The sequence below is a fragment of the Rhamphochromis sp. 'chilingali' genome (genome assembly GCF_963969265.1).
Source record: "Rhamphochromis sp. 'chilingali' genome assembly, chromosome: 21".
Classification (NCBI taxonomy): Eukaryota; Metazoa; Chordata; class Actinopteri; order Cichliformes; family Cichlidae; genus Rhamphochromis; species Rhamphochromis sp. 'chilingali'.
Genome location: NC_137949.1, coordinates 14120942 through 14193030, shown reverse-complemented (window position 1 = coordinate 14193030; position 72089 = coordinate 14120942). Strand labels below are relative to the sequence as shown.

Sequence of the window (72089 nt, the reverse complement as noted above, 5' to 3'; positions counted from 1 at the left end):
TTTTAGGTAAACAGCTGCAAAAAACTTTGTTACTTTTTTGAAGAAGTAACTATGGTATATCATTAATTGCCCAGCATTGGTCATTATTTACTGTATTTTGAAGACAGAGTTACAGGACTCTCTCCCAGACCACAGACTCATACTCATAATACAAGTCAGAGCTTTATAAAAAAGAAAAAAGAAAAAAAGAAAGTTGTGTTTTCAAGATTGGAGTTCAAGTTAATTTTACTTCCAATAGTGTTAACATGCTACACAGGTCATGAACAAGATTTTTTTTTAATTTTCACTGTAAGTGGGCTAAAGCAGTTAATTAAAAGTAGTCTAACATAAACGCTGTAATTTGATTATTTTAATAAACCATGTGACTTGGATGGATTCGATGCTGGCGTGACCATACTGCACACGTCTGCTGTTGCTCACAGTGGTCCAAGGGACGCTCAGGGAGTTTGTGTGTTCGCTCAGACACGTGAAAAATTAGAGGGAACATTGGATAGGAAGTCACAGAGCTAATCCACACACTAATGAGACTCTGTGTTAATTGAGGCTAGTAATTAATCAGTCCCAGTCTGCCATAATATCAGTTTTACAGTCATGCAGCCACCCTCTTTCTACACTGTAGACAATTGCATAAACCACAGCATATCCTGCGGTTGACATGATGACCCGTAGTGACAAACAAAGGCACAATTCAAAATCTTATCGACTCCAACTAATGATTGTTTCTGTTATCTCTTGGTTTCATGTTTCATTCCGTGCAATGCTGCAAAGTAAATCTGCTTAGAACCATGAATCTTTTATTTTAGTGGAAAGGGTGCACTACACAACTATTTTTAGAAGTAAAGTAAAAAGTTTGCCTCATTTGATATCTAGACTTTTAAAACAGAGGAACCCAAACATCAGAACTGCTACAGAGAAGTCAAGAAACTTCTTGAAAGCCACTGAGAGCTTTACTTTGCTGCACTGTGTTCTTGTCGCGTTAACAAAAGATCCCAGCACAGTGGGATTCATGGAGGCACACGTCTACTGCCAGTTTCTACTTTACACTTGTTCATTTATGGATATAAAGTGGGTACAATTATGTGTTTTTATTTTTTAGGTTAACTGCTGTTGTGACACATTGTTTCAAATCAGTTTTTTATTTTATTTTATTAGTTTATTTTTTGTTTTCTCTGAGGCAGGTCCATGCTTTGCAGTAAAATGCTAAACACCTATAGGGTATGCCAATTTAATTGGGATAAAAATAACTGCCTGAAACTGTCTAAGGCAGCAGAAAAGAATTCCAGACAAAATCCTGTGAGAGTCGCTAATGATTCGTTTTGCACTTTGTCAAAGTTTTCAAAAAAAAAAAAAACCAAAACAACTTTCCTCTGACAGTATAATAAGTTCTTGTCACAATTCATTTTAAGCCAGAAGATACAGCGCATATTCAGAACAGCAAAACACAGTGAGAGGGCCCACTAACAAGCACACTTGTGTAGAGACATAACAATTCAATTAAACTGGTGCATTAATTTTCTCTTTCACAGAGCGTAATAAATTAGCAGTGAATAATGAAATGCAATTAAATAATGTGCACTGGGACAGTGAATGACCAGGGCCTCAGTTTCAGCATTTCAGCTCTTCCCTTAAAGATATTCCTTTCCTATGTTCTAATATGTTCAAGCATTCATTGATTCATTATTTAGTAGTGGACAGTCTATGAAATGTTGCATTAGGTTTTGTGTAGGATAAGACTTTCAAAACAAAGGTGGAGACAAAGGAGAAAATGGAGAGCATAGGGACAGGAAAGGGAAAAACGCAGGGACCTGGACTACAGATGTGTTACAGTTTTTTCTGAATGCTTAAACCCTAACTGTGATTCCTGTAGCACAATCTCTAAAACTATTCAGACTTATAGCAAAACCACTCACTGAGTTTGCAAAACTAAAAGCACAAAAACTGCTTTGCACTCAGTTTGCAATTTTGTAACACACACTTTGCAAAACTGTAGGCACAATTCACTGCACAACACTCAATTACCAAATTTCCAACACACTCCTAGCAAAAGTATACACATGTATGGCTATCATTAACACTAATTTGCCAACTGTCTGGCACACTTTCACATGTGAAAACTTTTTTAGATAATTAGTTCACTTTGCAATCAGCCTAAGCACTATAATACAGGTAAGCTGTGTGTGCGGAGTACAATGGAGGGAGCAGAAAGAGTGAGAAGTAGAGGAGGCCGAGGAAGAGGACGTGGAGGTGAAGAAGTAGGATGAAGAGGACGACAAGGACAAGGAGGAGCAAGAGGAAGACGAGGGGGAAGAGGAAGATGAGGAGGGGGGAGAGGAAGGGTAGGAAGAGTAAGAAATAGAATTGCTGATGACATCAGAGCTACAATAGTGGACCATGTAATCAACCGTGGGATGACCCTGAGGGTAGCTGGCCAACGGGTCCAGCCTAACTCGAGCCGCTACACTGTAGCCAGTACCATAAGGACATCTTGAAATGAGAATCGGTTAGTACAGTCACTTCGCACAAAGATTTGTAGCACTGCCATATGCCAATGAGAAACACACCAATACCATTGATGTAAAAATACTGAAATTGCTACTTTACAGAATTGCTAGATGACCAGATGCTGGGGGCAGAGGAAGCATGTTCACTGCAGACCAAGTAACCCATATAGTCATTATGGCGATTGCAAATAATCCTATACTTGGAAATAACCACTTGTGTTTGTTTTGATGTGTTTGAATAAACACCAGTACTTGAAGTTTGGATCCCTCTATGCTTATGGATCTATGACAGAAGTATGAGCTCAAACTGACATAGCCTACCTTGTGCACAGAGAAAGCAAAACCCAGATGTGTTTTGTATTCATACCAGAATACAAAACACATATAGAACCCTAACCCTTAATGCAATGGAGCTAAGGCTTCTTTATAATCAGAAAAGAAAAAAAAGAAAAAAAATAGATTAGGCTTTAGATTTAGATTAGGCTTTAGTCCACGTCTGTTATACTTCCTGTTTTACTTTGACGGTCCCTTGTCTCATGTCAGTGTTTCTAGTTTTCCTTCCCCTTGGTCTAGTCATGTTTGATTTCTCCCTCTTTGCTTTTAAATTAATGATATGTCAACGTTGTATTTATGTTCCTTTGCTTCGCCATGTCCAACCCTGATCAGAAAAAAGAAAAACACTGGTCTTTTCATGATCTGAGTAGTGGCAGGAATAAACTGTTTTCAGCAGACACAAATGCCTCAAAGCTAACTCTCCATGCTAATGAGTGTTCATGTTAATTGATGCTACTAATTAATCAGCCTCACTGCTAAGAAATCCACTTTGGTCCTCTGTTTCATTCTCTCATAAGATTAGCTTTAGAGAAATACATCCCACAGTCAGAGAGAGAGAGAATTCTAAAGCAATTCTATCCATGACCAAGCATGCTCTAAGATCAGGGTATTTGAAATGTATATCGTTAACACACAAATACACAATTACATTAGTTATAGTGTGAAAGAGTTACAGTGAGACTCTCAGTTGCAGAATGTTTTCATACTTGTTTGAATCGTGTGAAGCAAAGTGTTACTGCATAGAAAACAAATTTTCCATTGTGAATTCAGTCCATTGTCTGATTTATAGTTGCAAATGAATCGATAACTTTCTGTGAAGTAACAGTGCACAAGTTGGGAAGGTTGCTAGAAGCAACTAGAAGGTGTAATGCTTATTACACACCAGCACAAGGATCATTAAATCGGAATTTTTATTCCGATTTACTGATTGTTCTTTAAGTTTGACTGTGGGAGAACAAATGGCAGTTATTGCAATGGACATGACCTATCCTCGGCTTCTTCTAGGAGCAGTTAATAAAAAATCAATGAAAAAAATCAATAGGTATGCAAGGCGAGACTCAAATGACAGACAGAGCTGGTACTCCTATGGTGATGTTCTGAAATATTATGAAAGAAAATGGTGCTTCAAAGTAGTTTTTTTTTTATTATTTTTTTATTTGGATTCTCACCCAGACCACAACACAATTCATAATCATTGGGGCAATGTTTTTCCAGGCACTAGACACTTTTGAAACATTCAGTTTTCATATCTGCACTTTATCAGATACAGATACAACTTTATAAATAAAAGTTAAAAAGGCTAATTAAAAAGTCAAATATTGAAAGCCACTCAATTTAGTCTTCTTGGTCTATCCAAATTTCTCCCTATACTTCAATCTTCTACAATTCCTCCTTTTGAGCTGAATTAAAACTGGTAGAAGTGTAGCCCCAGCCCTTTTTAAGAGCCCTTAAGAGTCTCATGAATTCAAAGCCTGCTCACATCTCTTACACTCTTAACTTGCGTGACATACTCTGCTGGTGTAAATTGTCAACTTCCATAAAATTTGTAGTTGCATACTGTACTCAGTGCATAGAATATTCACAATGGATTTGAAATGCCACGTACACAGTACAGCAAGACAGGTGACAAGCATCCTCCTAAGCTCAGTTGGTACAGAGCACGCAACTTATTGCTGAGGCCTTATCACAGCATCCTAGCCCGTTGCTGCATGTCATACCCCAATATAGTGACCTTCTCTCTACAGGGGAAGCTGAATTCAAATAACAAATAATGAAATAAGGTAAGCTACACTTTCATTATCCCAAATTTGGGAAGTTCCTTTGTGTTTTCATATGTTTGTCATATAATGACATTTAAGCTTAGATTAATTTATCTCAAAACCCAACATTGCAAATCAAATCTCTTAATAGGGCAAAACTAATTTGGGAACAAAAAAAATGCAATAAATAAGAAAATTATCAAGTAATAACATAATTGCAAACTGAAATATGAATATGAGATAATAATGTATATGGCAGTAAAAAAGATCAATACAGCAAAACAGCTTACTAAATCTAATAAAAACACCACAATAAAATTAAAAAACAATAAAATGGCTCATTATAACAGTGTATAAAAAATGCAATACATGTGCTGCACTGTAGATATGACTTACATAAGATGTGCAAAATTTCCTGTTTCTGTTCTTGCAGCACTGAAGCTCAATCACTGTTAGAAAAAGAGCCACCTGCTCAGTGAGTGATGCAGAGTGTAGTCACGATTATCAAGAGGTGAATGACAGTTTAGTGCCATGCTCTCCACCATAGCTTCAAATGTATTCAGTTTGCAGCAAGAATTCCTCATCAGTTTATTCAGTATGTTAGTATCCCAGTATGTAAGAATACTGTGATAACAAACACACAGAAACAGATGAACATTTAAATGCAAATTACAAAGACTCTCAATCTCACTAGGAGATGCCCATCCCCTTTTGTATACAGCCTCTCTGCTGGTGTTTAAGTTCTCCTGTTGCTAGTGTGGGTGTCCATGTACTTGTATCCCTCCACCACATCAATATCTCCTCTCAAGAAATGGGCCATGTAGCTGTCCTTCTATCTGAAATCAGTCAATAGACATGTCACCATATCATGGTCTACTGACATTCCTCATAGCTTCTTTCTCAGTACCAGAGGTTGGATTGTGATGAACGCACTGGAGGACCCAAATAATTTGATTATCACCATGCAGACACAGCCATCCTGATGGGAGTGAGCTCTATGGAGTTCTTATGTATGTAATTGCAACATCCACTCCCAGACTTGGTTGATCTGCAAACTGCAGAGTGTATAGAGATTATTTCATTCTCTTGGTTCAGATACAGTTTCAGGCTATGATGGCCTGCAGCCTTGCTTTGGTGCAGTTTTCTCATCTGTCTCCTAAGCTGGTTACATATCGCAGTCAAGCAGGAGGTGTTTGTCAGAGTCAGACCCACAGATTTCATTTGGGGGTGAAGAAGAGGAGGAATGCAACAGACATATGTAAGACTGCTTTCTTCCATTTGTGCAAAAACTCTAAAATTAGAAATATCCTGTCTCAGAGTGATGCTGAAAAACTAGTTCGTGCATTTATTACTTCCAAGTTGGACTACTGCAATTCATTATTATCAGGAAGTCCTAAAAACTCCCTGAAAAACCTTCAGTTAATCCAAAATGCTGCACCAAGAGTACTGACAGGGACTCGAAAGAGAGAGCAGATTTCTCCTGTATTGGCCTTCCTTCAGTCCAGAATTGAATTCAAAATCCTGCTCCTCACATACAAGGTCTTAAATAATCAGGTCCCGTCTTATCTTAATGACCTTGTAGTACCATATCAGCCTATTAGAGCACTTCACTCTCACACTGCAGGCCTACTTGTTGTTCCTAGAGTATCTAAAAGTAGAATGGGAGGGAGAGCCTTCAGTTTTCAGGCCCCTCTTCTGTGGAACCAGCTTCCAGTTTGGATTCGGGAGACAGACACTATCTCTACTTTTAAGATTAGGCTTCAAACTTTCCTTTTTGCTAAAGCATATAGTTAGGGCTGGACCAGGTGACCCTGAATCCTCCCTTAGTTATGCTGCAATAGACGTAGGTGTCATGGTCTGGGTGGGTACCTTCAGGTCTCCAACAGCGGCTCCTCCTCCTTTAAGCGGAGAGTGGTTGCTCCTCCCTGGCTGACCACCTGTGGGCAATTATTCCGGCAGTATATCAGACCTGCGCACTCAACCGTTCACCGCCTGAGTATCTGCTATCCCATGTTAGTCAAGTGAAGAGAGATTGCTCTGTCCTGAACCCGTGTGACAACTCACCTGTCTTTCTTGTTCTCAGAGTTAGCTCCTGGAGGTTTTTCTGCACGCCACTAGCGTGGTGGCGTTGTTTTGTGTTCGCTTTTGTTTACTGTGGGTGGAAATAAATCCTTTGTTCACTTACCGTCTCGCTTCCGGTTTGGTTTCTGCACTTGTGTCCATCTCCGTTACCTAGTGCCGCTGGGCCGTGACAGTAGGCTGCCGGGAGATTCCCATGATGCATTGAGTTTTTCCTTTCCAGTCACCTTTCTCACTCACTATGTGTTAATAGACCTCTCTTCATTGAATCATACCTGTTATTAATCTCTGTCTCTCTTCCACAGCATGTCTTTATCCTATTTTCCTCCTCTCACCCCAACCGGTCGCAGCAGATGGCCCCGCCCCTCCCTGAGCCTGGTTCTGCTGGAGGTTTCTTCCTGTTAAAAGGGAGTTTTTCCTTCCCACTGTCGCCAAAGTGCTTGCTCATAGGGGTCATATGATTGTTGGGTTTTTCTCTGTATCTATTATTGTACAATCTACTATACAATATAAAGCGCCTTGAGGCGACTGTTGTTGTAATTTGGCACTATATAAATAAAATTGAATCGAACTGAATTGAACATAAAGATAATGAGGGTATGTGGAGGCAGGGTGTTTGCAGCAGAGGGCTGTAAAATAAACCTGTTACCTTCCACAGCAAAACATAGACCACTGAGCTCCCCAGTACAGGTGTGAAGGCTTTAGGTCTCGCTTTAATCTGTTACTCGTAAATCTTACTAGGACAAACTGCATAAAATCCACAATTTTCAAAATGTTAAATTGCTAAATCACTTGACATTTAACACAATCATAGCTAAAGTTGTAGATGAACAGGTTAACTTGGGAGGCAGGGAGAATTTTTTTGTCTGTACTTATTAAATTATACAGTCACAGACAGGCATGTGCACTGACTCACATGCGCACGCACAAACACACACAGCCAGAGAGATGTTATGCTACACTACACAACGTTTCAGTGACAAAAGGAGACAGGTAAATGCAACTGGAAGCCATGTTGTCAACACTGATATTTCATTGTTGTATGTATGAGTGTGTGTATGTGACATTACTCATTTAAGAATTTACAAGAATGTGTTCAAAATGATTAATATGAGATGTTTAAGGTCACTGTGTGGGTGGATCCAATGAACATGACTACAGCCTTGCTGTACACATATACACAGGCAACACCAGAAATACTGATCTATAAATATATCGAGACTTATGCATATTTATGAGACTATTTCATACTGAGAACCCTGTGCGTGTCTTGTGTCTGAGTCAAAATTGTACTTGTCATTTTTAATCTACTTCTCTAACTATTGCTAATCAATAATAAAAGAGCCACTCAGTGTTTGGCACACACAAAGCAAGCTGTTATGGCTTTTCTCAAAGTGCTTCTCACTCAGTTTATATCATATCGCAAGCATTTCCATAAACTTTTTTTGGGGTCTTGTCTTTCTTCTGACCTCTTTCCAAAGCTTCTCCAGCTGACTTATATGTCACTTTTCATTATTGTTAAATAAAGTGCCTCTAATGACATTTCTTTGGCTTCTCTTTTTATATTACGGTCATTAGCTTAACATAATGCGTCTGTAATGGCTGAACATTTGTATTTAGCTGACAGACTCAGTTGAGCTTTAATTTTACAGACAAAACAACTCAAGTAACACACTGACGGTAAAAACAAAACTAAATCAGCTTTCATTTGTAGTCATCGCAGTCATCTCATAAAATTTTCAAATCTGCCTTATCCATCCACCATTACGCCTCTGCACTCAGAGCACGTTTTTTTTTCCATGTGCAAGTTCCACTAATGTGTTGTTTGTAATTTGTGAGGTGACATCCAGTTTGAGACACAAGCTATTTCTGCAGTATACACAGAGGGTTGGTCAAGTCAGTAAATTTGTCCCGGATGAGTTGGCAGGCTGAGGAGTGACTGACTAACAGATTGAGGTCAAGAATGGACTTGTTTGAAAATTGTTCCTGTCTTTGTTTGTTCAAACAAATTTGAATGACAAGCATTAAGGACATGAGATATGGAGCTGCTGTTGTATTTGTGCTTCTGTTTGGAATGGATTAATGTCATTAAAACGTATGCATTCACACAATTTCATAATCAATCTAAATGTGTGTTTTGGTAGAGATTTAAGCATGGATACAGATTTGACTACTGAAATTTCCTACTAGAAATCAAATACTGAACATCACAAAGAACTGAAAGTCAGCATTTTTTTTTAACACGTGTAGAGTTGTTTAAATGTACCAAGCCCTTCTATGTTTATATTTTTTAAAAAGATTAAGCAATTCCTGTAACTGTTTTCCTTGTGCTTGCTATATCACCACTAGGAATTGCCAACATAAATTTCACAGTGAATTTGAAGGTACAATTCAAAATCTGTTTTAATCTTGAAAACTGTGACTTCCTACGATGCGCCGACAACTGGCGAGGGGCTCTAGATCCCTTTATTCCATAACTTTTAACATAACTTGCTCAGTTGCACATCTGTCAGACACTAGTGATGCATAACATCAACTCAAAATCTTCCATCTTTGGTTCCTGAAAACCTTTATCATTTATTTTTATGTTGTCGCCTTCTGATCTTATGATAGTATGTCACCACTTTGACGTTTTCTTTTATCTTAACTATTTCAAAGAGACAACTACAACCAACACTTTCTTTTACTCTAAATAATTTATGTCATTGTTTTTGTTTTGTCTTTTTAGTAATTTATTGTGGAAAGAACAAATACTTTTTATCATTTTCTGAAGCCAAAGTTATCATAGTTTTTTTATTTACATTTATATCAAAAATAATACATGTAAATGATATTATAATCTACTAACTTACACGAAGGATCATATATGAGCAGATATCAGACAGCCTTCAAGTGATTCTGGCAAACCATCAGGTGACCTCAGGGAGGGGAACAAAGTTCCTGTCTACTGATTCTGCACATTTTTAGGTGCAGTCAAGAAGCAGAGGGTGACTGACTTGGTGGTCTCAGGAGTTTGTCTCTACTTTTTGCAGATGATGTGCTTTTGTTAGCTTCACTGAATGATGATCTCAAAGTGGCACTGGAGAGGTTCGTGGCAGACTGTGAAGCAGCTGGGATGAAAATTAAGACCTCAAACTATAAGGCCATGCTGCTTAGTAAGAAAATGGTGGAGTGGGTGGGAAATGAGTCACTGTCCTAAGATGAGGAATTTAAGTATCTTGGGGTCGTGTTCATGACTAAGTGATTAACTGTTGTATTGGATGTGGCATCAGCAGTGATATGGACACGACATCAGTCTGTTGTGGTGAAGAGAGTTGAGCATAAAAACAAACTTGCCAATCTACAATCCTACCCTCACATATCGTCATGCCCTCTGGATAGGGAGTGAAAGATGAGTGTGTGGATGTGAGTGGTGAAAATGAGCTTCCTCTGAAGGAGATAGGATGAGGAGAGGCTTGAAGTCGCTATGCTTTGCCATTGAAAAGAGCCAGCTGAGGGGGTTCAGGCATCCTATCAGGATTTCAACAAGTTGTTCTGGGTGCTTCCAACCAAGAGGAAGCTGTGGTGTAGACCTTGGACATGTAGGAGAGGTTACATTTCTTGGCTGGCTTGGGAAACACTGAGGGGTTTCCCCAAAAGAGCAGAAAAGGTGGATGTCAACAGATATGTCAGATATTAGTACATTGTTGTACTTTTCACTTGAAAATAATTTTAATGATAAATTAACTTAAAAGTGTAATGTTCTTGTATTTTCCGTTAATTTAATAATTATTTCAGCTCTACAGTAGTTGTCCATTTCCAGCTGCCCTGGGGAAATATTAAAATTACCATGTATAATAAGGACTTTAGTTATCCCCCCCTCCCCCCAGATAGATTATGATATATATATATATATATATATATATATATATATATATATATATATATATATATATATATATATATATATATATATACCTTCTCTGCTGAGAAGGTGATTGGCTGCAGACTCCCATCTCTGCAGGACCTGTGCACCTCCAGGACACTGGGGCGTGCAGCTCGGATCTCAGCTGACCCTTCTCACCCTGGACACAGTCTGTTTGACCTGCTCCTCTCAGGCAGGAGGCTCCGGTCCATTCGCACCAGAACCTCTCGCCATAAGAACAGTTTCTTCCCCTCTGCTGTCGGACACATGAACAATAACCGTATGACTGTTCCCACCACTAACACATGACCCTACGCTGTGTTCACTGCATCATTCCATGTTTGGCACTGATCACCACCTGCACTCATGTATATATCATGTATATATCTATCCACTTAGCACTTTTAATTCTTATTCTTATTTTTATATTTTTATGACAGTATGTTTGCACTGAAGCACCGCAGCAATTTCCTAATGTTGTAAACCTGCTCAACATTTGGCAATAAAACCCTTTCTGATTCTGATTCTGATTCTGATATACATACCGTATTTCCCGGACTACAGAGCGCACCTGAATATTAGCCGCACAAGCTAAAATCAGGGGAAAATCCTGTTTTGTACATACATTAGCCGCACCTGACTAAAAGCCGCAGGTGTTTCAATGTTGACTTATCATATGTAAGAGAATATGCACAAAGGGAATTGTCAGGAAAGAGACGGCTGTTTGGAGACACATCACTTTTATTAATATTTTGAAAAACAAGTTATGGGTACATATTTGCATAACTTTTTAGGGTATATGTACAAGTACCGGTAATTACAAGTACGAAACATGTACTGTGCTTCATAAATGAGTAACAAATGTAGTACATAACAATAACCTACAGCACACCAGAAAAATAGATTCGGCCTACCTTTTGGGCTCAGGTGCAGTGACATGGCTTTAACAAGAAGAAAAGTCAGTCATTCATCATCATCTTTCTCTTCTTCCTGCGCACTAAAACCACCAAAGTCCTCTCCTCCAGTGTTGGAAACGAACAGGTTCAGGATGGCTTCGTCATCCACTCTCCGCTTCTCTCCTTCGTTGTCACTTTCAAAACCAAAGAAATCCTCGTTGTCAGTGTCGGAGTCGAACACCCTCAGAAGGGCCGTGGCAGTGTCCTCCTCTCCATCATGCAGCAGTCCAGCCCTTCGAAATCCGTTGGTGATCGTGGATGCTTTCACACTTTCCCACGCTGTCAGAATCCAGTGGTGGAGTTGGGCATAACTTGCTTTTCGCAAGTTTATCGCCGCTCATCATCCACGCCTCCAGCTGAACGCGTAGTGCTACTTTGAAGTTTGTTTTTCGTGCTACTTCGTACGGCACTACGTTGCCTGGCGGATGGACATGTGACCAACATACCACTCTTGAACCCCGATCCTTCCGCCAGGCAACGTAGTGCCGTATAACAGCGGAACAAACAAAAACAAATCCGCTCATGGACAATCCATAGAAAAGCCGCACCTGACTAAAAGCCGCAGGGTTCAAAGCTTGTGCAAAAAGTAGCGGCTTATAGCCCGACAATTACGGTATATATACACTCAACAAAAATATAAACGCAACACCTTTGTTACTGCTCCCATTCCCCATGGGATGGATGTAGAGACCTAAAATTCATTCCAGATACACAATATAACCATCCCTCCCAAACAGTGGTCACAAATCAGTCCAAATGTGTGGTAGTGGGCACATCTGCTATATTGAGATAATCCATCCCACCTCACAGGTGTGCCACATCAGGATGCTGATCTGACATCATGAGTAGTGCACAGGTGTACCTCAGACTGCCCACAACAAAAGGCCACCCTGGAATGTGCAGTTTTGTCTCACAGCAAAATGCCACAGATGCCACAAGCAATGAGGGAGCGTGCAATTGGCATGCTGACAGCAGGAATGTCAACCAGAGCTTTCTTCTCTTCAGGAACTCTCTGCAGGAGGGGGAGATACAGGAGAGGTGGACCAAGATCTCAGCCTGGGCGTTTACCGTCTTATGTAGTCTGGAAGATGTGTGGATGGTGGGGTGGGTGCAGTTTTCTCTGTGGTGGGGTTGGGTGGACTGTCCAGGGCTCTGTGGAGCCGGGGGGCGCTACTGCACTGGGCCCCGGTCTGATGGGCCTGGGCCCCCCTTCCCTGGCGGGTCGCGGAGGGTGGGAGTGCCTACTGGGGTCAGCGGGGGAGCTGGCCCCAGGGAGGGGTTACCTGCCCCTCCCTTCCTTCCCTCCCCATCTCCAGCTGCCTCCCTCTTCCCGCTCCTCCACAACCACCCACACATGCAGGGCCTTGGAGTGGGGGTATGTCACCAGGGTGCAGAGGAGGCTACCCCCCCCCCCCCCCCCCCCCCCCCGTCCCCTTCTGGCTGCCTCTGCCTCAATTTTATCCCACAACTTAGACATTCACATTATTCATACTCTCATTACACATACATATAGGATCTTGGGGGTGGGCACAATCACGGAGTCTAAATTACCATCAGGGTGTATACCTCACCCCTGACGTCGTTGCCCACCTCTCAATTTTAAATACACTTAGTCATTGAGGGCTAGCAGGAGGGACCATGCGCTTACCTGCTGCTCCTTGGCAGGTAGCTCCATGCCCTCCTGGGTTTTAATTGCACCTTAGAACACATATGCATCAACACTACAATGAGCGGGTGGAGGGAGGTTTGGAGTCTTCTCCCACCCCCATTCTCTGCGGCCTGCTGGAGCGGGAGGGCTAGTAGGAGGAGTTGGCCGTCCGACTGCGGCCTGGGGTGTGGGGCCTTCCTGCTGCTGCAGAGTCGGGGCGGTCTGCCTCCCCCCACCGTAGGGAAAAGGGTAACACCACCTGGGTCTGGGTGCAATTCCCCCCTCCAGGGGCAAGGGTACCTAGACCCGGTTTGTAGAGTACGCTTGGGGAGTGTGATTGTGTGTACAGCGTCTCTTTATGTCTGTCTCCACGTTGGTTGAGTGTGGAGTGAGTGCATATGAGAGCATGAGGGTGGGAATGGATGTTTGTGTCTGTGTGTGCCTGTATGTCTGTGTCTATATGTCAGGTTGGGTATCAGACGCCACCTCTCTGGGGACACCTCAGGCCCTCCAAGGTTTGGAGGCCTATCTCCACCCACCACCACTTCCCCTGCCGGTGGCGGACTCCCTCAGGTGTCGGTGTGTTGGTGGTTCTTTGTGTCTGGGGGTGGGCGTCCGGGTACACACCGGCTCACTCCTTGGCGGCCGCTTGTCGGGGCCTGGGGCCTGGGGCTCGCTCGGGCCCCTTTGGAGGTGGGGTGCCCCCGGCCTCTCGGCCTGGGGCTCGGTCACTCAGGCACAGCTGGGGGCCGGCGGAGCTCACGGGCGCGTCACTGCAACTCCCCCTGACTTCCGCTCCGCGGCTGCTGGGCGAGCCCTCATCTGGGACTCTCCTCAGCTCTTACTGGAACAGTGGCGCGGCTGCCCCTCTGTTGGTCTTCCATGGTCTCTTGTGTTCTGGGGGCCTCTGGATGTCTGGAGTTTTGATCTCCTCCATACCCACTTCACACCCTGGAGGACGGGGCTGTGGCCCCCCCACACTCCCTAGCAGATCATTACATGGAGAAACCTTTGGAATGCAAGCATGCTGATCCACACAGGTATGCACACATGGGTATTCACAGACGCGGACTAAAGCTTTCTTGGCTGCTGCCTCAAAGCACACTGTGCGCTGTCTATCTTGCGTGCTGCACAATATCGTTTATTATTTAGTAAATATTGATATCTATGACTAGCTAGTTTATTGTGATGGTGCTTTGTTTTCTCTATTATTATGTTGCTCTTTGTTGTTTGCTGTCTCCTCTGTTTGTTTTTTTTGTTTTTTTGTTTTTTTTTCTCTCCATACAGGTGACCCAGGAGTTCTTTTTTTTTTTTCTCTCTCTTCCCCCCCCTTCTCACCGTCTCTTCTCCCCTTTGGTTTTCTTTCTTTCTCTCCCCCTCTTTCTCTCATTCATTCCCCCTGTCCTATTTATTAAAAAAAAAAAAAAAAAAAAAAATGACAAAGGATGAACTGAAGCTCTGCCATCACGTAATGTCGCATACTGCTGTTTCTGATGTCATTTAAAAAAAAAAAAAAAAAAAAGGAATGTCAACCAGATCTGTCGCCCGTGCATTGAATGTTCATTTCTCAACCATAAGCCGTCTCCACAGGCGTTTCAGAGGATATGGCAGCACATCCAACCGGCCTCACAACCGCAGACCTCGTGTAACCACACCAGCCCAGGACCTCCACATCCAGCAGGTTCACCTCCAAGATCGTCTGAGACCAGCCACCCAGACAGCTGCTGGAACAATTGGTTTGCACAACCAAACAATTTCTGCACAAACTGTCAGAAACCGTCTCAGGGACGCTCAACTGCATGCCCGTCGTCCTCATCGGGGTCTTGACCTGACTCCAGCTCGACGCCGTAACAGACTTGTGTGGGCAAATGCTCACATTCGATGGCGTCTGGCACGTTGGAGAGGTGTGCGCTTCACGGATGAATCATGGTTCACATTGTTCAGGGCAGATGGCAGCTGAGAATGTCCCAGTTCTTGCATGGCCAGCATACTCACCGGACATGTCACCCATTGAGCATGTTCGGGATGTGCTTGACCGGCGTATACGACAGCGTGTACCAGTTCCCACGAATATCCAACAACCTCGCACAGCCATTGAAGTGGAGTGGACCAACATTCCACAGGCCACAATTGCCAATCTGATAGACTCCATGCGACGATGTGTTGCACTGCATGAGGCAAATGGTGGTCACACCAGATACTGACCGGTTCTGGGTCCCCAGACCCCCAATAGCGCAAAAAACTGCACATTCCAGGGTGGCCTTTTGTTGTGGGCAGTCTGAGGTACACCTGTGCACTATTCATGATGTCAGATCAGCATCCTGATGTGGCACACCTGTGAGGTGGGATGGATTATCTCAATATAGCAGATGTGCCCACTACCACACATTTGGACTGATTTGTGACCACTGTTTGGGAGGGATGGTTATATTGTGTATCTGGAATGAATTTTAGGTCTCTACGTCCATCCCATGGGGAATGGGAGCAAAAACAAAAGTGTTGCGTTTATATTTTTGTTGAGTGTATATATATATATATATATATATATATAGATATAGATATTAGGGGTGCAACGATATTCGTATCGATATTGAACCGTTCGATACAGTGCTTTCGGTTCGGTACGCATATGTATCGAACAATACAACATTTGTAATTTATTTTATCAACTTTCCTTCCGACGATGCTGTCTGTGTTGAGCGCTCAGTGAATCTGCGCTCGACAGTGCAGCCTAGGCGGAGTAGTCGAACGCAGATTCACTGAGCGCTCAACACAGACAGCATCGTCAGAAGGAAGAGCGCAGGGCAAGCTAGCGAGACAGAAGTTAAGCTCTCCTTACAACATGGACCTCCCCCACTCTCATTCAGATCTGGCGTTTGGAATTATTTTGGTTTTCATGTGACGTATGACCCTGAAGGTAAGCGAGTCATGGACTAAAGTAAAACAGTATGTTGGATGTGCCATGCAATGCTCAATTACATGGGTGGGAACTAGTGTGTTAGCGCAGTTAGCTCGTTAACGTGTTGGCCGTCTAGCCCCATGCACGGGCGATCGGCGGTAGCTCGTTAACGGAGATTTGCCGTGTTGTGGCGTTAAGGTCATTTCAACGAGATTAACCTGAAAGCACTAGTGGGAACACAACGAATATGACTGCACATTTACACCGACATCATCCTAGTGCAAAGACAAGTGGAAGCAGACAAAAAAAAGCAAGCATGCTACTAACTTTAGCCGAGTCATTTAGACAGCTGTTTAATATGCTGCTGAGAATATAGCCCAGAAGAAGCGGATAGTATAGCTTTTATTTTGGAAAGAGACATTTCTCTGTAATAAACTCTCTTTTCCAAAGATGAGTGATTCCTCAATCAGATACAGGGCTCGCAATATCGCTAGCCCGACGGCCCGGGGATAGCGATTTTTTCAGTCGCGGTACCAAAATCTATCTCTGCCCTGCCCGTCGGGCTTTTGTAGGAAGGAAAAATATATGTCAATGCTTTTGCATTCTTTCGGAAATGTAGCTGGGTTATTATGTCATTGGCATCGGTGAGCCACTGTCAATATGTGACATATTGAAATCGCGTTTGAATTTGTGCTTGTTTTTTTGCTTTCACTTTGCAATCGCAGGAACTGTGTATAGAGAGCGACAGCACTGATCTGTGAGTGATGATAATTTGTGCACCAATTCCTCTGACATCGTCTTATTAATTGGTAGCTTACTATGCAAACATGACAAGTGAAATCTCCCGCAGCAAGCTTAAACATGTGAGAGGTTGATCGCGCAGAGAATCGCTGAGCTTATGTGAGTGCGTGTGTAAAAGCAGCAGTATATATATTTTAGTTCTGCTGAGCCAAATAAGACAGGTCAGGGTGAAGAAGTGACAGCCAAAGAAAAGCTTACCACAAAACGGAGAAGTTATGACAAATCAGACTATAAGGCAAAAAGAAAGTGCAGCTTTATGGTTTCATGGACAAAATAATTTCTGTGGCTGCAATATGATGAGCTAAATAACCAGGGCTGCACATAAGTGGTCCGCAGGTGCGCATTCGCTGTCAAAATAAAAAACGCACAAGGGTTAGGGTTAAATTTAAAAACTGTACTTTTGAGTTAAAATATATATTTATAATTTTAATAAATGACAAATTAAAAAGGCATGAACATTTTTTTGTATCGAAAAAATATCGAACCGTGACACCAAAGTATCGAACCGAACCGAACCGTGAATTTTGTGTATCGTTGCACCCCTAATATATATATATATATGTGTATATATATATATATATATATATATATATATATATATATATATATATATATATATATATATATTATAGATATATATATATATATATATATATATATATATATATATATATATATATATATATATAGACATAGATATATATATATATATATATATATAGACATAGATATATATATATAGATATAGAGATATATAGAGATAGAGATATATAGATATAGATATATAGAGATATATCTATATCTATATAGATAGATAGATATAAAATTTATGAGTGTAAGACTACTGTAGACTTGACATGTAGAAAAACTCTTAAGGTATGCATAGTATAATGTACGCTGCTTAACATAAGTGTCCATGTAAATCTCCAGCTGTCTTGTATTGTCCATTAACATGTACACTTTGAGGAGTGAAGGTGACATAAATCACTGAATTCAAGTTTGATAATAAAGTTCATAAATGATAGAGAAGGAGAGTGAAACACAAGATGTTGAAAGGAGGGAGAAAAGGACAGCTATGTGACTGACAGAGAGACAAAAGACGAGGAAGGCAAAGAGGAGTGTGAATGGCAGTCACAGAGGTGAGTAGAAGAGATTAAATGACTGGGTTACTGAAGTGAAGGAGGAGAGGTAACAATCATCTGCCTGCAGCTCTGCGAGGGACACAGATAGGACAAGAAGAGAGAAGCAGAGAAGGGACAGAAAAACAAGTAATACATCTCAAGAAATGTTTTTTGGTATAGGATTTATATTATCACATTACATAATGGAATACATAAGTTTGAGTTAAATCACAATAATAGTGAATGACGTTAGCATTTTGTTGTTTATTATTTATTTGCACGGGCCAAATATATTTGGATTTGAGATTGTTCTTAGGCGGTGAATAAGCTTAAGTGCCTTTGTGTGTTTATAACCAGTGAAATATGAGCATTTTCATATCATTATTGTGTGTAGTGCTAGAATCAGAAGTGACGAATAAGTGACGATAATATTCAGATTCAGTTTTCAGTTTTCTGAATTCAATATCAACACAGGCATTGAAACAATAGTCTATTGGAGGACACGGTCCTCTAATCCAAATATTCGCTATCAAAAAGAACAGTTCAAAAATCCGTAATGACAGACTTCTGATCCCAGTTTGGTTGTTCAGATAGTTACATCATGTTCCTACAAACAAACTTTTTTTTAATCATTTCTTAACTTGCACATATATTTGATTCAATTGCTGATGTTCACTGTCCACACTCAAAACTTTATTACTTATACTGCAGTATTAACTATTCAGACAACAATGGGACTCATTTATACAAAGTGCATATGCATATTTTGTGCAGAGTCCAGTGTTTATTAACACTGCCATGATTGTGGTTTGGAAGACACCAAATATCTGAATTCTTTAGAAAAGAATCACTATGAGGCTAAAAGTTCAATGGGTACATGAAGCTTTAGCAACAGGAAGTTTTCAAATAGAGTCATCCAAACCAGCAGCATATTCACGACTCTCAGGTCTTTTCTTGACTGAGTTTTCTCTGTTCAGAATTTTTTTCCCTGTCATATGATTGCATCTTAATCGTAGCTCTGCACAAGTTTTTATATTAGCCTAACCATATGATGTATGAATGCGAGAGTGAATGAATAGTGGCATTGTAAAGCGCTTTGGGTGCCTTGAAAAGCGCTATATAAATCCAATCCATTATTATTATTATTATTATATCTCTGTAGCTAGCCACCAGGTAGCACCCCATTATATAGAAGTGTTAGCCCAACTTCAATAACCATACAAACATTGCAGCTCTTTAGTTTTTTGTCTTCATTTATGTCCAAAGTGATAGTAGAGCTGTTGTTTTAGATAGCACTCAGTTAGCTAACTTCCCCTTTTCGTGATGTTAAAAAGCAGCCACACTGATAAGTGAAGATGAAAGTATTTGGGCTATTCTTTAACTCTGTGATGGTATAGTGTTTGTTAGAGAACCAAAGAAGAGTTTGGACCTGGAAATAGCTAATGATGTCAGACTTAAGAGGCTAATACTTGGTATATTGAAACCATATCCATAAGTGCATCCTATCTTGTCATCCATTAAAAATTATTTCCGCTCTTCCTTTCTTTTGGGAGATCAGGTGCTCCTGGTAATCCACTTATTTTCTTCTTTGTGTTCTGGCCTGATATTCTTTATTTTTTCATAATAACACTTCCTACTTTGCTCATAGTGGCTAGAATGCAGGAAAGATTCTTAAGTCATTACTGCATTGTAAATAGTGTCTGTATAAGTGAGTTTGTATAACATAACACAAAATGTATAAAACAACTATAACTTTTTTCCCTATTATCTTACTTACTTCTATCCATTATCTTCTGCATAGGTTATACTGATGACAGGTTAAGCAGAGTATTCCAGATGATTCTCCCCAGATTTCCCTGTTCCACCTGGTAAAACCTGAGGCCTTCCAAGGTCAGTTGAGATATATAAACACTCTAGTGGTTTCTGTGCCAGTCTTAGAGTCTCCTCCTACTTGGGTATCCCCAGAAAAAATTCAAAAGGAGTGATCCTGTTTATATCTTAACCAGGTGATCAAACCACCTTACTTGCTCCTTTTTGTTACATCCTGTGAGGCTGTGGGCGTGTTGCCCTCTCCCTCTCCTCCTCCTTCTTTATAAATAATAATAGCTTTAAAATGTGTTCAAATGATTAAAAACTTGGTTAGTTGGCTATGTTTTTTATTCTCTTTTTTTGTGACAGCAAGTGACTCTTCACATTAAAGAGGATGTGAAAAGCTACACATATACATGTAAAGGTTAATTTACATCATGGAGCCCGGCTCTCAAAAACTGATGTAACACTGGGCGTGAAGCTGGATTTACAAGATAAGTGCTAGGTTTTTAAAACACGTGTAGCGCGATCTTCTGTTAGTACTGAACATTAAGTCATGTGGTTGGTTGGTGGTTGGGGCTCCAGGATGTAAATAACCTCTATATATGCAGTGTTTCATGTCCTCTTTAAATATCATTCAAGTGTGTGATAAAGTATTAACATAAAAAATATTTATTCATCCAGCTCACATATCTAGAAACTGGAGCTTTAAATGTTAATACCAGGTTACTGAAACCCAGGGCTTCAATTTCAGACCTGTGTGATAAATCATTACAGCTGAAGGTGCCAATAAATGTTTTAACATACCATTAATCCACATATACTTGACACTGACATGACACTTTTTGGTGGTGATTTATTTCTTTATTTTTCCATCTGAGGACTGAGTTCTACTCATTTTCACTTGAATGCAGCGCAATGTTTTACTCATTGCACATATTTTTACATCTAGTTTTTATCACTCTGCTATTAAATACATAAGTCTACAAACATATAATACAAAGATGTGCAGACACAGGCAAATTATTCTGTTCAGACACAAACAGCTGGCAGCACATACAAAATAAGACATGGTGCCATCCAGTCTGGTTAAGTATTGTTTGGATGGTAGTTGGCGTTTAATTCTCTCATTCTATTAAGTCTACACAGAGAGAGAAGGAGAGAAAGAGCAATTTAACACTAATCCTCACCAAATAATATATTCATTTGTGTGCAGAATGGGAGGATTTAACGCCAGCTCACAACCAAGCTAGACTTCAATGCAATGGATACCAAAATGTCTTTGAGCATGTGTCTGTGTTAGTGACTCCATTACAGATGACAACTGGGGGAAAAAAAAAATCTCACACATTTGAAAGTGAGAGACACAACAGTTTAATTTACTGTGTTAATTTTGATACCTAACAATTTAAAATATGTGTGATAAATAAAAGATGCAGTGGTAGGTTGCCATCTCCTTTTTCAATGCAAAAAAATCAATTATCATGTCTAGGGACTCTGAAAGACTAGCTGTTGTAAAAGCAAGCCATTACTATACTACATAAATCAAAACACGCGCACAAACACACACACGCCAATCATTTATGTTTAAAATTGTGTAGTTAATTAACACTGACATAAATTACATTAACAAAAGGCAGCAAGAAAAAAACTCTTTCTGTTTTAAATCAGACCAAGGGTCAGATTTATTAGCAGTCTGTGCCAGTGTAAAAGTGTCTGCTTTGTTCCTGCCAGCACAGTATTTATCTGATTCATGCAAACCTGATTTACTGAGGTTTGCAGCAGGAAATTGACTTAATAAAAATGTATGATCGTTAGCATCATGATTGCTTTACTTTTTCTTTTTAACGAGTGGTAATTAGCATAGATCGATGACTCAGACCTGCAAGAGATGTACCAAACATTTGCCTTGGTGTTGTAATGTCATACTTGGATGTTTAGAAGTCAGCGCCCTAAATTTCTTGTCTTCTGTAATACTCAGCTTTTGATGAAATGGAGCACAAGTTCTGTAAATGTTGAGCATGATATGGAACTGCATGGTTACTCTGATTACTAAAGACTGGTTAACCTTTCCATAACTTCTCTCTAGAACCAAATTTCTACAAGTTCACAATAAAGAATGTTTACGAGTTTACCATTTTGTAAACATTCTTTGTTGTAAACAAACATAATCAGTTGATTCATAATGTATGTTTAAAATAAGGCAGCCCCTCTAGTGAGCTGTCAGACCTTTCTGGGGATCATACACATTATTTATTTATACACAGTCACCAGTAATTTCTGCCGTCCAAATTTTGCTTTGAATCAAAAACATTTGGATTTGTCTTCAGCACCCTCTCATATCCTGATCTAAATTGTCATGTTTCCAGACAGAAAGTCATCCATAAAATTTAAAATGATTTTTTTGGTCCATTTTTCACTGACACATTAAGTCTGCTTGTTTTTGATGTACTAATTTACAGTGTTGGTAAGTTGTGTAGGTCAGAAATGAACTGCTGCCTCTTTGCTTTGTAAATTAACTGTCATGGTCCTGCGACCATGACTCAGTGACTTTGTGTTTGTGTTCTTTATGGGGCGATCGTGGCTCAAGAGTTGGGAGTTCGCCTTGTAATCGGAAGGTTGCCAGTTCGAGCCCCGGCTTGGACAGTCTCGGTCGTTGTGTCCTTGGGCAAGACACTTCACCCGTTGCTTACTGGTGGTGGTCAGAGGGCCCGGTGGCGCCAGTGTCCGGCAGCCTCGCTTTACATATCCAGGATGACTGGATATGTAAAGCGCTTTGGGGTCCTTAGGGACTAGTAAAGCACTATATAAATACAGGCCATTTACCATTTCTTTATTGTTATTATTCTCTTTATTATTCACGGGCTGTTTTGGGATGGTTTGTGTTTTGGGATTTTAGATACTGGGTTCTGGGTTTGTGCTCCCTCTGTTGGTCCCTGGTGTTAGTGTTCCCCTGTCTCGTCAGGTTAATCGGGTCCAGCTGTGTCTCCCACCTGTGTGTGATTTCCCAGTGTCTCTCTGTGTACTTATGGTGTGTGTTACCTCTGTTCCTCGTCGCGTCATCTGTATTCATACCTTGTGAAATCCCCTGCGTGCTCTCCCTGCTGTTCTCCCTTCATGTTCAGGTTTGCCACTCCTTTGTGTAGTTTATCCCAGTTTAGTTCGTCCTTAGTTCTGTTTGCCATCTCCACTTTATGTCTGGTATTGTTAATAAATCACCCTTCACGTCTGAATAAGTGCTGCATTTGAGTCCTCCTTCCACTCTTCACACGGCCGCTGCCCCGAACCGTGACATTAACGCATTTTTAGTCGATCACCCTCAGAACTTTTCGTTCCCGTTAGAACATTTGTTGAATTTCTGGTGTTATGGTAATTTGCACTGCTAATTTGACCAAATTTTACAATTTTCTGTTTTTATTTTTCAGATTTTTAAATTTGTAATTTAAAAAAAAAAAGAATATGCCAAAGAGAATATGCATAGCTCATCACTAACTGATAAAACTGTTTTCCAGGTCTTCAGTAAGATTGGTTCCCAAACCACATCCCTGCTCATCCTTGAAATCATACCAAAATAGCCTGTGGCATTATGCAAATGTGTAACAGTCAGGGAGAGATATCACGAAAAGAAAAACAGTCAGCTTTCCAGTTCATTCAGTTCAGCAACAGTTCTTTCTTTGAGAGATTTCTCTGTGTTTTAAAATGGTGTTCAGCCATTTTGGCTAATTAAAGTTTGTACTTGGTTCTAGATAACCAATCCAAACTCAAATTATCACCTGAGCTGCACAATATTTTCTCAAACTCCAGACATACCCTTTATTTTTTGATTCTGGTACACTGTAAAACCTAATAAGTTCACAGAACTCAAAAATTGTTGTGTAACAGATTACACAGCAATTTTTTAGTGATGTTTTTAAAAGTTTTAAGTTTAACTAAAATAAAAATTATAGTTGCAGTTGCCTTAAATTACCTCAATGTTAACTCATAAATGTTGATATTCCTCAACTTATAATTAGGGAGTAATAAACTCAAAATGTTCAATATTTTTCAACTTAATTAAGGTGGAAAATACACTCAAAATATTTTACATATTGCAACTCATACGATGTTGGAAATAAACTCAAACTTTTTCATATTTTCTAACTTATAATATGGGAAATAACACTTAATCTTCAATATTTTTAAAATACTGTGGGAAATACACTTACAAATAACTGTTTGCCCAGTAAATTATAATCAGCTAAAAGTGTTAGAAAACATGAAAGTAACAACACTACCAATTTAACAACTTTTTATTAAACACAATGTGCTTTTAAAAAGGCACAAACAACAGAGCTCACTCATAAAAAAGTGCTTAATAAATAAAACAAGAGAAAAAGACTCCAAGGGTCTCCATCTCAATTCTAAAATTCAATAACATTTTCAGTATTAACAGCAATTGCAGCTATTAGAACATTGAGGCATTTAACACTTACTGTACCTTGACAGCTGCAGCTCACTTTCTTTTTTAAAAATACATTAAAAAAAAAAAACAGTACTGGTTTCCACTGCTGTACTTATAGGGAACAAACATCAAGGCAGTGCATTTATGTATTAGGCAACAGAACATTAAACATGAATAGTGCATGAACTGAACAGTCATTCATCTTAAATGTGAGGTAGAAGAGGCAAATGGTAAAAAAAAAAAAAAAATGGTATAAGTAAAACAAAACAAAAAAAGAAAAACCTTCAATACTTAGCTTAACGAGTTGTCTATTCCAAGTGATTCACTTGAACAAATTCTTCTGCATCAGTAAGCGACCTAACAGTGGTTTGTTGTATTCAAGGCACATCACAACCTTCTGGATACATGTAAATAAAAGCTCGAGAGTCTGCGTATTGTAGGTCTAGTGTACAGAACAAAAAGCAGGAGAAATGAGGCATCCAGATTTGTACTGGTTTATACAACTGTACATAACTGGGAACAAACATCAGGTAGTGCATTAAGGTATTAGGCAACACAACATTAAACATGAATAGTACACAAAATGAGCAGTCATTCACTTTAAATTTGAAGTAGAAAAGCCAAATGATTAGGAAAAAAAACAAAAAAAAAAGCTTCCTCAATACTCAGCTCAACAAGTAGCCCATTCTGAGTGATTCACTCATTGAACAAATCATTCTTCAGCATCAGTAGATGCCCTTTCAGTGGTTTGTTGTCCTCAAGGCACATCACAACCTTCTGGATAAATGTGAATGTAAGCTCAAGTTTCTTTGGGTATTGTAGGTCTAGTGCATAGATGTACCTAAAGAGCAGGAGAAATGACTCAGCCAGATTTGTGGGACCATTCACAAGTATTTCATCCTCAACGACAATGCAGATGCTTTCGGGACTGAAGAGGGCCGAATCAGTAGTGTCATCCGTGACAACTGACAGCAGAGCCACAGGAGTGTCAGTGAGGTCTGGACCATCTGCTGACTGCAAAACAAAAATAATACAAGAATGAGTTCAGCCCCACAAGGACACAAATCATGCTATTGATTAGAGGTGTGAATCTTCACAAGTCGCACCTTTCTTTTAGGATTATAATGTCAACGATTTAATTTGATATGGCGATACATCATGATGCATTACAATAATCTTAATTTGGGTTTGGTTTCAAAACATATGTTTAAATAAATGCTTTCAATAATAAATATATGCCAAGATATTTGTTTTTGTTATTTACCAAACATTTCTGACCACAACATGGCACCTCCAAAAAAATAGAACACTTGAATTTTAAAAGGGAGTTTTTATCTGTGGATTTGTTTTTGTTTAATAATCTTTCAACTATTTTCATGTTTATGCGTAACAATCTTCTTGCAATCTTATTCAACAATAGTTGATATGTGGGAGAAAACAAGTCAGATGTTGAACCTCCTTCCTGATATACACCCTGGTTCTCCTTGAGTTCTGGGCGATGTCATATGTTCGACTGAACAGCTAGGCAAAGGGGTTGATGCTGAGGCCAGTACACTTACATCACAAGTCCTGAATAATGTGGAGGCATCTTCACGCAGGTACACAGGAAGTGCACGAAGGACGAGGGCCCGTCTTGTATTTACATCATGCTGTTCCTAGATGAACATACAATATCTATTAGAATAGTATTTACACAAATGCAGAGTAAAAACAAAGTGTTGGATAGCCATGTTCTGATTGTCAATGTTATAGATCAGGGGTGTCCAAACTTTTTGTGTAATGGGCTAAACTTGTCAATCTAGAAGGTTAACCCAAAAAAATCTAAAAATTTTGAATAATTCATGGCAAAATTCTCTAGTTTCTTTGCATTTATTTTTTATTTAAATTAGGACACAAATTATAAAACTCACCCACTGACAACTGGTGAAATGTTGACTCTCTGTAGCGCTCTTTGCAGTCTGATATCTGTAAACAATATGTGCACAAAGACAACTTATTAATGTTCAAAAACATTTTTTGCACAGCACACACACGTAGTCAGCTGATCTCATCTGATGCAGATCTGCTCCTTGATCAAGTGACATTTGTCCAGATTTTTGGCACGAGTGACGTCGAATCAGCATCGCAGCTGGATGGCCCGATTTACATACCCAGCGCATCTGATACTCACCACAATAATTTACTAAGATTATATGCACTCCTGTTATTAAGTCCAGTTCAGTCTGTTAATGTTAACCGTTTCAAACTAATGTTAATAGGTGTGTTGCTAAGCTTAATAACTTAAATAACAAACTTGAAATTTACCCGTCCTATTTTCCCCTTTATTGTTTTTTCCTCTGTGCTGTAAATCTTCTGTCTAAGAAGAAATCTGAGGCTGGTGTTCTGAAAATGAGCTACCAAAGCTTTTTTTGAATGAATCAATAAAGATCCATTTATGGAAAGCTGTGATGAAGGCAGTTTTGCCTTTAATTATATTCAACAATATAACATATTCGACCACTTTTAAGTGATTTTGTGATCTTTAATACACTTTAATACACTAAAGTTAAGGTTATTTACCTAATTTCTAGTAAGTGGCCCTCAGTGAAAAAAGTTTGGACACCCCTGCCTTACAACTGGTGTCAAGCCAGCCTCCAATTCGAGACTTGCAGTCAAACCAGCCTCCAGTTTGTTTTACGTTCCCTGTGTATTCAAAGTATTACGGGAATGGATGTGGAAACCGGATTTCAAAATAAAAGCCAACTTAGAGTGAATTAACAGATATGTTAAGAACATAATAACATATAATTTAGGCTTTTTTTTTTTATTTTATTTTTTTTTACAAACTCTAATGTTAGATCGATATGACACAGCCTTGTACCCTAATTGTGCCCTGTCACTATCAAGGCCATCTTATTTTGGATTTCAAAGTAAAAGCCCTGTGACTCTTCATTTTTGAACTACTCTTTCAATGACTTAATCAGAATCGTGTTTATTGGCCAAGTATATGTGCAGACACATACAGGGAATTTGGTTCCGGTAGATGGTAACTCTCAAGCACAGCAATGTAAATCTCTCTCACTCACACACACACACACACACACACACGCACACACACACACACACACACACACACACAAGTGTCTATATATACACATTACACATACATACACAAAGCTGTGTAAACCAACTATAAATAACGAATCTAAACTTATATACATAAAATACAGAAATGAATGAGGTGGAATGAATACTACAAAATGTACATAAGGTGCAGTTGCAGTCTGGCAGTGGGAGCAGTGTGACAGGTCAACTGTTAAGAAGGGAGATGGCGAGGGGAAAGAAACTGTTCCTGTGTCGGGTGGTCCTGGTCTGCAGGCTTCTGTACCGTCTGCCAGAGGGCAGCAGATCAAAAAGTCTGTGTGCAGGGTGTGAGGGGTCTGCGATGATTTTCCCTGCCCGTTTCCTGGTTCTTGAGAGGTACAGATCCTGGATGGAGGGCAGGGGGGCGCTGATGATCCTTTCTGCTGCCCGTACAGTCCGCTGCAGTCTGCTCCTGTCCTGTTTAGTGGCTGCTTCATACCAGACTGTGATGGAGGAGCACAGGACAGACTCAATGACCGCAGTGTAGAACTGGATCAGCAGCTCCTGTGGAAGACTGTACTTCCCCAGTTGTCTCAGGAAGTACATCCTCTGCTGGGTCTTTTTGAGGATGGAGTTGATGTTGGTCTCCCACTTCAGGTCCTGGGAGATGGTTGTACCCAGGAACTTGAAGGTCTTCACAGTTGACACAGGGCTGTCTGATATGGTGAGGGGGAGCAGAGTTGAGGGATGTCTCCTGAAGTCCACTGTCATCTCTACAGTCTTAAGAGTGTTCAGCTCCAGATTGTGCTGACTGCACCAGAGTACCAGCCGCTCAACTTCCTGCCGGTATGCAGACTCATCACCATCTTGAATGAGGCCAATGACAGTGGTGTCATCTGCAAACTTTAGGAGTTTGACAGCCGAGTTCTTGGAGGTGCAGTCGTTAGTGTAGAGGGAGAACAGTAGTGGTGAGAGGACATATCCTTGAGGGGCACCAATACTGAGGGACCGGGTTTCAGAGGTGATCTCCCCCAGCCTCACTTGTTGCTTTCTGTCTGTCAGGAAGCTGGTGATCCACTGACAGGTAGCTGGTGACACGCTGAGCTGGGAGAGTTTGGAGGAAAGAAGTTCAGGCACAATGGTGTTAAAAGCCGAACTAAAGTCCACAAACAGGACCCTGGCATAAGTTCCCGGGCGGTCAAGGTGTTGCAGGATGTAATGCAGCCCCATGTTCACTGCATCATCCACCGACCTGTTTGCCCGGTAGGCAAACTGCAGAGGGTCCAGCTGGTGGCCTGTAATGTCTTTCAGATGGGCTAGCACCAGTCGTTCAAAGGATTTCATGACCACAGACGTCAAGGCGACAGGTCTGTAGTCATTCAGTCCTGTGATGGTGGGTTTCTTGGGAACAGGGATGATGGTGGAGCGTTTGAAGCAGGAGGGAACTTCACACAGCTCCAGGGATCTGTTGAAGATGCGAGTAAAGATGGGAGCCAGCTGTTCAGCACAGGTTTTGAGGCAGGAGGGTGAGACGCCATCTGGTCCGGGGGCTTTCCTGGGCTTCTGTTTCTGGAATAGTCGGCTCACATCCTGAGTGTGTATTCTTAGTTTCAGGGAGGAGGAAAGGGGGGTGAGAGGTGTGGTGGAGGTCGTTGAGTCTGGATTGGAGAGGGTGGTGGTGGTCGTTGAGTCTTGATTGGGGAGGGGCAGGGTGAAGGGGGGGAGAGGTGGAAGGTGTGTTGGGGGTCAATGTCTGAAGCAATGTCCCTGGGGAGGGGAGGGTGGGGCGTGGGAGTCTGTCCGTCTCAAACCTGCAATAGAAAGTGTTTAACTCGTTGGCCAGGTCTTTGTTTGCTTCAATAGTGGGTGGGGGGCGTCTGTAGCTGGTGATTTCCTGCAGGCCCCTCCACACTGACGCAGGGTCGTTGGCTTAGAGCCGTTCTTCCAGCTTCTAATAATGCTCTTAAAAGCAAAAGTCGTATTTCCAAATACTGTTTGAACTTTATATCAACACTTTCCAACCACAGTCTTTTTCACAGTGATACCATATCAATATCAAGTCAGTCTGATTTTGCCTTTCATAGTAATGGCCCTTTGAAATTGCCGATATTTGACTTAATCTTCTAACGATTCAAAATGCTCTAAAATGAAAAATTCTTGTTTCCACAGGGTAAGTCCACTTTAGATCAACAGTATACAGCCCCACAGTGATACCATATCAATATCAAGTCATTCTGATTATGCCTTCCAAAATAAAAGCCCTTTCAAATTGAGCATATACGACCTACTTTTTAACGATTTCAAAATGTTCTTAAACAGAATTTTGCTATTTTCACAGGATGAATCCATGTTAGATCAACAGTATCCAACCCCACAGTGATACCATATCAATATCAAGTCATTCTGATTATGCCTTCCAAAATAAGACTTTTCAAATTGCCAAGATACGACCTACTCTTTTAAAGATTTCAAAATGCTCTAAAATGAAAAATTCTTGTTTCCACAGGGTAAGTCCACTTTAGATCAACAGTATACAGCCCCACAGTGATACCATATCAATATCAAGTCATTCTGATTATGCCTTCCAAAATAAAAGCCCTTTCAAATTGAGCATATACGACCTACTTTTTAACGATTTCAAAATGTTCTTAAACAGAATTTTGCTATTTTCACAGGATGAATCCATGTTAGATCAACAGTATCCAACCCCACAGTGATACCATATCAATTTCAAGTCATTCTGATTATGCCTTCCAAAATAATGGCCTGTTGAAAATGCCCATAATTTACTTAACTTTCAGTGATTTCAGAATGCTCTAAAAATGAAGATTTCAGTTTCCACAGGGTAATTCCACTTTAGATCAACACTATACAACCTCACGATGTTACCATTTCAATTTCAAGTCAGTCTGATTTTGCTTTTCAAAATAAAAGCTTTTTCAATTTGCCCATATATGACTTACTCTTGGAGCGAATTCAAAATGCTCTAAGATGGAAAAATGCTGTTTCCACAGCATAATTCCACTTTAGATCAATAGTATCCAACCCCACAGTGATACCATATCAATATCAAATCAGTCTGATGTTGCCTTCCAAAATAAAAGACTTTTCAAATTGCCGATATACGACCTACTCTTTTAAAGAATTCAGAACGCTCTAAAAATGAAAATTGCTGTTTCCACAGGATGAATCCATGTTAGATCCAATAATAATTCCAATAATTTTTCCTCTAAATCAATAATATACTCCCTCAAAGTTGTACACTGTGAAAATCAAGTCTTTCTTGTTTTGGATTTAAAAATAATCGCCCTGGAAATGGTTTGCAAGCTGTTTTGTAATTTCTTTATTTAGGATGACATCTTTCCACAGACTTGAAATATGAGCGTACTATCAATTATAACTTACTGGCAATTTCAGCTTCCTTTTACATCATCTTTATGATTCAATTCTGTCATAATCAATTGAGTCTGATTTTGTTTTTCAAAATGAAAACTCAATATGTGTTGAAACAGCAATTTTCATTTTTAAAACATTCTGAAATAATTGAAAGAGTATATCACATATGGACAAATTCGACGGGCCATTAATTTGAAAGGCGAAATCAGACCAACATGAAATTTACATGGTTTTACTGTCGGGTTGGATACTGTTGATCTAAAGTGGAATTATCCTGTGGAAACAGCATCTTTCAATTTAAGAGCATTTTGAAATCGTTAAAAGAGTAGGTCGTATATGGGCAATTTGAAAAGGCTTTTATTTTGGAAAGCAAAATCAGAATGACTTGAAATTGACATGGTAACATCGTGAGGTTGTATACTGTTGATTTAAAGTGAAATTATTCTGTGGAAACTGAAATCTTCCTTTTTAGAGCATTCTGAAATCACTGAAAGTTCGGTCAATTATGGGCATTTTCAACAGGCCATTATTTTGGAAGGCATAATCAGAATGACTTGAAATTGATATGGTAACATCGTGAGGTTGTATACTGTTGATCTAAAGTGAAATTATCCTGTGGAAACAGCAATTTTCATTTTTAGAGCATTTTGAAATCTTTAAAAGAATAGGTCGTATCTTGGCAATTTGAAAAGTCTTATTTTGGAAGGCATAATCAGAATGACTTGATATTGATATGGTATCACTGTGGGGTTGGATACTGTTGATCTAACATGGATTCATCCTGTGGAAATAGCAAAATTCTGTTTAAGAACATTTTGAAATCGTTAAAAAGTAGGTCGTATATGCTCAATTTGAAAGGGCTTTTATTTTGGAAGGCATAATCAGAATGACTTGATATTGATATGGTATCACTGTGGGGCTGTATACTGTTGATCTAAAGTGGACTTACCCTGTGGAAACAAGAATTTTTCATTTTAGAGCATTTTGAATCATTAGAAGATTAAGTCAAATATCGGCAATTTCAAAGGGCCATTACTATGAAAGGCAAAATCAGACTGACTTGATATTGATATGGTATCACTGTGAAAAAGACTGTGGTTGGAAAGTGTTGATATAAAGTTCAAATAGTATTTGGAAATACGACTTTTGCATTTAAGAGCATTATCAAGTCATTCACAGCAAAAACTGTAGTGTTGAATCAACTCCCACAGAGTTGATTTTAACATTTTTTCAGGGTTTATATAGCTCCACACTCTACAGAGTTGAATTAACATTTTCAAAATAGTTAATTATTTAACACTTTGTCAGAGTTCCTTCTTTAACTCTTAAAACTGGGTTAAATTAACACTGAGCAAATTATTATTAACACCATGTCTGAGTTAATTTTTAACTCTTAAAACCGGGTTAAATTAACACTGAGCAAATTATTATTAACACCATGTCTGAGTTAATTTTTAACTCACCAAACTGGGTTAAATTAACACTACACAGATTGAAAAATAACACTACTTTAACTCTTTAATCTTTTATTAAGGTAGTTTTAATCCCTAAAAGAACTATGTAATAGATTAACATAACTTTTTAACGACAACAAGTACAATCATGAGAATAATTTCAAGAAAACTGTACATTGTCCAAAAACATTTATTATCATGCTTCTTTTTCCCAGAAAGTGAATCAAAACATAATAAATGAAGATATAATGTACAAACTTTCATCTGCAGCACTGTATGAGTTTTGAATATCAAATGGTCTGTGACATTTGAGTTCAGTTATTTTTATGACACACCGTTCTTCAGTTTGTACTACTTTGAATGCATGGTGATGTTCATCAAAGTTTTCAGTAAAGAGTTTGTGTGTCAACAAAAAAAATGTCATTTTCAACCATAAGTGTATCAATTATTTGACAAAAGACTGGCATGTCTTCCTCCATTGTACTGCAAACAACGAGTCCAGCTTTGTACTCTACACCATCAATTTTAACCCAACTTGTTGAGAAAACATCTTTTGATAATAGCATTTCACTATTGACCACACTTTCACCTCTTAAAGAAAATGATTTAATTGGCCCAAACTCCTTCTGTTTAAGAGAAAAGGTTTCCCAGTGATAAGCAATGGCCATCTGATGCCGTTTAGCAAGCGATTTGGTGAGGTTTTTGAAATTTTTGAAATAATCTTTGAACAACTTGTGCTTAGCTTCAAACCTCATACTCCACATATACAGTAAAGGGCCAATTTTTCGAATACAGGATGGGTAATGAATCATAAAATGATGCTTAGGAATCAAGTTTCTGTGTGGATACGTGTGCTTAAATAGTTTGTGGTGGTCAATAATCAAATTCTTCAAATATATAGTCATTCCCAGAGTGAGACAAGGTGAAAAAACAATGTTCATTATTTGAAGTAACAACAATAACAAATTCCAGTGTCTGTTCCCTGCAGGAATAATGTCACCAAACAAAAGTGGGATGTTTTTCACAAGACAGAATGTCTGGATAGAGTTCAAACCAATGCTATTGCCAGCACTGTCCAATATGATTTTAGTGGGCCGGTTTTTTCTTTCTAAAAATCCATAGTCAAAACCATAAATCCTAGAAAGCAAGTTCTGTTCTGATATGAAGTGTTGCGTAAGATACTCAAAAAGCAATTTGACCTCATACTGAGCCACACCTTCAAGAAGGTCATGCATTATATCAAATGAGTAGTTATTGCAAATATGGTAATACTGCAATGAATTGAGTGCAGAATTTCTTTTCAACCCATACAGTGACTTCAATTTAGGATCTTCCCGAAGAGACTGGCAATGTATGTCAAACAAATCTTTCCCACGAAGAATAATTTTAGGATCATCCTCACTGTACACCATTTGACAATCATTCTTCTCAATCAAACAAAGGCGACAGAAATGACGGCTACTGAACGACTCATTAAAACCAAGAATTGAGTGCATCCCTAGGTTATCTCCAGTGATCTGTGATATTGTGCCATATACCTGCTCATCAGAAAATGGAAGACTTAGCCCTTGGCTTTCCAGTTTTTTGACATCATTTATCAGTGGTTCCAGTATAACATCAAAACCATACTTTTGCAGATCTGGTGTGTGGAAAAGTGACACTAAATGAATGTTCATCAAAATGGAATTAAATTTTGGGGGCAAGTTTCTTATAACAAAATAAATACAGCCAATTTTGTGAATTCCGCGTTTAGAGCCAAGAGGATTGGCTGTTTCAAAGTCATCATAGTATAGCTGAATTTGTAATGCATGCCTTTTGGCTGAAAACAAAGGGTGAGTTTTAAAGTAACTTCCATCACAAAAGTCATGATAAGCATCAGGCTCTGAGCTACACTCTCTCTGCAGGAAAACACAAATCTCTGGATTTCTAAACATGAACTTCAAAGACTCCAAAATAGGTACATATATAAAAGTATCCTTCACAGGTACTTGATCATAAGTACCAAACTTCTGATTTCGCCTGATGTCATACCTCACTCCAAGTGTTATTTCTCTAGGTTCTACAACTCCCCATTTTAGATTGAAGTATTTATTTCGTTTCCATTCTGTGTTCAGATTGGTGAAAGGGTTTTCAAAATTTTCAAAACATTCATTTATTAAAGATATGCTGGAGTCCTTTGTGGGTAACGCAGAAAGAATGGCCTGCTTTGCTTCTGAGCGAAGCTCACTTGTTAATTCCTCCAAATCGCCTACAAGTGAGGATACTAAACTGTTAGAAAGGCCACTACCCTGCAGTTTGGCCACAATGGATGCACAGATTTCTTTGGATGAATCCCTTGTAAGTACTGAATCAATGCTCACTGGAACACTGGAAGAACTAGACTCTGGAAGAACACTGGGAGAACTGTGAGGAAGATAAGAGGAATTAAACTGGTCCTCCAAAGCAGGTGAAACTGTGTCATTAGAAAAAGAAGCAATGGCTGAAGTTCGATCATTGTGGTCAACATTGCTGTGAAAACTGAGGTGCTTCCTAAAGCCTGCATAAGTTTGGAACTGAAGCCTGCAGCCTGGCTGCCAACAACATAACTTAAACTTAGATCCAGGATAATAACCATGTTCACCTCTTAAATGTGAAATCAGCTGCTGACTGCTGAGATAAGCTCTCTTACACAAAAAACATGTCAGCATTTTAATGATTTTTACTTAGGTTGTGAGAAGAATTTCCTGGTTAAGGATTTTGGCTCTCAAGTCACGCACTCTTGGGGACTCCTTCATTTTCCCCATATCAATATTGTATACTGTTGTCTGCAGAAATGTGTAGAAATTCACAAGTGCAGCATCATAAGACACATTGAACACAAAATGAGCTTTAAAAAGCTCATTAAATGCCCCAAGGGAGCGGCTGGCCTGGCAGGGGATGAGACGCTTGTCTATGGCAACATAGAAGCTGTCGACCTTCCTCTTCTGGCGCCCAACAGCCAGGAGGTATGGCTGCTGACTCTGCTGATTCTGGAGATGCTCTTCCAAACTGCAGCAAGACTGGAGTTGAGACAAAGATACTGAGCATTAGACACAGGAGCAAGTCAGAGATAATAGCATCACAGAAATGAGTATGTAAACCTCCTTTGTAAGCTCAACTGTAATTTGTTTCATTCACCTCTTAACCAGTGACATGACAACTTATGACAAAAACTATAAATATTAAATTACCTTATGAAAGACTACAAGTCTCTCAACAGCATCAGAGGCGCTGATTTTTTGATACTTTGGTCCTCCTGGGGGTGGCGGAAGTAGATGTAACAGTAACAACAGGGAGGCCATGTCTTGGTCAAAGGCTGCGGCCAAAGAGTCACAAGAATCAATTGACAGCAAATCTTTCAAATGCAATTTTTAAGGAGAACTAGAAACACTTCCTAAGAAAGTTGAAATGTGCTGTCATAAACATTAAACTAACAGCTAAAGAAAACTGATGAAGCAAAGCTAACAGGTGAATGAATTGGTATTTATTAATAGAATCCTGATGCTATTGAACTTTAACTGCTTATAGCAAATCATATTTAACAAACTCACTTGCTGCCTCATCAAGATCACTTCCTGGTGGACTCTCTGCTGACTGCACCAATTGACGCAACTCTACTGTTGAGGTGAGCTGCTTGGCCTCTTTGATGATTTGATACCTAAAGATTGGATCCCATTTCTGAAGCAGCCTGGTAGATATCTCATCATCAAACAGGAGAGTGAAGTCTTGATTCACCTTTAAGAAAGAAAATCTACTACTGCCACATTCATCTTGAAATTTAAAGTGATATTAAAAATTCCACTGAATATTCTCACCAATCCTCTTGTATCCAAGAATCTTGGGAAGATAGACAGGATATCAAGACTTTTGTCAGGATCATTGATGACCTTCTGACGATGCTGAAAGGTCTCTCTCATCTTCTGGAAAATCAAGGAAGTGTCGGATGTATGTTTCAGCAAAGAGATGGCCTCCTGGCAAGCATCTCCATCAAGCTGCATGTCGACATTAATGGGCCTTTGGTAATTTGGGCCCCCTGAAGAAAAACACACAAACATAAAAGCATAGGTGCTGATCAGATAGGTAAATGAAAACAAAATAGTATCTAATGTAAATGAGCACATTATCTAGTTTGTGGACACTTAATTTCTTACCTCCTTGAGTAAAGCTAGTGGAGCTACTTGGTGGTGCAGATCCTCTTCTAGTCTTTCTCTCTATCGTTTTCAAACGCCAAGAAATGTATCCAGTGCTGCTTGCAGCATCATAGAAGTGTTCCTAAAATGTAAATACATTCAAAAATAATGTGTTGTCAATCTGAAAATTTTTAGAACTTAAATGTCAACGCACACAAATCCCAATGATGCACAGCATGAAAATTATGTAAACAAAGTGCAATAGTAGTGACTATACATAGCCTTTCTTGGAGTATGGGTCTTTCAGGGATGGGAACAATGTCACTACCCCTAGCGCGTACTGTTCTCTAACAGCTTTGGTGGGGAGGTGCCTGAAAAACGATTTTAAATTAACATGCTTAAGTAATGGCAAAATAGTAACTTGTATTTAAAAAAAAATAAAATGCACAAATAGAACACACATACCCATGGCAATCAATCATGTGAGCCACTATTATATTGACCATTTTTCTTCTGGTAGCATCTGTTAGAGTTTGTGTTGTGTGATATTCCTGGAGAACCTCTTCACCACCTGAATTGGTTCCAAGTACACCTTCAATTAACTTGAGAAAAAAAAAGATGCAAAAAGTGAGGAATAGCTTTTCTACATATTAAGAATGAAGTAGAAAAAATACTATGAGAACTCAGTTTTGTCACAACCTTTTTAGCAGATGCTGCATCAACAGTACCCTCAACTCTTGTTTTCTTCCTGGGACCCTCATCTAGAAGTATAGTTGATGTACTTGCATTTGAGCTGAAGCTTGAGTCAGAACAATCAGATGCAGAAGACAAGGAGTAATCAGAAAATTCTAAAAGGAAAAAACAACATTATTCTGTAAGGTGTAGAAAAACAAATCTGGCTGCAGATTTTTAACTAACAAGGCAACATCACACTGCAGACCTGACTCATTTAAATTACCTGATCTCAATGTTCAAACAGCTGATTGGTCAAATTGTGTGCTCCTGATTATTTGGAACAACCAGCAGCCACACAGCCCTTCCCCATGTCTGGTGTTGAGCTTGCCCCTTTAAATTTCTCACCATCACTTGAGAAAACTGTTAGGACCACAGTGCCTTGGCTGATAAGATCACTGAAAATCACTTCATCAACTTCTGTCCCTGTTGCATCTTTGTACACTACTTTTGCATCAGGTGGCAGGCAAAATCTCTCGATGACTGGAAAAGATAAGATATATCTGAGTGCACCTTTTAAGTAAACTGTTCTTGCCTCACATTCACTAAAGTGATACACCACTGTATGATTCAAGAGACTTGGCGAAACGCCCTACAAAAAATTCTGTCCCCACAACTAAAATTAGGTAAGATATAAACAAACCTTTTTCATGAAACTGCATAAACTCAAAACGCCCATCAACCTCTTCCAACTTCACATACTTCTGCTGTTGGCAGTATCGAACCTGGACCAGCATTTTACTGGGATAAAATAATAACAAAGATGGCATAGTATTTGACATTTAGAGCAATTCAAGCACAAATGATTAAAACACTGACATATACCGTACATGGTGATTAATACTGACCATGCGTTTGAATTTCACTGCAATAACATTTAATGTTATCAAATAAACCTGTGTCTGTCCATGCAGGAGTCCAATTGATACATAACACAATACAAAATACACGTTAATCTATGGTGTAGTTTACACCAGACACGGAGTGCTACGAAGCGATTGTTTCGGTATCTGGTCTATTTTTTGCGTGGGCCACGCATGTTCCGCAGGAAGTTACACCAAGACACACAAGACAATCCAGGCAATTTTGAAGATAAAAGCTATTCTCCAAAATAAAATACTGCGATTGACAAATGCGATCAGATTTGTGTATGAAAAGAGACAATAGAGATGAAAATGAACACATAGCAAAGGAGGGGACAGCCTAACTGACTATGTTTGGGGCGGGTGTCTCAAAGGGAGAAGAGAGTGAGACAGAGAGAGAGACAGATTAGAGACAAGTCAGCGATGAACGATGTCAAAGTAAAAGCAGGAGTGACTAAAACAAGCTCTCTTCAATTATTTTGGGATGTTATTTACTTATCAATTGTGAAAAAATTACTCTGAATAAACAGAGAAGCAAAAACGCTCATGAACTGGCGTGGAGAAAGACGTGTCTGTGTGAACAGGGGAAAAGCTGAACGTGGCGCGGCGCTTCCACGTGCAGTGTCTACCGTCACTTACGAGTAAAAAGACTGCAACATTAACATTAGCATTGGAGGCTAAATAGAATTTTCGACACATCTCCTCCTCTATTAAAGCTCGTTTTCAGCAACCGAACACCAAGAAACATCAAGAAAACCTCACTGCGCCGATAGAATACCGTGAATTTTATATAAGTTTGAATAACTTACCGTTTGTGTAAAATACTCCAAGCAGCACGGCAGGCATCCACCACGGTGTAACCAGCAGAAGCACATGGAAAATCGGCCCGGCAGAGCAAACTATTAATTGATCCACGGGTTTACCTGGGCAGAAGCCCAGGGGCCTACCAAGTTAAATAACTCTCTTCAGAGTTCATTTGCTTGGACTTGAATAACACTGTTTAATAACTCCAACACTGAACACTATTTGAATCAGAATGTGTTAATATGACACTTTGAGAGTGGAAATCAACTCTAACATCTTTAACCCTGAAATTTTAACACTCCAGTTTTTGCTGTGTTGAAAGAGTAGTTCAAAAATGAAGATTCACAGGGCTTTTACTTTGAAATCCAAAATAAGATGGCCTTGATAGTGACAGGGCACAATTAGGGTACAAGGCTGTGTCATATAGATCTAACATTAGAGTTTGTAAAAATAAAAAAAAAATAAAAAAAAAGCCTAAATTATATGTTATTATGTTCTTAACATATCTGTTAATTCACTCGAAGTTGGCTTTTATTTTGAAATCCGGTTTCCACATCCATTCCCGTAATACTTTGAATACACAGGGAATGTAAAACAAACTGGAGGCTGGCTTGACTGCAAGTCTCGAATTGGAGGCTGGCTTGACACAAGTGCCTTACAGGTTAGGGAGTATTTGTGATCCACACAGTCTGCATCAATGATTCTTTCTTAGCCTGGGAGCAGAACGCGGCTCTTTATTTTCATTTCATTTCAATTTATCTAGCAAAGATCGATAGGGTCTGGCTTAAAGGTGTCAAGGAGGCGCCTCAGTCTGGCTGGTTGAGCCTTGTCGAATTAGCGTGAACAATTTAGCTGAACTTCGTTCGTAGCACCGAGTTCGACCAGTGTGTAATGTTAGGCTGAATCAGGCGATGCATTTTTTTCGAGCTCGCTTAGTGGAATACCCCTCTAAACTGCTAAAAGGATTTCGAGATTATCTCACAACCACACATTTGAGACTACGAAAAAATACAAACGTGTCTAATTACCATCATGATAACACACTCATGTTGTTTATTATTGTTCGCTTCATGCTAGCACACACACACACACACACACACACACACACACACACATAGCTCAACAGCGTAAACTACTGACTGTGTAACACGGACACTTATTGAAATAAGTATACTCACAATACGCACGTGCATTACCAGCGAATACGACAACCGGTAGAAATGGACAGTAGAAAGTTTTAGTAGAAAGTTCAAACGCATGGAGCTAAAAATGCCACCGTCAACTTCCCGGGCAAGAATACAATGCATTATGGGAAATGTTGTCCCCCACCAAAAAACCGTCAAAACCGAAAACCGCCAAAACGTTACACCATTCTAATTTGAAATAACATTACGTATTTGTCACATTCGAAAACTTCTAAAATTACAATTACTTGGATTCGAATTCATTTATAACAAACATTCACTGTGCACAAAGTACGAATATATTTCCAGTAAAAAATAAAAGAATGTTTATCGAAATTAAATTTAAACAAAACAAAAACACGTTAGACTTACCAAATTTAGAGCAGTTGATGAAAATAAATAAGGTGGTGGTCGTGGTGGGTTGAAGTTGGGGACTCTTAATCCACACGGGCTGGCCAAATCTTCCCGGTATCAAGGTAAATCCAAGATGGCTGACTCAGCTTTCCTGAGGGAGTGACAAGACTCCACCCACCAGAACGTCACTAATATATGCTTCTTAAACTTTTTGAGCGTTCCAAACAAATTAGCTAAAAGATATTGAGCCCTATTCAATTAAAGTTGCATAAAAGCCAACAGAGCTCAATACTTTATAGTTTGCTCAACTACAAAACGACATTTGAGTGTTATGAGCTTATTAGTTATGAGCTAGAACAACTGTTAGGGATTACAGTGTAACAGTACGTGAAATGTGGAGCCAAATTTAAGTGCCAACAAGAGTCAAGGTCAGCACCACAGCTGGAATAAAATGGATCCAAGTGCAAAAAAAAAAAAAAAAAGGCAAACTGGCATGCTATAAATTAAAGATACTTCAACAATCTGATCACAAAAGCATAAAATACTGTGTGGTGTAGCTGGAAAAAAAATCAAAATAAAGTTTTCCATTTAAATTAGCAAGAACTAATCAGAAACAGCTGGGAAAAAACAAACAAACAGGAATATTAAGCAACAGAGGAGAAATGAGGTAATGACCTGACTGATAAAAGAATGATTATATAAAAAGAGGAAGAAAGATAACTGGATAAAGGCAAGCTCAAGACCAAGAACAGAAGAGAGAAATACAAGAGAAGAAATGTATCATGCATGAAAAGGTAAAACTAATTTCAATGTCATTTTGTCTATAATTGTGAAAATTTTTTTTTGCTAAAAGTGGTCTGAAAGAGAACCTTACACCTTTTTGCACATACAGTAATATGCATGGAGGCTCTGTCATTCAGTGCCCACTATTTATAATTCATATTAGCACGTATGATATATGTTCAGATGTCTTTGACTTTTGTCAAATATGAGAAATTGAAGGGCAAATAGTGTGTGTGGCATACACAGCAAAATCGCTGGTGTGAAATTAACACTGTGAGTGTTAAATTTAACACTAGAAAAGTGTCTATATGTGTCCACTCTTTTGAGTGTTAAATTAACACTTTTCAAAGTGTTATATTTTTAACAATGAGCTAGTGTTATTTTAACACTGCACAGAGTTAAAGATTAACACTGAGCAACACTGACCAGTGTCAAAAATATTCTACACTGGTGTTAAGTGTAAAAAAATTAACACCGAATAGTGTTGGTAGTACTTTACACTAGCCCGGGTGTTTAAAAATTCAACTCTGAATAGTGTTAATTTTCTAACACTAACACTAGTGTCAGTCAAATCATTAATACCACCAGATTACAATAAACTCTCATTAATCTCTGATATCTCTACTGCTACAATTAACCCCCAACATCTACCCATTACAAAGAAATACAAGACATTAACGTTCCAAAATACTTTGTATTCAGATACACCACAAGTAAACAAGTTATACAAAATTACAGTATGGGACAATGTACATTTTGTCATCAGTGCCATTTGAAAATTGCCTATCATAAGGTCTATAGTACACCAGATCATCTACAGAGATCAGTCTAATCCATCCTCAATAACAAATGCATTTAAGTGGTCATTGAAATATCAAATCAAATCAAATCACTTTTATTGTCACATCACATGTGCAGGTACATTGGTACAGCACATGTGAGTGAAATTCTTGTGTGCGAGCTTCACAAGCAACAGAGTTGTGCAAAATACAATAATGTAAACAAGCAAAATACAAGAATGGCTACATCTGAAACTAATAAATATATGTACAATATATAATAGTATATGCATTTCTGGATGTGTATACTAAATATTTTTCTACGTGTGTGTGTGTGTGTGTGTGTGTGTGTGTGTGTGTGTGTGTGTGTGTGTGTACACATATTTTACAAATTAAATAGAGTAAACAATAAATAAAATATATAAAATAAAATATACAGAGTGAGACATGTGCAAAACAGTGGCGTTACTGTACAGTATGGAGTGCATAATGTTAAAGTTCCAGTAGTGAAGCTGAGGTGTCTATGAAGTGTTCAGCAGTCTGATGGCCTGGTGGAAGAAGCTGTCTCTCAGTCTGCTGGTTCGGGACCGGATGCTGCAGAACCTCCTTCCTGATGGAAGTAGTCTGAACAGTTTATGGCTGGGGTGACTGGAGTCCTTGATGATCCTCCCCGCTTTCCTCAGGCACTGCTTCCTGTAGATGTCTTGGAGGGAGGGAAGCTCACCTCCAATTATCCGTTCAGAGCACCGCACTACTCGCTGGAGAGCTTTGCAGTTGTAGGCGGTGCTGTTGCCATACCAGGTGGTGATGCATCCAGTGAGGATGCTCTCAATGGCACAGTGATAGAAGGTCCTGAGGATGCGGGGGCTCATGCCGAATCTTTTCAGTCTCCTGAGAAAGAAGAGGCGCTGCTGCGCCTTCTTCACTGTTTTGTTTGTGTGTACTGACCACGTAAGATCCTCAGCCAGATGTACACCAAGGAACCGGAAGCTGCTCACTCTCTCCACAGCAGCGCCGTTGATGGTGATGGGGGTGTGTACTTCTCTGCACCTCCGGAAGTCCACTATCAACTCCTTTGTCTTTGCGACGTTGAGGGTGAGATGGTTGTCTTGACACCAGTGGGTCAGGGCGCTGACCTCCTCCCTGTAAGCTGTCTCATCACTGTTGGTGATAAGACCCACCACTGTAGTGTCGTCCGCAAACTTCACAATGATGTTGGAGTTGTTAGTGGCCGTGCAGTCGTAGGTGTAGAGTGAGTACAGGAGAGGGCTCAGTACACACCCCTGTGGAGCACCAGTGTTCAGTGTGACGGGGGATGAGGTGATGCTGCCCAGTCTGACCACTTGGCGTCTGTCAGACAGGAAGCTAAGGATCCAGCTGCAGAGGGAGCTGCTCAGTCCTAGATCCTGCAGTTTCCTGTCCAGCTTCGAGGGAACGATGGTATTGAATGCTGAGCTGTAATCTACAAACAGCATTCTCACATACGTGTCTCTCTTCTCCAGGTGTGACAGGGCAGTATGTAGTGTCAGGGCTGTGGCATCATCAGTGGACCTGTTGTGGCGGTATGCGAACTGTAGAGGGTCCAGTGAGTCGGGTAGTGCAGAGCAGATGAAGTCCCTGACCAGCTTCTCGAAGCATTTGCTTACGATGGGGGTCAGGGCTACAGGTCGCCAGTCGTTCAATGAGGAGATGGTGGAGGATTTGGGTACAGGGACGATGGTGGCCATTTTGAAGCAGGCTGGGACTACAGACAGAGAGAGGGAAAGGTTGAAGATGTGCGTGAACACTCCAGCCAGCTGAGCCGCGCATGACTTGAGGACGCGGCCGGGAATCCCGTCCGGACCAGTAGCTTTGCGTGCGTTCACCTTCCTGAAGCACCTCCGCACATCCTCCTCAGACACAGTGTGCGCACTGACGTCATCCGCGGTGCGCACACTGTCCGGTCTCATGGTGTTCGCTGTGTCGAATCTAGCGTAAAATACGTTTAGATCCTCACACAGAGAGGCCGTGGTCTGCGGTGTGCTGGTTTTCCCTCTAAAGTCTGTGATCGTCTGTTGAGACTTTACAAGTTAGAAGATAAGCATTGCAATCTCTAACAATTATATTGACAATCTTACTGAACAAAGGCATCTCACTTGATACTTGAGCAATAACAGAGCTGCACATGTTCAGTATTTGCCTTTTTTCAACTGGAACCTGTGTAGTTATTGTCATGGGATGAGCCACATTTACAGGCTGTGAAACAGAGGTTCCATCGTTAGGTACAGGCTCAAAATTATTGATGACCTCAGAGTGAACGCAGTCTCCATGTGCTCGGAATAAGTGCCGCTTGTAACCAGAGTACGTGCGAAAGATAAATGAACATCCAGGCTCTCCACAGGTCAAACGTAAAAACCTTCCTGGGTACAAACCATGCTGGAACTTCAAATGTCTAAATAACACTGAGCAACTTGAGTGGTGTATCTTGCAAAAGTAACAGGTGAACATTTCCAGTCAAAGTGCTGAATAGTGGATATTTTTAAACAGTACAGTGAAGACTTGCTCTTGTTTCCCTGACCCGAGGACTGTCCTTCATGCTGCCAACATCAGTGCTGCCAACATCCAGACCACCATACACGGTGGTCTGGATGAATGTGTAGAAGTTGTCCAATGCCTTATCAAAGGACACGGCAAATAAAAAATGTGCCTTGAAAAGTTTTGCCTTGTCAAAACCTGCATCTCCCATCTGTGTCACACAAGGAATGACCTTTTGATCTAGGACAATGTAGAAACTCTGGATGGTGTTCTTTCTTTCTCCAACACACAGGACGAATGGCTGAGTGGGGCCAGCCTTAAGAAAAGCCTCCGTGCTATCCCCCACCTGAGGGAGAGAAAGAAACCAAGTGATTCACATTAAACAAAATTGATAATCTGATGTTGAGGCATTGCTGCGTGAAGTTATGACAATATTAAAATGTTTCACTCCACGCACCCAATTATTTTTGTTTCAATGTGTACATTTAGTTTTAATAGAAACAATGACATGTCAGTCCTGCAACACCAGGCCTGTCTGGGATAGATACATCTGCTGCAGGTTGGATCACCTTGCCATCTTAAAATATCAGCCCTTGATAATTTGCATCTGTTCTCATCAAAAGAGAAATATACAATTCTAAAAATCATACCTTGATGAATTTCATTAGGTGGTGAGCAGCATCTGATGTGCTAATCTTTGAAGATGTCCTTCCCTTAGATGTTGGACAAGTGAAGCAGCAAAAGATGGCAGCCGCCTCGCAGTCCCAAACTACAGAATAGGAATTAAGATCACAATTACTGTCATTTAAAGGACCCCAGCAGCCATTTTTTCCACCTTATGTATGTACATTTTAGACACCTGATAATTTTTCAATTAAGGCAGTTTACCAGTGCCTTGGTTTAAATTTCAAATATTGTATAACAAGACAAAACTGCAAATATGAACGCATTTCCCCCCCTCTCACTCTTAACTAACCTTTAATTGAACTACAAAATTAACACAATGGTCCTCTCTTTCTGGTCAGACACTTTGCAGCACTTCTGCTGTAATTTTGTTCATATTTAACAAAATAAAAATGCAGAAATAAGTGTACACATTAGTTTTTGACTCTCACTGAATTAACAAAGCCAATCCCTCCACATGTTTGTACTCTCTTGTTACCTCGGCCAGGTCCGCGGCTCTGAACCGTGGTAATGACACCTCTGGCTAATACGTGGGGTTGTCAGTGTACAGTCGAGTCTTAACAGCTTTCCTACAACCAGGCACTCATTTTGGCGGCAGTGGTTATTATTATATTTACATGCTTTCTTCTTCCATTTCTCCTCGGTAACAGCTCCTACATTCTCCCTCTCTCGCGCTCAAACACACAACGGGAGGGGCAGTTCCACGTTCTCCCTGCAGCATGGACTACGCTGCCCATGAGGGCCCGTAACACTCTGCCCATATTGCCTTCATATTAATTTTGGCTAATGACAAAAAAAGTCACTTTAAGGGTCAAATTGCATTATACTTCTTCACCTCACCTGACGTGGGCCGCAAGTGGCCTCTGGGCCGTGAGTTTGAGACCACTGACCCTAAGGCTTTGGCAGTTTAATTCGAAAATAAATAAAAGGCATTTAATAAAAACTGTGACATATATTAACAAGTAATATTCATTACAGCCTGCCAACAGCCAGATTATGCTAAATGAATATTAGGAAAGTAACTGGTACTTTCTAGCTAGCAGTAGTCTAGCTTAACAAAAAGAGTTAAAATTCAAATATGACACTTAAAGATGATGTATTTTGATATAAATACTATTTTTTTTACTAGTTATCATGTTACTTGTTCTAACATCAATCTAAAACTTAATATTTAACCGAATAAAACTTACCGCAGCAGCAAGAAAAAATGGCGACCGAAGATTCTGAAATGCGGAGCTCCACAGGAAATGAAGGTGTGGTCTAATTTAACACCCACAGTGTTAAAATGCAGTAACGACTAAAATCCACACTAACACTTTTCAGGAATCAACTCCCGATGTGTTATTTTAACTCGATTAAGTGTTGAAATAACTCGGAACTCTGTTGAATTCTACTAACACTGAAAAATCAACACTGGCATTTTTGCTGTGTAGTACGCGCTTGAGGCAGCTGTCATGATTTAGTGCTATATAAATAAAATTAAATTGAATTTAGCGGACATTTTCCAGAGATTCAGTGGCTGAATCATCCTCCAAGCATGCTGAAGTATCCTCGGACAAGATGAGGAAATGTGACCACCCCCCAATGCATCCATTGGAGTGTGTGTGTGTGTGTGTGTGTGTGTGTGTGTGTGTGTGTGTGTGTGTGTGTGTGTGTGTGTGTGTGTGTGTGTGTGCGCGCGCGCGCGCGTGTATGCAATTGTTAGAAAACATACAGATAAAAGTGCTGTATGATTGTGTGAATGAGACTTCCAGTAGAAAGTGCTTTGATTGCCCAGTTGAGTAGAAAGGCACTATATGAGTACCAGTGCACTTACCATTTATTTTGTTTTCTACTTTCATTTTTTTCGACCAATCCTCAATACTAGGATGTAGAAATCGTCATGACAGACAATCCAATCTTCCCAGTATTTTACATGTTTGATTAATGTGAATGTGACTTGATTTTAAAGTAATTTACAGCAACTTTAAGTTTCAAGAAAACTTGAGTTTTACAATGCTTGAGCTCAGGATCTAAATATACAGTATACACATTTAAATTTCAAATGTAATATCTTTACATAACCATTATTATAATTTTATTTCTCATATGAATGCTGTTTATTCAGCTTAGTTCCTTCTCCCTCAGTTCACAGCCTATCTCTGTCATGGCCCTTGGGTCTTGGTCCCAGGGTTTTGAGTTTTTTGTGGATTGATAGTTATTTTGGTTTGAGTATGATTTATGTTTAGGTTCTTTATAAGTTCTTTTTTGTTGCTTTAAGCTAATCTCTATGGTATTCCTTTGCACATCTTTAGTTGTTAGTTTTAGTTCCAGATCGTTTTGTGGAGTTTGTTTCCACTTACTTCCATTTTAACTTTCAGTCCCTATTTTGTCTTTCAGTGTTCCAAGTGTTAAGTTGGGGTTTGTTTTTTTTTTTTTTGGGGGGGGGTTGGTTGTTTTTCTTAATCCTATTTAGTTATGCCGTACATCCCATTTTATTCCAGTAGCTTTGGTAGCTATACTTTTTGTTTCTTGTGCTGAATTTTACTTCTGTTGTCATTTTCTTGATTAGTTTCAGCTGTGTCTTTTTACCCCAGGTGTTTCCACTCTCCCTAATTCCTTCTTGTGACACTTCAGTAACTGCTTCAGTCCTCAGTCTGTTTCCTCTTTCCTGCTTTGAAGACTATGGATTTTCCATTATACTCATAGACTTCAATATCCTATATAAGGGTTGTTTTTAGTTCATTATTGTGCATCTGTGAGTCCTTAATTTGAGTTCTTCCTGCCCACCTGTGACACTTTTGTTGACATAACATTATGTCCATAGCACATTTATCTGATCTTCAGCTCTATTTTACCCATTAACAAAACTTGAAAATAGCGTCCTAAATGCAGGAAGTCGGGGCACACAACCATTCTGCTGTTCTTTGTGGTTAATTATTGAGATGGTAGCGGGATGATGTTTCTAATTGTCTTTCATGAATTAACCACGACAGACCAGATATTATCACTGAAGATTGAGAAGGAAGAAAGAAAGATTGTCTCAGCTGCAAAATATCAAAGTATTCCTACTTTTGAACTTTTATTGCCAAAAGGAGAAAGCAAAGCTTTTAAACTATATCAAAATTTGGCGTGTGTGTGTGTGTGTGTGTGTGTGTGTGTGTTCGTGTTCAAGAAATTGCCCAAGCAGAGCAAAGGAAAGCCTAACCTTCTTCCTCATGGTGATGTGACAATATTAATAAAATCCAGAGTTTCTCTTGCTGATGCTCAGGTGTAGACCAGTAAGAAATAAGTGAAGTGGTGCTTGAGGTAAATAAGGTAGAACAGCTGCTCGGTAGATAAGCCTGCTGTTCACACATCAAAATGACTTCAGTTCATTCCTACATTCCAAATAATTCCAATAGCCCTCTTTCCATCTGGTATTAGTGTGCAAAAAGTCATTTCAATACTGTTCAACCTGACAATGACTGTAACTGTTGCGTGCATAGAAAGTATAAAACATGGACATGGCTTCCAAAAAAGGGAAAATGAAGCCAGTGCGGAGATACCTGATAGCTTCTATGAGAAGCTATCGCCAGCAGATTGCAGAAGTTGTGGTTGCAAAAAGACTCTTTCCTGTTGATCTTATAGCACCAGTGACTCAATTTAGACTATACGAATAAAATGAAGTAAGTTTTGTCAGTATTCGTCATACCATATTTCAAAATGGGCAGTTATCTGTGGTGTGAAACTGCATGGATGTACCCATCTCTATGTGCTTTTACAGTCAGTGCCCTTTCTTATTACATACGTTGTTTTTGTAACCAATATGGTAATGACTGTAAGGCTCATCTTCCGACTTCAAAATGGGACTTCAGAACCCAATGGCAGAAGTCATGGTAGCTCAGCAAGGTTCATCTTTTATATTGTCTATGTTTGCACACAGTCATTTATATTGACGACAGACAATCATGTTTCCTCTGAGTCTCATACCAACACTAGCTACTAGCTTCTTTTAGGAACCTAATTTAGCTTCAGCTCAAGTTACATTCTACACTAAAGAATAAAAAGACTCACAATGACCCTGTAAGCTTGTTCTAAATAGGGAATGGAAATGGAGCACAACAATCTTATGTCTATTTTAGAGATAATACTACAGTATTTAAACCCATTAAAATCAACACTTGAAAAAGAAATACAGAATAACTATATTTATGTTTGCATGTTTTTTATGCATTTACTTTATCAATGTAAAATACATTTAAATGATCTATTTTCCATATCCTTGAAACTGAATAAATAAAGAAATGTAAAGCAATTAAATGTTGTGCTTAATTGGCAAAGAGAGAAGGGATAAGCAAAAAGTTAGGAAGTCCCAGTAAGTAAAGGGATGGCTGGAAAAGTGAAAGAAAAGTGAATTTGAGAGTACATGCAAGAGTCACCATGGGCAGTAAAAAGAGATGTGAACAAGTGAGGAGAGGAAAAGTGTACAAGGGAAGCATGGACTGATAACTAGATGGATGAATTGAAAAGTGGGAAAATTTCAGCATGACAGCACAAGAGCCGAAATGGCTGAAAGTTATGGGCAGAGAAAAAAAGAGACACGCTATATGAAAATGAGAGGAAAAAAGTGACAGGCGACAGATGAACAAAGTGAACATCCTCTGCTGCAGACAGAAATCCTTTATTAAAGACAATAGCAGAAAGGGAGGTGAAGAATGAAAAAAGGAAAAAGATGAGGATGCAGTCAAAAATGGGTCAAGAGAAAGATTACGAGACAGCTCTGCAAAAGTGGAGGGAAAGTGTGTTGAAGTACTGATGGGGAACAGAAGAAGAGAATGACAAGAAGTTACAGGGAGGAGACATAAATACAGGATTAGAGCTGCAATGGATGAGATGAGAGGCGAGGTAAGAAGGAGAGGGAGTTGCTTTTCAATGGAGCTGCTGATGATTTCCACTTGATAGATCTAATCAGTCAGCTTGTCTCACTACCCGTTCATCCTCACACACACCTTCTCTGACTCATGCTCACTGTGGTGTGCCGCACACAGATTGATGGTCCATAGACGAAACAATGGACTCCCTTGTTTTTTTCTTTGCCACCCAATGTGTTATGAAAGGTAAATGGTTCAGGTGCTTTTCTTGCCCTTGATTTTCCTTGCCAGGGGGAACACAATTAACATAAGCATCCATGCATCAAGGGTTTGGACGGGTGAAACTACCAGAAGGACATCTCATGTGCGTTTTCAGGCTTCCTGGATATTGTGTAACTGACACAAAAAAGCGGTCAAAAAAACAAAAGAAAAGATTATTTAACACTTCTGCTTGGCAAGTCTATTGACACAGGATATTGCTAGCAGTGATAGCTAGTCCTTACATCTGCTAATTTAATTTTAACATCTTTATAACATTTATTGAATGCCACACTTTCTTCCAGTTATATAATATGTACATATTAAAAAAGCAAAAGAACAAAGTGCAGTAGTTATTATAAAGTTTTTAGATATCATTACAAATTACATAACTGAAGATACAGAATTGTAATGACTGGCCATTTCTAAACGTATGTGTCTCCATCATGACTTTGACTTAGGGATATAAATTCATGTGGTTTGGTACAGGTGTCATGGTCCGGCTGAGTGTGGTGTTTTTCCATAGACCTGGGGCTCCACCTCTGGGAGGAGTCTCCATTCAGCAGTCTCACCTGTCTGCAATCAAGCTAGTGGTATTTAAGACCAGCACACTCAACAAGTCTTTGCCACATCTACAGTGAACTGGTGTTAGGGTTTGGCTCTCTTGTGATTTCATTGAAAGTAGTATTCTTACCATGTGTCTTTCTGTTCTAGTAATCCAGCTGGTCATCACACTTCCCCTACAATACTTACAACAATACTTACCTTCATTAGGACGCCAGTCTTCCTGCAGTCACGCAGTCTGGTTACACTCGCTTCCTCTCTGCACACCGCCTGCCTGCCTCCCTGTTTTAGCTTCTGGAACTCATTTGGTACAGTACGTTATGGACTCACCCCGGATTGGAACTCTCCCGGATCCCTTGGACTACCCTCCTTCCATGTCATTCCATGCCTGCAAAGAGTAAGCCATTAGAAACACTTCAAACCGTACTTACTGTTAATCACTGGAACCCAGACTCTGTCTCCTTTCATTGCAGTGACTCTGCACACCTTCACCCGAGCCACAGTCCCTCCTCCCCTTGGCCCTGTTTCATGGACTTCAGTATAAACTTTAGCTCACAGATTAAGCTTCACATTTTGACTTTTCAGGTTGTCTCATTTCACAGTTCATAGTCAGCATCCAAAGGTTTTGTTTCACTTTGTAAATAAAGCACTGTCTCCACTTTAATCTGTGCCTCTGTCTGTGTTTGCATTTGAGTGCTCTCACCTGGTCTGGCCTCTGGGCTGTGACAACAGGTGACAAAAGATTTGACGCAAATGCACATATGTGTGTGTACACATGCATTCAAATATAAAAAGAAAAGTTATGAAGTTTTTAATTCCAATGTTTATGCTCCACATGCAAGACAAAAAAAGAGAATAAGAAAAAAAAAATGATTTCAAAGTGAAAATTTTAAGCTTTAACAATAGGACCTAATCAGTACAAAACTCAGCTAGACGCCTGTTATTATTTTAGTACTGGTGTGCATAATGTATTAATATTACCAATTCAGAACTTCACATTGTTGCAAAGGCAATTTCATCATGTATCAGCTCTGTTTAGAACTCAATGCAATTTCTCTCCTCAATTCTTTCACTTCATTTGTTCTGTTTGTGATTCTGAACGAGGATAATTCAAGGATATTGGAAGCAAGGACTGTCTTTTTGTGGTTCAATTAAGGCAAAAAGCATTTAAAAAGTTGTATGGAGGTAAAGAATGAAATATGAAGATAAAATATATGAAGAACACAAATCTAAAACTTGTATTGTTTACTTGTATTTGTTACTGGCTGAAAGAGGTATTTGCATGGACAGAAAAAAGTAGAAAGGTATGGTTACTGGTGCAAAACTGTCCTTCCACAGGTTGTTGGTGCTGTGGCTCTATCAACTCTATAGGTGTGCAGCTAAAATAAGTATTGAAGAGTATTGAAGAGGTCACCAGTTTAGTTTTGTCAAAGTGCCTTTTGGCCACTATTACTGTTTTCTTTTAAACAATTGTACCTGCTGATTCCAGAGGGTACAGACTCGTTACACTCATTTAGTAAGCAGTATTTTGCTGTCTTTTTATTGACTATGTATCAGTGATGTGTTGATTCAGCTTCATGATTTTATTTAAATATAAATATATTTATAATATAAAATTTAAATTTGATATTAAACAGCAAGGATACTGACAAATATAACAATCTTTATCCCAAAAAAATAATATTCTTCATGCCTGCATTTAGATACATAGAAAAAACTGAATCCTGTTTGGAAAAATAAATTGATTCCTCTCCCACATATTAAAACAGCTGGAGGCTACAACTTCAGAAAGCTTAGAAGGACCTTTTATTTGAATTATCTGTCCCTTCTCCACAAACATTTTGTCACTCACATAAAGAAAATAAAGCTATAGATCATCTCGAGTTAGTCCTCTTGTACATGAGCGTGTGTGTGTTTGTTTGTGTTAAGACCAGTGATGGGTAACTGAAATAAATGGCCGCAGTCAGCAGAGGGGCTGTTCACCTACTGTTAAGTGTCTGTCTGAAAGTGTGTGTGTGTCCGTCCTTGAAACGGTGGCCATTTGGACAACAGACAATGCCATCAGATTTCTCTCTCAAATACACATCTCTTACCAGACAGCCTGTAGAAGGGACTATTCCTCCTTAGGTGTCTAGAAGAATAGAATGGAATTGGACAGGCACTGATATAGTGCTTTTCTAGTCTCGCTGAAACTCAAAGCACTTTACACAACAAGATGAAGGCTCTCACATCCTCCAGGCCTCATCGAGTTTTGCAGGCCACTTCAGGACTGTCAAACCTTCTCCAATCCTGTCCTCTGTCAGTGGCTAATTTATTAACGGCTTTCGTGATTATTAACAGCACATTGCATAAAATATTTTAAGAACTTTTAGAGAATGAATAAATGTGTAAAGTCAGATGTTTTCTTTGCTGATGTGGAGGGTTAAGGCAACATTGTAGTAATCAGAGCACTTGTGGCAGTGCTCCCCAAACTGGGTGAGTAGCTCAAGGAGCAGTCCTGAGACAAAGATACTGTACAGGACCGTAAAGCTCCTCCCATATAATCTTCCAGTATTGCTCTGTCTCCTGCTCTGATGGGGTGGTTCTCATATTGTTGTTGCTCATGTTTTTATTGTTGAGCATACAACTTGGATGGTTCAGTGGAGAACAGCTGGTTTATTCTCCTGGCTTCTCTTTGTCTGGTATACCTCTGGTTTCACACCTTTCTGCAGCTGACTTTCACCTGTGCTGTCTATATCTTGGCCTCTAGTCTCCTTCTCCATGAAGGATCTTGTAGCTGTTCATCTTGCAGCGAAGTATCTCAAGGATAGCTCTGCTGTGGTGTAGGTCAGCTGGTTGGTTTTACAGATCATTGCAGTAGAGATTGTCCATAATGATGTGTTCACATATTCTAGTAGAATTTAAGGGGGTACTTCATTTAGTCTCTCTCCCTCTCTCTCTCTTTATCTATAGGATGAGGAATAAAAATGGGGAATGATGGACTGGTGAAAGCCTCTTAATCAAATTTGATTGCTGTGGTTTTCACAGGCATGGCCAGTTGAACAAGTGAAAGGTTTCACACAGCTTCACCTTCTACTGCCAAGTGCATCACTGTTGCTGCTTTGCTTTCTCCCATTGACATACATGCTATTGAGTGTCAATCAATAAACAAAGGCTGTAAAGACACCTGCTATGAGAGAGAAGGGCACACTGGCATTAAACATTATAAACAATCACTCGAAGACTCTCTACACCAGTACTTGACAGCATTTCAATTTTGCTTTTAATACTGTCTTCCTCTCTGTGGGTGCTTTGAAATGAAAATCAAAATAGATTGTCATGAAAAAAAATTTTTTGTACCTTCTGAAAAACACCTTAATGTTTTTCCATCATTTCTTTTTGTCATGACATGATGACAGCCTGTAAATGTTGTGTAGCGCTGCTGCTCTTAAAATGAGAGCCCTGCGGAGAAGACGAGGGCCTAGCAATCCCTGTTGACTTCTGAATGTGTATTAATGGTGGGAGGAAGTAACCAGGCCAGATAAGTTCTGTTATTAGCTGTGACTAGGAATATGTTTTCAGCCAGTATATTTAAAAAAAAAACCAAAAAAAAAAAAACCACCCAGCACGCCCCTGCGGGCGGTTTATCTTTCAAGCTCTAGTCCTCTACCAGAAGCCTGGGAGCTTGAGGGTCCTGCGCAGTATCTTAGCTGTTCCCAGGACTGCGCTCTTCTGGACAGAGATCTCCGATGTTATTCCCGGGATCTGCTGGAGCCACTCGCCTAGCTTGGGAGTCACCGCACCTTGTCTGTCTGTCTGTCTGTCTGTCTATCTCTGTATAGTTAAAATATATATTATTACACCCATTTTCTGTGCTGTTTGATTATTCCCTTTTGCTACACTTCATTCACTCTGTATATGGGTAGAAACTCCCTTTTAACAGGATGAGATCTCCAGCAGATGCTAATAAAAGTGGACCTACCCCTGAGGAACTTGCACAATATATATCGAAACAGGTTGATTTGTATTAACCTTTTTTTGCAAATTGCTACATTTTTCCTAAGTAGCTCATCACGCTATTCAGCCAAACCCCTCTGATACCTTACCCTTTTCAGTTTGCTGACTAATATGTCAAAAGGGTTTTTAGGTCAAATGTTCCTGCTGCATAACATTTTTTTTTTTTTTTTTTTAAATCAATAGAACAGTTGAGATTTGTGGGTTTTTAAAACTTTGTTTGCACTACGCAAAGTTTTTTTTTTTTTTTTTTTTTTTAAAGAAATCTATTGTGTACGTCATTGATAGGCACTTAAGAGAGATGTGGTCTGATTTCCACCAACTATTGAGAGAATTACAGTAGCTAAGGCAACAGAAATTCAAAGCACAGAATGTAGGCAGTGGCATGAATGATCAATTTGACCTTTCCTAAGGTTAAATGGTTCAGTTTGCATGTTTGTTTCTTAACAAGATTACTGTAAGTTTTTAATTAATTATCATGAAAATTTTTACAGAGATAGGGCTTGGGAAAACTTTGAATTTGGTAAAATTTGTAGTTAATCGTGAACCAGAGCTCCATGCATGGTGTGGGCTGACTTTATCTCTGGAGAGTTGTGGCCATCTAAAATTTAAAAAGGAAATATAAACTCTTTTGATTGTTTATCAAAAATTATGAGAATCCAAGTTTTCTTGCGTTAGGCTTAATTTGATTACAGGAGGTTGAGCTTTAATTGTGGTGGCAGAACTATCTATAGATAAACTATAGATGCTTTTCTCTCTCTAGGAATTTACATCCTTGTGACAAAGATCACAAGACTTAAGTGGTGGGAAGCACACCTGGGGAATCAATAGTCTAAGATAGCAGACTTTCTGTAAATGGACCCCAAAGAAAGGACAAATAGGGAAAAGAAAATGGGCTCTAATTACAAGTCTTGTTGTACTCCGTGGGACGAGGTGTAGGAAAAAAAGAACATTTCATCCAGCCTCTCTGTGAGCTGTCTTGAAGTTAGTAGGTAAACCACAGAAAGGCTTGACCTGAATGCCAACAACATGCAGGAGAATTGTAGACTAAATTTCCTCAACCTTTGTAAAGTACTGACTTTAAGACATGTGCAATTAGTTCTCATTTGTTAATATCTATAAACTCACCTCAGGGCAGGCTGAAGGCTAAATCAAGGTTTCTCTACCAGGATATGCTGCACCAGGCTATTGTTAATTTGTACTGAATTCAAATGCAACATACTGCTTTTTAAGCCTATGAGTTCTGCCCCACAGCTTTGTGTCAATTCTGCCTCGCCAAACCAACAGCTGCGCTTTGATAGTTCAGTCTAACTAAATTAAATTAAAATAAAATAAAGCAACATTGTGTGCATAGAGCCCTTCATTTCTCTGTTGCTAAGAAAATGGAAGGTGGAGTGGTTCATTGAAACATTTGCAAACAGACATGGAAATAAAGCATATAAAGCAGTCTGTGTAATTCTTACAAGCTTGAAAGTCAATATTTGGTATGACCACTTTTATTCTTCAACACAGCTTACCTAAGAGATTTCAGGCTTTCTTATAATATCTTTAAGTAGTCTTCTTTTCTTCTTGTTGACTGCCTTTTGCTCTATTGTCTTACAAGATCCAGCTTCAATAATGTTGAGGCCCCAGCTCGACGGAGGCAATTCCACTATATGCTTTCTAGCCAGGTATGCTTAAGCTGCACTGGCAATGCATTTGGGATCATTGTCATGTTCAAAAATGAAGTCATCTGAAAAGGATCTGATTGGCATCTCCCCTGACCTTCATCCATTAGTAAGAATTATTTTCACGGATTTTCAGCCAAGTTACTGTAATTTGAGATCTCTCCTCCTGGTTTCACCGATCCCATTTGGGATGAGACTCTGGGTAAGAGTAAATTGATTAACTGAAGATCCAGGTATTGTACCTGATTATGATTTAGGATTTCGGCACACTGTAGCAGTTTAAACGACTGTTAGTCCAAGAGCAAACATAAGTGTGTATTAATAAACTTGAGGTTTATGGTGTAGGTCATTGTTCCTCATTACTTGTTGACTCACTGACTGCAACACTGTGTTGATAACACACCTGCACACACTGTCTATACCACTACTTTGATTCATCCCTTGGTGAGTCGTATATTCTAATGTTTATACAGGACATGAATAACATGGTTGGTCTCATGGATTGCTTTCACAGCCTTGTAAGCAAACAAATTGCAGGGTTGAAAAAGCATAAAAAAGCTTATGTGAGAGGCAGCCCCCTGCAGAGTGCTCCCTCCACACGGTCTGCAGTTGCCATTAGCATCAGATGCTTACTGCAGTGTGAGAAGTGTTTTATTTATTTATATATTTTTTAAATGGATATTAGTGACAGATTCTTATTAGATCAGAAGCAACAACAACAAATTTCCATCCTTCTCTTAGCAGGTCCTCAAGCTAGTGGAGCCTGTAGCCATTATGATGTGCAATGCCAAAAAGGAGCACTGCAAATCATGACTTTACTGTATTTTAGCATTGCAGCTTAACACAAACATTTATAGTAAATAAATGGTGAGCAAATGGCAGGGAAGGACATTTGGGTTTGTTTGCTATTAAAATTGTACAAACCCGGTCAGTTCTGAAGGAAATGGCTTCACAAAATCTACTAGGTCAAAAGCCACATATCTGATCCCAGGTTCAGTTATGTTTTCTCAATTCCTACCATAAAGTGAAAATTAAACTATAAAAGGCAAAGGAGCTAATGAGAGCTAAAAAGAAGGAAACACAGTCAAAAGGAAATTCTACAGAGACTTTGAGTCTTGAATATGGCAGGGTTGATCAATCCATGTAATACCAGGAGAGACAAACAGTCACTCTCAATGGAAGTGTCAGAGGACTAGATGAGAGAGGACAGTTAGCCAAATGTGTGTTGTGCCAGCTGTGTATGTGTGGAGGCCTTGGCTAGCACAAAGTCACTGTGGGTTTATAACATTTTGCCAAGGACATGTGGGGTTTCTATGATGCCATGTTTGTCTCACACACAGATGGATCAAATGAAAGATGAGTGAGTACACAAAACATCACTTATGCATTTTTGGCATTGAAGGGCAAACTGGGAACAACATTGATGAAACGCACTCATGCACACTTGGCCTGAGGGGAGGAGGACTGTGCACTGGACTAATACGTTACATCAAAAGGCACTGGAGAACAATTTCAAAACATTTAAATGGCAAATAATATAAAACCTTTAAAATAACCTTTAGCTTACTTTGAAAATAATTTTAATGACAGGTAGGGTAATTTCATACCGTATAACCCATCTCTCAGATTTGTGAGACAGACAACATAATCATATCAACACAGCTGAAAGTGAAAAAGAAAGTTTTCTCAGGACTTCATACTGCTTCCATTAAGAGGCCAAAGTATCACCACCTTCATGAAAACAGACGCGGATCGTTCACATTCACACTCCTTATTTAGCTGTCACAATATTCCCAGATGCAGACATCTCAGCAATGTGACCCCAGTGCTCAATTACAGGAAAATGGTCAATGCAATGCTCAGAGAAAAAGAAGCAAAAGACACGAGAGCTACATTTTGGAAACAGCATTTTGAATGTCAAACTTCATGTTACTAGAATTAGCAAAAGACTGAAAATCACAGCTTGTTTTGAAGCGTTGCCAGGTAAAGCATCTTCTCAAAAAACAAAAAAGCATGCCAGCATGCAGGGCTGGACTGGTGAGTACTGGGAATATGCCCAGTGGGGTGACACACATCTGGGTCAATATATTTTTTTTTCTTTGTCAATATAATTATACAGGTTACAGGCAGACTTTAAGGGCTGCTGGGCACCAGCCCTACAACCACTGACACCACATTGCCCAATCAAATCTCTTCTAACCAGCACCTTTCCTGTGCACTCATGCAACTTGTAGAACAGAGTTTATTGTGGAAAAAAAGGTTGATGAAGATAGACAGACAAATAAAATAAAAAAGGTGGAGCTGAAGTGCTATAACAAGAAATAGAACAAAATCTGTAAAAATAATCAGCATGTCAGCTGTCACCCATATGGAAAAGAAATAGTAAAAACATATATGATTTACTCATGAAAGTGGCCACTTTCTCATTACTTTCATATATTTTTTGAGTAAGTATACAAAACATACAAGTTTCATTATATAATTTTTCAAGGGATCTTATATCTGTTTTCACTCTTGTATGCTTTTCATACAAGTTTCATACAAGACAGATAAAAACTTTATAATATTTATATATATCTTTTCCATATGGGCAGGGCTGCTGCAGCTGCACCATCAGAAGTAGCAGCAACTAGTAATTTATTTTTTCACAATTCAGTTTATATAGTGCCAAATCACAACAGCAGTACTACCACCAGTAGCATATTAGTCATTCATCGTTTAAAAAGAAAATAATGTGACTAATTACTATATATACTTTTCACATGTATAGCTTTTTCATTGCTTTAAGTGTTTTGACCAATCATGGTTGGTACCTTGGACCAAAAATGCCTGAGCCAATTTTTTTTTATTTTTTTTATTTTTTATCCCACTCGAGACCTGGAAGCATTTGATAAAATCACAAGTTTTCTGGAACGGATTCAGATTTAGAGATATGGAACCAAAGAGGATGCATAGTGCCACATATAACAAAACGTAAATGCAGCATTTACTTCTGGTTTTGGTAACAACAGCACCTGGGCATTGTACAGTCAGAGAACAGACCATGTGGCTCATCTATATACCAAAGTATTGTAGAAACAAAGCAGAGGCTGAAGTATGGATGAAACTGGGTCGTGCAACAGGACCATGATCATTTGGAAAGAATTGAATCTACAACAGGATGTCTGAGGAAAGAAGGTGTTGCAGTGGAAATGCAATCAAACTCCAGAACTTTGTGGCAAGAGCTTTGTGAGAGCTGTGCTTAAATGAATGCTTATAGTACTCTTGTTATTGACACATCCTGTGTGTGATGTCATTTTATTTTTCCTTGAAAGCTTCATATTACAATTAAGCATACAGCTATAAGCAACATCAGCAGAAGATTTGTTTGCTGATATATCTCTGTAATAGAGCTACACAGTGTTTACTCATAGTTCTAAAAATCTCTGCATTAAAAATCTTGAAAATATATTTTAACTCCATGTCACAACTCATGTTACCTGTAATGATTACCTTTTTACCCTCTTTTGAAATCCTGCTTTGAGTTCAATAAACCAGCAGGAGTTCATCCTTTAGCTCCAGAGCTCAGCAATCAGGAATACTGAGCTGATGTAGCATGGGTCACATCTGCCACAACCCCACTTTAAACAGTTATCTGATAGCCCATCTGGTTTTGATACTTCCGTGTTATTCCCCAAGTGCAGCTTGAGTTTAAGAAATGTAAGCTGGAGATGCTAACATCCCAGACTAAAATTGGCTAAAACTGGCACTAAGAACTGATTATTAATAAATGACCCAAACGGTCTCTGAACTACTCAGCATAGACTTGATGAAAGGGTAATTGTATTTGGTAAAGGCAGAAAGTTCCCCGTCAGACATGTATTATGTAAATATAAAAATAAACATCCCACAAAATTTTATATTAAACGCAATCTGACTTGTTTGTTCAGGACACTCATTCTGAATAAAGCACACACGCATACTTTATAACGTTATCCAGCAGCTGTTTGAGAAATCATTAGGGCCCATATTCACAAAACATCCAAGTTTTGCTTCTGATGAAATTCTAAGAAAAGTCTTAGAATCGTGATGTTTTCAAGAAGTTAAAACCAAATCCTTGTGAAGAATTGTTAACTGTCGGGAGCAAGAGGGAGATTTTTTAAGATGGTGAAAATCTGCTCAAGTGTACGGAGAAAGAGCAGAAAAACAAAGTGAAGTGTTTGGGGATCTGTCAGCCTCAAGTCCTGTTCTATCACTTTGGACTGGTGTCTCCATGATATACAGTGGATATCTTATATTGTCAGTTTTGGGAAGTGGGCAAAGTTGAGTGGTCCAGGCTAAAAAAAGAAAAAGAAGAAATTTTTTTTTTTTTTTTTTTTTTTTAACTGTGCTCTGAGCCGACAAAAGATAGCATGATAGTTCACAATGCAATTTAGGTGCTTTTTGACTCTTGTCCCTTCAATGCCTTGGGACGTCAGAGTAGAATTCTCCCTGGTGGACAAGTTAACATTGCACAACCCGATAAATGTTCGGAAAAAAAATAGCTGAACGTGTTTCTGGTCTCATCCCTCACCCAAAGTGCTGCCTTTAAGCTTGGAAATTGTTTACTTCTCAACTGAAACCTTTTGAAAACTGCTCAGTTGTAGCTGTGGGCCCAGCTCTCTCTCACCAGCAATGATCCTTCGCACGGAATACAGGTCAGCTTGAAAGAAATTGATGATTCATCGATGAAGTGTGCAGTGCAAGCAGTCAGGACTGGACTTGGTGGGAGGAATCTAAAAATAGAAGCAGCACCACAAGTTATCTGGACATGCCTGAAAGATGATCTAAAATCTGATATCAGCCCAATTTTTATGGATCGATTTGTATGTAAACTTGTCATCATGAGAACAGTGATTATATAACTCAACTCTGCGTTTGTATTCTGCTTTTTAAATATATTAATGAATCATCATTTCTGAAGAACCTGTATACTGTCTAATGTAAGCACCTTAATGAGGCCACTTTGGTTTTAGTAAAACACACAAGTTTGCAAGGGTCGCCAAGGGCATTAAAATTCAGTTTGAGAGCAGACTTAATTACTTGTAATACATTTTATAACACTGCAGTTGTCAAGACATTTAATTCAAAACTTCAAATGTCAGCTTATCATCTAGCGCCCTACTGGCTGACTGAAAGAAGAGCAACAAGAGTAAAAAAGATTAAATTAATTAGTGGCACATCAGTGAGGCAACTGGAAGCCTTTGTGGCTAATTGGTGCTCGTTTATTTACCAAAGAGCTGAGGGGAGGAGATGACTCTAATTACTACGGCTCCGTTTCCACTCTGCTTTCTGTCTTTCTGTCTTGACAGATTTTCATGCTATCAATCTTTTTTCAATTCTGTTTACTGTTTACACCCCCCACACCACCACCGCCACCCTCCAACAATGTCTCTTCATCTCCTCCTCTGCAGTTTTCTGGTTTCTCTATTTCTTTCCATCTTCAGGATGGTTGATCAGCAGCAGAAAGCTCAGCTCAGCATGAATGTTTCTCATCCTGTGATAATTATTCAATAGTGCAATATTTAAATAGACTTTTCTCCCACACACACACTTCTGCAGTTTTGCTTTCAAAGATTAGATTGAATCTAAATTTCCCTGATATAACTCAGCATTTAAGTCATTCCTCTACAGTCATGCTCAGCAATTATATTCTGAAACAATGCAGCAAAGTAGTTGGTTGCAGGCAGCTGTGAATCATTAAAAACATCTGTGTTGCAACTCTTGCAACAGATGCTTACGCTGTGGCCGCTAGCAGTGTTTTAATGGCATGACACCTTTCCCAATTATTCTGCTGATGCATTTTGCTCCTGGTTCATGAGTCACTTGTGTGCAACAGCCTGTTTGACCAAAAATGGTCGTAACTGAAGAAACTGAGCGTCCCCAATGTTCATCAACATCAAGATGCCCTTCAGTGATGTTCACATGAATTCAGACTGTACACCAGCACAGTTAAACATAGTCATGAGGTTCACTCTATCCTCTTGTATCAAGGCAGTCCCTTTGGTAAAGGGTAATTTCATTGCATTTTCAACAAGCTTTTTATGAAGTTATAACAGGACTTCCACCACGTACTGTGTGCATGTACATCTAGTAAGATAAGATAAGATAGAACTTTATTAATCCCTCGGGTGGGTTCCTCTGGGAAATTCGATTTCCAAAAAAGCACAGCACCGACAGAAGTTACAGAGTTATACACACACACATATATATATGAATACAGAGACAATATAAATAAAATATACGAAGGGGATAAATAGAATAAATAGGAATAAAAATAAAAATACAAGTGAATTGCACATTTCAAGTATTGAGTCTATTGCACCGTTGACTATTTACAAAAGTATTGCACAAAAGGTATTGCACAGTGAGGTGAAGAGGCACTACAGCTTAGTTGTTCCCTCCTTTGTCCTCCTGTTTCCCCTCCCTCTCCCCTCCAGAGAGGAGTTAAACAGTTTGATGGCGTGTGGGACAAAGGAGTTTTTAAGTCTGTTAGTTCTTGTCTTTGGGAGAAGCAACCTGTCACTGAACAGACTCTTCTGATTGTTTATGGCCGTGTGCAGAGGATGCCTGGCATTGTCCATAATGTCCATCAGTTTCTTTAATGTCCTTTTCTCTGCCACTGTCACCAGAGTGTCCAGCTTCATGCCGACCACAGAGCTAGCCTTCCTGATCAGTTTCTCCAGCCTGGATGAGTCCTTCTTTGCTGTGCTGCTCCCCCAGCACACCACAGCATAGAAAAGTACTCCAGCAACCACTGACTGGTAAAACATCCTCAGGAGCTTCCTGCAGATGTTAAAAGACCTCAGCCTCCTGAGGAAGTACAGTCGGCTTTGGGCTTTTTTATACAGGTGCTCTGTGTTGCATGACCAGTCCAGTTTATTGTCCACCCACAGCCCGAGGTACTTGTACTTGTTGACCACCTCCACCTCCTCCCCCTCTATCTGAACCGGCAGTGGACCTGCTCTAGACCTCCCGAAGTCCACAACCAGTTCCTTAGTCTTTGAGGTGTTGAGTTGCAGGTGGTTTGTGTGACTCCATGCGACAAAGTTCCTCACCAGACTTCTGTACTCCTCTTCCTGATCATCCCAGATACACCCCATGATGGCTGTGTCGTCTGCAAACTTCTGAATGTGTCATAATTCAGAGTTGTCGTAGTAACATGTTTCTCATCTAGATAACTATTAATTACAATTACTACAATTTGTTGTAATTTTGCCTGTGTACACCACCATAGTGGATATTAAATCAAACAATCAAGATGTGACTGACTGCAAATTTTCATTTTTATTATAAAAGGTTTGCCTCATTTGTGCATTCAGGTTCATGTCTGGGCTCTGACTGGGCCATTCAAGGACATTCAGAGAGTGCAATTCTTTGTTATCTTGGCTGTGTGCTAAGGGTCGTTGTCCTAATGAATAAATACATTTGGACAAACACTTTGTATTTTCTCATGGAAGCTAGTTTTAACAGTTAATTGACCACTGACCGGCATGAGAAATCTTTACTTAAGAGAAAAAAATAAAAAACCTCAATCACAGCTACAGGTCAGACATAATATGTAGACATCTGCATTGTAACTGTATTGAATGTAACATGTAGCCTAAACCATCTAGGGTTCTTGTAGGCATACGTAAGAGTTTCAGACAAGGTTCAGTCATGATACATGTGTTTTTCTGTTACATAATCTAATAATTTGGGCAGTCTATAATAAATTAGTCGACAGCAAATCACAGCATTGACATAACCATATTCTCCAATACCTATCAAACACTGACATGGCATTTTTTTACCTGGTTTTGAAAAGTCCTGACCACTTACACTCCTGATAACAGGTCATACAAATCAGAAGAGCAGTTGACTTGTGCCATGCGGTGTCATCTGCAAATTCTATGGTTTCTCTCTAATCTGTTTAACCCTCTTATGAAATTCATTTTAGGCCTAAGGGCCGTGCGTGAGATGCAATGTCTGTCTCAGCAGCAGATTGTAAGAAAGAATGAACGTCATATTTGGTGGAAACCTGAAAAAACAAACTGATGGCTCAGTTTTTTTTAACCCTTTAAGACCTACCATAGAACCAAGTCCGCCAGAGCTTATATTATATTTTACATGTTGTACACCCTGTTCGAACATAAGAGTGTCCATAAGTGCACATGGCACCAAGACGCTCTAGGCCGTAGGTCAATGATCGATTTTGTAATCGTATCAGCAGACCTGCGACCATATGTTCTGGACACTCGGGTAAAGAGAGGGGCTGAGCGTTCAACTGATCACCACCTGGTGGTGAGTTGGATCAGGTGGCGGGGGAGGACGCTGGACAGACCTGGTGCACCTAAACGCGTAGTGAGGGTGTGCTGGGAACGTCTAGCAGAGGCCCCAGTCCGCGAGATCTTCAACGCACACCTCCGGCAGAGCTTCAACAGCATTCCGAGGGAGACTGGGGACATTGAGTCCGAATGGACCATGTTCAGCGTCTCCATTGCCGAAGCTGCTGCATTGAGCTGCGGCCGCAAGGTGGTTGGTGCCTGCCGTGGTGGTAATCCCCGAACCAAATGGTGGACACCAGAGGTGAAGGGAGCCACCAGGCTGAAGAAGGAGTCCTATCGGGCTTGGTTAGCCTGTGGGACTCCGGAGGCAGCCGACAGGTATCGACAGGCCAAGCGGAATGCGGCTCGGGCAGTGGCTGAAGCAAAAACTCGGGTGTGGGAGGAGTTCGGAGAGGCCATGGAAAAAGACTTTCGGACTGCCTCGAAGAGATTCTGGCAAACCGTCAGACGTCTCAGGAGGGGAAAGCGGTGCTCTACCTGCACTGTGTATAGTGCTGGCGGAGCGCTGCTGACGTCGACTGAGAAAATTGTCAGGCGGTGGAAGGAATACTTCGAGGACCTCCTTAATCCCACTGACACGTCTTCCGAGGAGGAAGCAGAGTCTGGGGATGAGGGGAATGACCCGCCAATTTCCGGGGGCGAGGTCACTGAGGCAGTTAAACAACTCCTTGGTGGCAGAGCCCCTGGTGTTGATGAGGTCCGCCCCGAGTTCCTGAAGGCTCTGGACGTTGTAAGGCTGTCCTGGTTGACACGCTTCTGCAATGTTGCATGGAGATCAGGGGCAGTACCTGTGGACTGGCAGACCGGGGTGGTGGTCCCCATCTTTAAGAAGGGGGACCGGAGGGTGTGTTCCAACTACAGGGGGATCACACTCCTCAGCCTCCCTGGGAAAGTCTATGCCAGGGTGCTGGAAAGGAGAGTTCGTCCGTTAGTCGAACCTCGGATACAGGAGGAACAATGCGGTTTTCGTCCTGGTCGCGGAACACTGGACCAGCTCTTTATCCTCTCCAGGATACTTGAGGGTGCATGGGAGTTTGCCCAACCAGTCTACATGTGTTTTGTGGACTTGGAGAAGGCATTCGACTGTGTCCCTCGGGGTGTCCTGTGGGAGGTGTTGCGGGAATATGGGGTGTCTGGCCCATTGCTACGGGCCATTCGATCCCTATATAACCGTTGCAAGAGCTTGGTTCGCATTGCCGGCAATAAGTCAGACTCGTTCCCGGTGGGTGATGGGCTCCGCCAGGGCTGCCCTTTGTCTCCGGTTCTGTTCATAATTTTTATGGACAGGATTTCTAGGCGCAGCCAAGTGGCGGAGGGCTTTCGCTTTGGTGGCCTCAGAATCTCATCTCTGATTTTTGCAGATGATGTGGTTCTGTTGGCTTCATCGGGTGAGGGCCTCCAGCTCGCACTGGAACGGTTCGCAGCAGAGTGTGAAGCAGCGGGAATGAGGATCAGCACCTCCAAATCTGAGGCCATGGTTCTCAGCCGGAAAAGGGTGGAGTGCCCACTCCGGGTCGGGGATGAGTTCCTGCCCCAAGTGGAGGAGTTCAAGTATCTCGGGGTCTTGTTCTCGAGTGATGGGAGAAGGGAGCCGGAGATCGACAGACGGATTGGGGCTGCAGCTGCAGTAATGCGGACGCTGCACCGGTCCGTCGTGGTGAAGAGGGAGCTGAGTGTAAAAGCGAAGCTCTCAATTTACCGGTCGATCTACGTCCCTACCCTCACCTATGGCCACGAGCTGTGGGTAGTGACCGAAAGAACGAGATCGCGGATACAAGCGGCAGAAATGAGCTTCCTCCGAAGAGTGGCTGGCCTCTCCCTTAGAGATAGGGTGAGAAGTTCGGCCATCCGGGAGGGGCTCAGAGTAGAGCAGCTGCTGCTCCACATCGAAAGGAGCCAGCTGAGGTGGTTCGGGCATCTGACAAAGATGCCCCCTGGGCGCCTCCTGGGTGAGGTGTTCCAGGCATGTCCCACCGGGAGGAGGCCCCGGGGCAGACCCAGGACACGCTGGAGAGATTATATCTCTCGGCTGGCCTGGGAACGCCTTGGTATTCCCCCGGATAAGCTGGAGAAGGTGGCTGGGGAGAGGGAGGTCTGGGCCTCTTTGCTTAGGCTGCTGCCCCCGCGACCCGGCCCCGGATAAAGCGGATGAAGATGGGTGGATAGATGGATGTTGTAGAGCCATTTTTGGGAGCATTTCAAGTTGCTATACATCAATACAACCATTACAGCCTAAATTCTAATATTATGCATGCATTAAGTGCATAGTAATTACATAAATTGCAAAAAAGTGCAATAAACTACAAAAAAATTGAAAATCGTTTTTGTTTTTTAACACATATTTCTAGTTAGAGAAATTTAAGAGGCTTATCCCTTAAAACTGTAAATACAAAAAAGTTGCACAAAATAGTTTCCTACCACAGGAAATTTATTTTGAGTGTCTTCATAGTTTTATTTTTGAAATACACCAATTTCTATATACTGCAGGAAAAAACGAAAATAAATATTATAGTGCAAATTTTCAAAAAAGCAGCATATGCATCAAAATAAACTATTTCCAGCAGTGCAATATGAGTCCTAAGCATCCCAGAAATGACACAGAAAGTCATAAAGTCAAAGATAACTTTTAAAAACACCAGTATAAGCTCACGAGGCCTTGATGGTAAAAAAAACTACATTTCCGTGAAAATGACGCCACTTCCGGTTTCGGGCAGGTCATGGCGGACATGCGATAGTTCGCGCTGATGGACGTAGGAAGTGTTATGAACAGCTGATCGGATCGGCAAAGCGTGTTTCTGGAATATTATGTTTTTGTTGCTGCAAGTGCTTTTTATGCAGTTTTTGCAAAGCTATATGTGGAAGGAAACTGTGAACTAGGACAAGCTGATGGCACAAGATGTAAGTACAACTCCTCTGGTTTCATATGCAAAAAAAATTATTGCGCTAGCTCACGTGGTTACAGTGCTACCGGGATTTAAAAATAGTTACTCAAGCGTGCCTGTTTTGACCGGTTTTAAAGGGTTAATGTTATTTTGTTACTCTACCTTCTCAATGTAGTGGATTCTACGACAAGGATGCAGAAAAATTCAATTCATCCAAGATTTTTAGAAGATACACCTGTGGTATCAATTTGAATCTCCTATATCACCTCATTCTCGAGTTATCGCATTCACAAACTGAGGTGTCCATGTCCAACACCAAGACTACGACAATACCCCACCATGTATTTAAATGGAGCTACAGAGGGAGAACAACAGTCAACATTACAGTAAATCCTCTGAAAAACAAAACCATATATTTGCAGAATCTCAGACATTGTCTCATCCAAGGAGGAAATTATTTTTCCAAGCAATATAAATAAATGACCCTCCAATAGAACTTCTCTGCAACACTGTCGAAGATACCTCTAGTATCAGCAGTTATCTTTTGCAGGTCTGCAGGAGACAGTGTGGCATGCAGCTAAAGTTTTTTGACATCCATAAAGGCTTGAAGCCTTTTTTTGCTACTGGGTCAAACTGTAAGACAGGCTCTACCTCTTCTCCATTTGTAGGCCACCATTATGTCTCATGTCTCTACCCCCTAACTCATTTAAAGGAAGGAGGGAAAGGTGACACTGGAGGGTGACAGAATCCTGGATCCAGGAAAAAAAAAGCTGTCAAGAACATTTGAATTGAACCTTATTCTTCTAGCAACTGACTGTGCTGGAATTACAGAGGTGATGTGGATTGCAAAGTTTTACACCACCTCATCATGACACCCAACTCTATCTGTCCATGAAGCCAGGTAACACACATCAGTTAGTTAAACTGCAGGAATTAACTAGATATGACATGTGATAATTTTACTGCAGGAATGTCTTAAAGACATAAAGACCTGGATGGTCGCTAACTTTCTGCTTCTTAATTCAGATAAAACTGAGGTTATTGTACTCGGCCCTGAAAATCTTAGAAATATGGTATCTAACTAGATTCTTACTCTGGATGGCATTACCTTGGCCTCCAGTAACGCTGTGAGGAACCTTGGAGTCATTTTTGACCAGGACATGTCCTTCAATGCACATATTAAACAAATATGTAAGACTGCTTTCTTCCATTTGCGCAACATCTCTAAAATTAGAAATATCCTGTTTCAGAGTGACGCTGAAAAACTAGTTCATGCATTTATTACTTCCAGGCTGGACTACTGTAATTCATCATTATCAGGAAATCCTAAAAACTCCCTGAAAAGCCTTCAGTTAATCCAAAATGCTGCACCAAGAGTACTGACAGGGACTAGAAAGAGAGAGCATATTTCTGCTGTTTTGGCTTCCCTTCATTGGCTTCCTGTTAAATTCAGAATTGAATTCAAAATCCTGCTCCTCACATACAAGGTCTTAAATAATCAGGCCCCATCTTATCTTAATGACCTTGTAGTACCATATCACCCTGTTAGAGCACTTCGCTCTCGCTCTGCAGGCCTACTTGTTGTTCCTAGAGTATTTAAAAGTAGAATGGGAGGGAGAGCCTTCAGTTTTCAGGCCCCTCTTCTGTGGAACCAGCTTCCAGTTTGGATTCGGGAGACAGACACTATCTCTACTTTTAAGATTAGGCTTAAACCTTTCTTTTTTGCTAAAGCATATAGTTAGGGCTGGACCAGGTGACCCTGAATCCTCCCTTAGTTATGCTGCAATAGACAGGCTGCCGGGGATTCCCATGATGCATTGAGTTTTTCCTTTCCAGTCACCTTCTCACTCACTATGTGTTAATAGACATTGAATGCATTGATTAATATCTGTTATTAATCTCTGTCTCTCTTCCACAGCATGTCTTTATCCTGTTTTTCCTTCTCTCACCCCAACCGGTCGCAGCAGATGGCCGCCCCTCCTTGAGCCTGGTTCTGCTGGAGGTTTCTTCCTGTTAAAAGGGAGTTTTTCCTTCCCACTGTCGCCAAAGTGCTTGCTCATAGGGGTCATATGATTGTTGGGTTTTTCTCTGTATCTATTATTGTACAATCTACTATACAATATAAAGCGCCTTGAGGTGACTGTTGTGATTTGGCGCTATATAAATAAAATTGAATTAAATTGAATTGAACTCATCTAAGAGTTGTTAATATATTCCCCTAATAAATTATGACACTAGAGACAATTTCAAAGATTTACTACTACTAGCAAAATTTACTCTCAGGGAACCATGATTTTCATGCAAATGCATCCAGTGTTTATCGGTAGTACCAGGCCCGGCCCTAACCAATCTGGCGCCCTAGGCAAGATTTTAGGTGGCGCCCCCCTACATCGGCAGTGTAGTGTATGTACTCACAAGAAACCGAATAGCTTTGTCTTTGACCTTTTTTTTTTTTTTTTACTTAAAGAAAGCAAATTCACAATCAGAATAATTAACAAGATAAAAAAATATATGAATAAATAAATGAATACAAAAAATAAAAAAATGAATATATGAAATACAATAAATTTTACATACATAAACACAATAAAACGTGTCAACAAGTTGGATAAAATAAATTAAAAATACAATATAAATAAGGCAACAGGAACACCGCTTGATGCTGCTGCAAAACTGGTGGGTTGTGCTGCTGAGGTGGAGGCAACAGGAAGACCGTAATGTTGTAACAAATAATATTTCTATTAAATAAGCTTTACTTTGCATTTTAATTAACGTGGGATTATTTTTTGTATTTAGAAATAATAGTACCAACTTTTTTTTTCTTCTCAACATTTGTGGCACTGGCGTGGCGCCCCCTGATGGACGGCGCCCTTAGCATTTGCCTATATGGCCTATGCCACAGGCCGGCCCTGGGTAGTACTCTTGTTCAAGTGTAGTGGACCAACAGCATTTCCAACCCCTAAAACTGTAATGTACAAAACGCTTGGAAGCAATTTACATAGACCTGTCCAACACCTGCCAATCTTGCTTGTTAAACTAAAAAAATTTGTATCTATTTAACGACAGCCTGACAGCTTTAATTGGAACCAGAAACAAACGTCATGAGCGTGGCAGCTCTCAAATTTAACCATAATGTAATCTATTAGTTCTACCAAATAATAAACAGAGGAGAAACAAATGTGCTGTCAGCTGTATTGTCTGAAATATCACGTTTGAAATGACAGATCGGTATGTGATTAAAAGTTCACTTTGTTGTCTTTTGACAACTTAAATGCAATGGTGTCATTGTCAAGACTCATTAGCTGTGTCATATTTTAGTGTCAGCTTTTCAAAAGGGCATTCTTTCCAGACAGACGTTTCTGCAAGAACTGCTTTCAGTAAAAGAAAAAAGATTTACGTTGCAATAACTTAAATAAACCCAGTTACTGTTGGTATTGTACTGTTAGTGGGTTATCTGTAGTTAAGGATTCAAGCACAGCAACACCTACTATGAACACATGGACACACATTCACAGCTATCTACTACACTGACGTGATTTGACAATGACAGCCAATTACAGAGACAGTGGTGCTTCTGAAAAGAAGGGCAAAGAGACAAAAAGTACTAACACAAAAAGGTGGGAAATTAAAAGCAATACAAAGGTTTCTATGAAATGTCCTTTGTGGGTGTCTATTTGTACATTTTGTTAAGATTGGGTCATTATTCTATATGTTCTGCTCCATTGGCCATCGTCTTTGTTCTTTCCATCTCTTTTTACAGTCAAATGTAATTGGATCACTTTTGCAGTGGAATCTACAAATGGTTCTTTTTTTACTAAAGGTATAACAATTAATATAAAGTATTCAATAAAGGTAAAATACATCAATATATGCATTAATATAGTGTGTATAATAGTGTGTATTTTATTGTTTTTTTTTCTCAACATATTTCTATCAATTTCCTGACTGAGTCTGAGTCACCAGAACTAATTGCTTGTACCTGAATGACGAGGGTGTGATGGACATGCTTTAGATTTGAGTTATTTATATAACTGTGAGTCTTTTGTCTTCACAAAGTGGTGTGTTTTTATTGCAACCATATTCTGACTTTTTCTAAATCTTTCCTGTGACAAATCTTCATCCTCTAATATTTAAAAAAAAATGAAAAAATACCAGTGAAACCAAAGGAAAATAAACCACAACTAAATATGTTCAAGCAATAAAAACTCAAATAAAAACGAATTTATTAACTTAATAATAATAATAATAATAATAATAATAATAATAATAATATTATTATTATTATTATTATTATTATTAACAACAACAAAAATTCAATAACTTTTCCTTGGTGCTTAGGCCAGTAATACACTGACGGAAACCTGGAAGTAAATGTTAGCTGTCACAGTCACATAAACTGTAGATCAGGGGTCTTAAACTCCAGTCCTCAAGGGCCGGTGTCCTGAAATGTTTCCATGTGTCCTTGTTGCAACACACCTGAATAGAATTAGTAGGTCAATAGCAAGAGCATAGAACTTAACTGCATGCTGAAGTGGCAG

The 72089-nt window shown here is 39.9% G+C and overlaps 1 protein-coding gene and 1 long non-coding RNA gene across 3 annotated transcripts; both read right to left on the bottom strand.

Moving 5' to 3' along the window:
- Positions 1-24149: 24149 nt before the first annotated feature.
- On the bottom strand, positions 24150-26549 carry LOC308389745. Its single transcript, XR_013970322.1, has 3 exons — positions 26163-26549; positions 25812-25907; positions 24150-25266 (listed from the first exon to the last, which is right to left on the bottom strand). It is a non-coding gene; the product is annotated as an uncharacterized lncRNA (long non-coding RNA).
- A 5790-nt stretch (positions 26550-32339) lies between these two features.
- LOC308389941 (uncharacterized protein) lies at positions 32340-38854 on the bottom strand. Of its 2 annotated transcripts, XM_080871550.1 has the most exons (10): positions 38718-38854; positions 37689-37786; positions 37013-37161; positions 36779-36915; positions 36591-36684; positions 36335-36455; positions 35999-36216; positions 35735-35918; positions 35375-35499; positions 32340-35203 (listed from the first exon to the last, which is right to left on the bottom strand). In XM_080871550.1, exons 2-10 carry the CDS (start codon positions 37780-37782, stop codon positions 34868-34870), a joined length of 1458 nt encoding a protein of 485 aa, XP_080727676.1. In that variant the 5' UTR covers positions 37783-37786; positions 38718-38854; the 3' UTR covers positions 32340-34867. The 2 variants fall into 2 exon arrangements, with proteins under 2 accessions (XP_080727676.1, XP_080727677.1); XM_080871551.1 differs by lacking the exon at positions 37689-37786 and having other exon boundaries at positions 38718-38808.
- Positions 38855-72089: the final 33235 nt, after the last annotated feature.

Excerpts from the sequence above, each read along its gene's own strand:
- LOC308389941 (XM_080871550.1), bottom strand. The coding sequence starts at position 37,782 with ATGCTGGTCCAGGTTCGATACTGCCAACAGCAGAAGTATGTGAAGTTG. Across the intron at positions 36,456-36,590 it reads CATACTCCAAGAAAGGCTAT|GAACACTTCTATGATGCTGC; the intron begins GTATAGTCACTA and ends TTTACATTTTAG. Across the intron at positions 35,204-35,374 it reads GACTTGTAGTCTTTCATAAG|TCTTGCTGCAGTTTGGAAGA; the intron begins GTAATTTAATAT and ends TCTCAACTCCAG.